Source organism: Stomoxys calcitrans, chromosome 1, assembly GCF_963082655.1.
Source record: "Stomoxys calcitrans chromosome 1, idStoCalc2.1, whole genome shotgun sequence".
Classification (NCBI taxonomy): Eukaryota; Metazoa; Arthropoda; class Insecta; order Diptera; family Muscidae; genus Stomoxys; species Stomoxys calcitrans.
This window is the reverse complement of record NC_081552.1, coordinates 29,407,442-29,479,530: the sequence shown is the minus strand read 5'-3', so window position 1 is coordinate 29,479,530 and position 72,089 is coordinate 29,407,442. Positions and strand designations below refer to the sequence as shown.

Below are 72,089 nucleotides of genomic sequence, written 5' to 3'. Positions count from 1 at the left end.
CGCAATTACTTTTTGGGCAACCCACCTGCTTATAGACAAAAAAAGAATCTGTGCAAAGTTTCAGTTTAACATCGTTATTTTTAAGGACTGTAGAGTGATTTCAACAGACAGACGGACATGGCTGGATCGTTTTAGATTTTTACGCTGATCAAGAAAATATATATATTTTATAAGGTCGGAAATGGATATTTCGATGTGTTGCAAATGGAATGACAAAATGAATAAACCCTCATCCTTCGGTGATGGTTATAATATACTACTCATATGTATGTATGTTAATGTCTATGTAAAGAAATTATTAACTCCAGAACTTCCGGGGATGGTATCTAATAAGATTTACTTTGATAATTTTTTTAATGTTTGATTTAATTTTCATAAACAAACAATTACATGATTTTTTTTTTTTTACCATTCACCATAGTATGGAGGAATACTTATTTTGTTATTCTGTTGGTAACACCTCGAAATATGCGTCTAAGACGACATAAAGTTTATATATTCTTGATCGTCGCGACATTTTAGTCGATCTAGCCATGTCTGTCCGTCCGTCTGTCTGTCGAAAGTGCAGATAAAACCAGTAAGATAAGGCAAAAGTCGGGCTGTGCCGACTGTATAATACCCTACACCTAGCCTTTAAATATAATGTGTGAGCTATATCCAATTCTGAACCAATTTTGATGGATCTCGGTGGATGTTTTCAGAAGGGTTATAAAATGATCCGTATCAAATTTGGAGCAAATATGTTCAATTTGTAATAACTAAGATTGACAAATTGCAACATTATTGCAAATTACCCAATTTCTGACGTACATATATATGGGAGGAAAGCGTTGTGCACAAGTTTGGCAAGATTGGTCAATACATGCGCTTGCAGTGGCTGTTGGAGTGAAAATCGGGCGATATCTATATCCGGACCGATTTCTATGTAATTCTTCAATAATGTCAAGAGTCATAAGAAAATGCTCCCCGCTGAATTTCGAGAGAATCGGTTAACAAATCTGAACCGATCCTTTCCAATTTTAATAGGCTTCGTCTGTAGGTCAAAAAACATTTCAGTACCAAATTTGAAGACTATTGGATGAAAATTGCGACCTGTACTTTGTACACAAATTAACATGGACTGACGGATATAGCTAAATCGAATCAGACACTGATTCTGAGTCGATCGGTATACTTATCAATGGGGTCTATCTCTCTTCCTTTTGGGTGTTACAAACAAATTCACTAAGTTATAATTCCATGTACCACAGTAGTGGTGTAGGTTATAAGAACGTGTTTTGGTATGGAAACAAAAACATTTGATTGCTGTCAAATTTCACTCGCGAAACAAATAAAAGTTTTAGCGACTTTTCCTGAAAAAAACCTAAGTCGTGGTTTTCTTATGAGACGTAATAACTCGTGGTTCGTGATTTTTTCGTGAGCTGTGATTATCTGGGTGAGTCGTCGTACAAAGAATTTTAATTCGATCACGCTCACGCATGATCACGTGATTTAATTTGGATTTCACTCACGAATCACGTGACTCACGGTTCACTTGCACACCACTAGTTTCGACTCAATTACAGAGAATGGATTGATAGCAACTGGCAGAATATGTGTCCCGATTGTGATCTGGGACCACACGATACGCGTCACCTGTTTAACTGCCCGGCCAGACCAGCTGGACTCAGATCCCTGTATCTGGATATTCAACAGAACCAAGCAGACGAAAGATAGAACACAATACACTGCTACTACAACAACATTCCCCACGAATAAAGATATCCGCTCGAATTTTGCACATTTACTTCTTATCGATGTACGCCGTTGAGGATTGTAAATCGGCAATATCGGTTCACATTTGGAGATAGCCTTCATATAAACCGATCACCAGTTTTGACTTTTTGAGCCGCTAGAGACCTCAATTGTCGTCCGATTTGGCTAAAACTTGGTATAAAAACTTCAGTTCTGTATTCCAACATCATTGACAAGTATGATCCAAAGCTGTACAAAAACCGATTCGCTGCAACCAATTCCCGATTTGGTGGTTGTAAAATAGTTCTCATATGAACTAAGTTAATAAAGGCAAATTTTTAACGTAATCCATGGTGGTGGGTACCCAAAGGCAAATTTTTGACGTTGTACATGGTGGTGGGTAGCCAAGTTTCGGCCCGGCAGGACTTATATGAATCTTATCAATACTTCCACCACTTGGCTATGCTTCCCTTCTCACCACCAAATCATGTTAAGTAAATTGTTTTTATTATTGTCTTAAATTGCAAATACGAGCAATACACATGAATACATAACATGCACTTTGAAGATACGAATCCGAATTACTTCTAGCAATAAAATAACAAAAACAACAGCAGAAAAGTTCAAAAGATGAATTTGTGTTCCCAAACCCATATCATTTCGAAAGAAGCCATGAACATTATTTTGATGACGAACTTTAAGGCAAATTCCTACGTGACATCAGTTCTACTCACATGTGCACACACGATGCCTCCATCATCGTTCGACCAATTAAGTTCAAATAAATATCGCTGTACTTAAGTTTAAACATTTAATTAATTTAATTTTTTTTAAGAACAGGACATCAATTTGGCTGATTAACATTCCACTGGAGGAACGGGGTGGAACACCTTGTTAGAGATTTGAAATGATTTTCACAGGTAGATAATTTATCATTGTACGCTCGTTTGGTTTAACCCACAGATGATTCAGCAGTGCTGGGTTTAACACATGTACTTGTAATTATTGTTGCTACTAACAACCTGGCAGATATATTGTATGTTTGTACAGCAGCAATTTTACAGATATGATTCTAAATGCGGCTAGGTACAGTCAGAGTGGCAGTTGTACACCCTAAAAAGTTAAATGCTAAAAGTAATTGCGGATTTTTCATATAGTCGGCGTTGACAAATTTTTTTTAACGGCTTGTGACTCTGTAATTGCATTCTTTCTTCTGTCAGTTATCAGCTGTTACTTTTAGCTTGCTTTAGAAAAAAAGTGTAAAAAAAGTATATTTGATTAAAGTTCATTCTAAGTTTTATTAAAAATGCATTTACTTTCTTTTAAAAAATACGCAATTACTTTTTGGGCAACCCAATATTTAACAAAATAAACCTGAATCTTCAGCGACAAAATGTTTTGTTTTTGAAGAATAGATATTGAATATTGAGCTATCATATTATTTAATTTAATTAATTAAACTTAAACAAGTAAAAGTGTGCTAAGTTCGGCTGGGCCGAATCTTGGGAACCCACCATCATGGATTCTGTTAAATTATGGGAGCTATATCTAACTATAGACCTATTTGGACCGTACTTAGCACAGTTGTTGAGAGACATATTAGAACACTATGTGCAAAATATCAGCCAACTCGGACCATATTGCGGCTTCCAGGGGCTTAAGAAGTCAAATCGGGAGATCGGTTTATATGGGCTCTTGGCCATATAAACCAAGAAGCTGGATTGAATGATGTTATCATAAAATCGCACCATTTATTTTTAATATAGAATCCATCAAATGCAGCAATACACTAGAATGGATCTCATGGAAATCTCACTACTAAGAATTTTGAGAAATTTGTCATTAGATTTCTGGGACAATTCTAAAGCCCTCCTATACGACCAACTGTCAGCCTCGTGTTTTTCGAACCATGACTTGATCGTTTTTATACCCACCACCGAAGGATGGGGGTATATTCATTTTGTCATTCCGTTTGCAACACATCGAAATATCCATTTCCGACCCTATGAAGTATATATATTCTTGATCAGCGTAAAAATCTAAGACGATCTAGACATGTCCGTCCGTCTGTCCGTCTGTCTGTTGAAATCACGCTACAGTCTTTAAAAATAGAGATATTGAGCTGAAATTTTGCACAGATTCTTTTTTTGTCCATAAGCAGGTTAAGTTCGAAGATGGGCTATATCGGACTATATCTTGATATAGCCCCCATATAGACCGATCCGCCGATTAAGGGTCTTAGGCCCATAAAAGCCACATTTTATATCCGATTTTGCTGAAATTTTGAACAGTGAGTTGTGTTAGGCCCTTCGACATTCTTCGTCAATTTGGCTCAAATCGGTGCAGATTTGGATATAGCTGCCATATAGACCGATCCTCCGATTTAGGGTCTAAGGCCCATAAAAGCCACATATATTATCCGATTTTGCTGAAATTTGGGACAGGGAGTTATGTTAGGCCCTTCGACTTCCTTCGTTAATTTTGCCTAGATCGGTCCAGATTTGGATATAGCTGCCATATAGACCGATCCTCCGATTTCGGGTCTAAGGCCCACAAAAGCCACATTTATTATCCAATTTTGATGAAATTCGAGACTGAATTGTGTTAGGCCCATCGACATCCTTCGACAATTTGGCCCAGATCGGTCCGGATTTGGTTATAGCTGCCATATAGACCGATCCTCCGATTTAGGGTCTTAAGCCCATAAAAGCCACATTTATTATCCGATTTTGCTGAAGTTTGGGACAGTGAGTTGTCTTAGGCCCTTCGACATCTGTCTTCAATTTAGCCCAGATCGGTTCAGATTTGGATATAGCTGCCATATAGACCGATTTCCTGATTTAAGGTTTTGGGCCCATAAAATGCTCATTTATTGTCCGATATCGCTGAAATTCGGGACAGTGAGTTAAATTAAACATACTTTTGCAATATCGCATAGATCGGTCCAGATTTGGATATAGCTGCCATATAGACCGATATCTAGGTTTTAGGTTTTGGGGCCATAAAAGGTGCATTTATTGTCTGATGTCGCTGAAATTTGAGTCAGTGAGTTTAGTTAGGCTCTTCGACGTCCTTCTTCAATTTTGCCCAGATCGGTCTAGTTTTGAATATAGCTGCCATATAGACCGATTTCTCGATTTAAGGTTTTGGGCCCATAAAAGAGGCATTTATTGCCCGATTTCGCTCAAATTTGGGACAGTTCTTTAAGTTAGGCTCTTCGACATTTTTATGCAACTTGGCCCAAATCGGTCCAGATTTGGATATAGCTGCCATATAAACCGATATCTCGATTTAAAGTCTTGGCCCCATAAAATTCGCATTTATAATCCCATATCACTGAAGTTTGACAAAGTCTTATGTTAGGCTTTTCGACATCCGTGTCGTATATGGTTCAGATCGGTTCATTTTTAAATATATCTACTGTACTTATTAGTATTTTGTCCAAATCGGAACATATTATAATATAACTGATATGGGACATAAGTTATGAATTTTTCACCGAATTTTGATGAAAGGCGGTTTACATATAAACCCGAGGTGGTAGGTATCCAAAGTTCGGCCCGGCCGAACTTAATGCCTTTTTACTTGTTTAATATGAATTTGAGCTCACCAGGACTAGGGAAACTTATTCATATAGAGATTTTGCCAGTCTCGACCATGATCTTTTGCTTTCGAGTGCTATGCTTATCGACTGGGATCTGATATTTCGTATGGAAACGATGCGATGAACAAACTGACTTTCTACAGAGGAATATCCGTGACCTACAGGAATTTTCGGTTCCACTCAAGACTAGAGAAGTGTCCTCCAGAATGAAACCGTGGTTCTCGCGGGATATTCGTTCGGTTATTCACGAGAGGAATATGTCGCATCGCAAGTCGAGACGTTTCAGGACGCCTGAGTTACATGAAGTCTTTCGCTCAGCAAAAGAGACCATGTCAATAAGTTGATTAAGATAGCCAAGAAAGACTACTATTACAGACACTTTTCAACTGCAATAGGCTCCAAGAGAACTTGGAAGGTTATTCGAGACATAGGAATTGGGAAAAATACTTGAATATCAATGGACATTAATTATGCCTTTGTTAATGTCCCACAGATCCCAGTTGATCCCAGTTTCTATGGCTTCAATATCTCCCCCCCCCTATCTCGATGACGACTCTGATTTTGGCTTCAGCTGTGTTTGTCCCGCCTATGTCCTTGAGTGTGTCGCGACTGTAAAGTCTAACGCTGTCGTATCTGATGGCATTGATCCTAGATTTGAAAGACTCATGCGCTCACTTATTATTCCTCAAGTAACTTATATTTTCAATAGGATTTTGACCACGACTTATTTGCCATTAGCGTGGAATAATGCCAAGGTTATCCCACTGCCTAGAGTTCCAATTGCGTTTCTTTGTTACTTGTCAAAGGTCTTTGAGAAATTGCTGTATTTGCAAATGTCGTCTTTTGTCAACGAGAACTCTTTGTTATATGTGAAACAGTCCGGGTTTCGTCATAACCACAGCTGCATATTGCCTTGGCAGAGGTCACTGAGAGGATCAGGGTCAATTTGGAGAGTGAAAAGTTAAATTTCCTTGTTTTTCTAAGGCATTTGACACTGTGCATCATTTCTTGTTATGTGATAAGATGAGACATCTTTACAATTTTTCTTCTACGTCCGTACATCTTATTTTGTTGTACCTGTCACACCGCACTTAGCCCGTCAGTTATAAGTCTTCTGTTTCGTCGCCTCTGCTTGCTTGTTCCTCAGGGATCAACTCTGGGTCCTCTTCTCTTTTCACTGTACAGTAACGCCTTGGCGAGTCAATTGTCTTATTGTAAGGCACATATGTACGCTGACGATGTACAGATATATATCGGCGGTCGGAGGGATGAGATTGCCGAAAACATACGTCTGCTTAATCATGATCTGTCACGAGTCCGCACGTGGGCGAAAGTCAATGGCCTGTGTCTCAACTCTGTAAATCCAAGTGTGTCGTTCTTCATGTGATGTTGGTATTTTCATTATTGACGCTAGATTGCAAATCGTTCCTCATGCATAGAACTTGAGCGTGGTTATTAATAGCACTCTGACTTGGTCAGGGATATTCAAAATTACGTGCTCTCTGGGCCACTCAGTCGGTTACTCCGTTGCGGGTTAGGTCTCTCTTGGCAAAGACTTATATTGTTCCTGGTATTCTCTACGGCTGTGAGTTGTTTGCTAATTGCGACTCGGTAAGGAGACGCAAGCTAAAGACCTTTTTTTTAATAGAGTTACTCGTTATATATTTGGCTGGAGACGGCGCTACTCCATCTCTGAATACTCCTTATCCATGTATGGCGTCTCCTTACAACACTTGTTATACTTGAGGCCGCTTACTTTCCTTTCACAAACTGATCTACACGCAGCCACCACAATATCTGTATGGATTCATTGATTCCGCCAGATCTATTAGAGATAAAAAAGTATTCCCAAAATTCATCGGAGGCTTGTTTCTGAATGGCAAATGTTCATATTGGCTGTACGTCTCTGGAACTCACTTCCTAACGATCTGCACTTACTCAGTAACTCGGCAACATTTACAACCAGACTTTGAAAACATTTTACTACATTAAGTTGATGAATGTTAAGGCTCTCAGACTATAGAACACCTTTTGTGCGTGTGTCTCGCACTAGCAGTTAGAAGGAGTTCCACTCTAGGTTTTCATTTCTTTGAGAAACTCTCTGATTTAGCGGATGTCAACATTCGCAAGTTATTGGGATTTTTCAAGCGTTCTGGATGGTTCAACGGTAGAAACTAGAAGGCATCTTCCTTCTTCTGTTCCTGTGGTATCACAATGGACGAAGACGTCTAAGTGAGTCTGATGGCAGACTGCCACTTAAACCTAACCTAAATCAAACCTAGGGCTCATTTATTTATTTATTTTATTCTTATACTAGCTGGACCGGACCCGCTCCGCTGCGCCTTCTTTTACTTTATATGGAACAAAATTTTCCTTGGAATAATTATTTTCGACAATTAAAGAGCTTTTATAGATATGATCATAAGATGGGGGTGTACTTATCTAGTCATTCCGTTTGTAACACCTCGAAATAATGAACTGCGAGCCCATAAAGTATAAATATTTATGGATTCGGTCTATAATCTGATTTAGCTTCCAATTAAATAGGTTCCCGATTTGACTTCTTAAGCCCTTAAAAGCCGCAATTTTTGTCCGATTTAGCTGAAATTTTGCACATAGTGTTTTGTTATGACTTCCAACAACTGTGCCAACAATTACGGTCCAAATCAGTTTATAGCCTGATATGGCTCCCAATTTAACCGGTCTCTCGATTATTTCGGTTCGGTTTCTGTTGTAGATGCTTTAATTTTTGTTGGTTTCACAGAAGTAATTTATTTCGTATAAATTCTTATCAGAACCCATGGTGGTGGATTTCCAAGATTCGGCCTGGCCAACTAAAGGGTGATTTTTTTGAGGTTAGGATTTTCATGCATTAGTATTTGACAGATCACGTGGGATTTCAGACATGGTGTCAAAGAGAAAGATGCTCAGTATGCTTTGACATTTCATCATGAATAGACTTACTAACGAGCAACGCTTGCAAATCATTGAATTTTATTACCAAAATCAGTGTTCGGTTCGAAATGTGTTCATTCACCGTAACGTTGCGTCCAACAGCATCTTTGAAAAAATACGGTCCAATGATTCCACCAGCGTACAAACCACACCAAACAGTGCATTTTTCGGGATGCATGGGCAGTTCTTGAACGGCTTCTGGTTGCTCTTCACTCCAAATGCGGCAATTTTGCTTATTTACGTAGCCATTCAACCAGAAATGAGCCTCATCGCTGAACAAAATTTGTCAAAATTTGAACACATTTCGAACCGAACACTGATTTTGGTAATAAAATTCAATGATTTGCAAGCGTTGCTCGTTAGTAAGTCTATTCACGATGAAATGTCAAAGCATACTGAGCATCTTTCTCTTTGACACCATGTCTGAAATCCCACGTGATCTGTCAAATACTAATGCATGAAAATCCTAACCTCAAAAAAATCACCCTTTATAACACGATTTTAATTGTTTTTTCAAATATCGCCTAATTTCAATATGAACATGACATTTTTGTGCAATTTTTTCTTATGTATCCACAAAAATACACATTCTTGTGTGAGTATTTTCCGCCGTATTCACAAATCTTAGTTTATTTGACAATTCTATAAAGAAAATCTGTCAAATAAACCTATTTCAAATCTACAGGGTGGCTGATGAATATTGCTACAATGATGAATATTGCTACATTTTTTTTTCGGTGTATGGAATACATTTTTCTTTTATTCATGTTAAATTAAATTATTAAATTAATTATTAAATTATTATTAATTAAATTAATTAATTAATTAATTAAATTAATTATTAAATTATTATTATTAAATAGAAAAAAAGTTATTACATTTTTTTTTGGTAGCGGCTTTCATCAGCCACCCTGTATATTATGTTTTGTGAATACCAGTGATAAAGTTCGTGTGTTAAGTCTTTTGTTTTCAGTTGTAAAACCATACAAATAACCTAATTCAGTTGCGGCCAGTGCTGTGGGATCGGAGGCGAAGCCGAGTAATTTTGACTGGAGTCGAGAAAATTATCTCGACTCCAACTCCGGAAAAAATACAAAAAAAAAAAAAAATTCAAAAACAAACAAGTAAAAAGGCGTTAAGTTCGGCCGGGCCGAACTTTGGATACCCACCACCTCCGGGAATACACTTAAACCACTTTTCATCAAAATCCGGTGAAAATTGTATACCTGAATTTTGGCGACATCGGATAATAAATGCACCTTTTATGGGCCCAAAACCTTAAAAAGAGAGATCGGTCTATATGACAGCTATATCCAAATCTTAATCGATCTGTGCCATATTGCAGGATTATGTCGAGGGGCTTAACCTAACTCACTGTTCCAAATTTCGGCGACATCGGACAATAAATGAGCATTTTATGGGCCCAAAACCTGAAAACGAGAGATCGGTCTATATGGCAGCTATATCCAAAATTGGTCCGATCTGCACCAAATTGATGAGGAATATCAAAGGGCCTAACACAATTTACTGTCCCAAATTTCAGCAAAATCGGATAATAAACGTGGCTTTTATGGGCCTAAGACCCTAAATCTGAGGATCTGTCTATATGGCAGCTATATCCAAATCTGGACCGATCTGGGCCAAATTGACGAAGAATGTCGAAGGGCCTAACACAACTCCCCGTCCCAAATTTCAGCAAAATCGAATAATAAATGTGGCTTTTTTGGGCCTAAGACCCTAAATCGGAGGATCGGTCTATATGGCAGCTATATCCAAATCTGGGCCGATCTGAACCAAATTGACGAAGGATATTGAGGGGCCTAACAAAACTCACTGTCCCGAATTTCATCAAAATCGGATAATAAATGTGGCTTTTATGGGCCTAAGACCCTAAATCGGAGGATTGGTCTATATGGCAGCTATATCCAAATCTAAACCGATCAGAGCCAAATTGACGAAGGGTGTCGAGGGGCCTAACACAACTCACTGTCCCAAAATTTAGCAAAATCGGAGAGTAAATGTGGATTTTATGGGCCTAAGACCCTAAATCGGATAATCGGTCTATATGGCAGCTATATCCAAATCTGAACCGATCTGAACCAAATTGACGAAGGATATTGAGGGGCCTAACACAACTCACTGTCCCGAGTTTCATCAAAATCGGATAATAAATGTGGCTTTTATGGGCCTTAGACCCTAAATCGGACGATCGGTCTATATGGCAGCTATATCCAAATCTGAACCGATCTGAACCAAATTGACGAAGGATGTCGAGGGGCCTAACTCAACTCACTGTCCCAAATTTCAGCAAAATCGGATAATAAATGTGGCTTTTATGGGCCTAAGACCCTTAATCGGCGGATCGGTCTATATGGGGGCTATATGAAGATATAGTCTGATATTGCCCATCTTCGAACTTAACCTGCTTATGGACAAAAAAAGAACCTGTGCAAAATTTCAGCTCAATATCTCTATTTTTAAAGACTGTAGCGTGGTTTCAACAGACAGACGGACAGACGGACGGACATGTCTAGATCGTCTTAGATTTTTACGCTGATCAAGAATATATATACTTTATAGGGTCGGAAATGGATATTTCGATGTGTTGCAAACGGAATGACAAAATGAATATACCCCCATCCTTCGGTGGTGGGTATAAAAAAAATAATTAGAACAAGTAAAAGCGTGCTAAGTTCGGCCGGGCCGAATCTTATATACCCTCCACCATGGATCGCATTTGTCGAGTTCTTTTCCCGGCATCTCTTCTTAGGCAAAAAAGGATATAAGAAAAGAGTTGCTCTGCTATTAAAACGATATCAAGATATGGTCCGGTTCGGACCACAATTAAATTATATGTTGGAGACCTGTGTAAAATTTCAGCCAATTCGTATAAGAATTATGCCCATTGGGGCTCACAAGGTAAAATAGAGAGAACGATTTATATGGGATCTGTATCGGGCTATAGACCGATTCAGACCATAATAAACACGTTTGTTGATGATCATGAGAGTATCCGTCGTACAAAATTTCAGGCATATCGGATAATAATTGCGACCTCTAGGGGTGAAGAAGTCAAGATCCCAGATCGGTTTATATGGCAGCTATGTCAGGTTATGAACCGACTTGTACTTTTTTGGACATAGTTGTTGAAAGTAACAATAAAAAACGTCTTGCGAAATTTCAGCCAAATCGGATAGGAATTGCGCCCTCTAGAAGCTCAAGAAGTCAAGTCCCGAAATCTGTTAATATGACAGCTATATCAGGTTATGAACCGATTTGAACCATATTTGGCACAGTTGTTGGATATCATAACAAAATACTACGTGCAAAATTTCATTTCAATCGGATAAGAATTGCGCACTCTAGAGGCTCAAGAAGTCAAGACCCAAGATCGGTTTATATGGCAGCTATATCAAAACATAGACCGATATGGCCCATTTACAATACCAACCGACCTACACTAATAAGAAGTATTTGTGCAAAATTTCAAGCGGCTAGCTTTACTCCTTCGGAAGTTAGCGTGCTTTCGACAGACAGACGGACGGACAGACGGACGGACATGGCTAGATCGACGTAAAATTTCACGACTATCAAGAATATATATACTTTATGGGGTCTCAGACGAATATTTCGAGTAGTTACAATCAGAATGACGAAATTAGTATACCCCCCATCTTATGGTGGAGGGTATAAAAAGAAATAGAATGTTGTAATGGGGTTATATTAATTTTGTCATTACGTTTGCAACACATCGAAATATCCATTTCCGACCCTATAAAGTATATATATTCTTGATCAGCGTAAAAATCTAAGACGATCTAGACATGTCCGTCCGTCTGTCCGTCTGTCTGTTGAAATCACGCTACAGTCTTTAAAAATAGAGATATTGAGCTGAAATTTTCCACAGGTTCTTTTTTTGTCCATAAGCAGGTTAAGTTCGAAGATGGGCTATATCGGACTATATCTTGATATAGCCCCCATATAGACCGATCCGCCGATTTAGGGTCTTAGGCCAATAAAAGCCACATTTATTATCCGATTTTGCTGAAATTTGGGACAGTGAGTTGTCTTAGCCCCTTCGACATCCTTCGTCAGTTTTGCCCTGATCGGTTCAGATTTGGATATAGCTGCCATATAGACCGATCCTCAGATTTAGGGTCTAAGGCCCATAAAAGCCGCATTTATTATCCGATTTCGCTGAAATTTGGCACAGTGAGTTGTGTTGAGCCCTTCGACATCCTTCGTCAATTTGGCTCAGATCGGTTCAGATTTGGATATAGCTGCCATATAGACCGATCTTCCGATTTATGGTCTTAGGCCCATAAAAGCCACATTTTTTATCCGATTTTGCTGAAATTTGGGACAGTGAGTTGCGTTGAGCCCTTCGACATACCTCGTCAATTTGGTCCAGATAGGTCCAAATTTGGATATAGCTGCCATATAGACCGATCCTCTGGTTTAGGGTCTTAGGCCCACAAAAGCTACATTTATTATCCGATTTTGATAAAATTTGGGACAGTGAATTGTGTAAGGCCCATCGACATCCTTTGCCAATTTGGCTCAGATCGGTCCAGATTTGGATATAGCTGCCATATAGACCGATATCTAGGTTTTAGGTTTTGGGACCATAAAAGGCGCATTTATTGTCCGATGTCGTTGAAATTTGGCACAGTGAGTTGTGTTAGCCTCTTCGACATTTTTATGCAACTTGGCCCAAATCGGTCCAGATTTGGATATAGCTGCCATGTAGACCGATATGTCGATTTAAAGTCTTGGCCTCATAAAATTCGCATTTATAATCCGATATCACTGACATTTGGCACAGTAACTTATGTTAGGCTTTTCGACATCCGTGTCGTATATAGTTCAGATCGGTTTATTTTTAGATATAGCTAGTGTACTTATTAGTATATGGTCAAAATCGGAACATATTTTAATATAACTGATATGGGACATAAGGTATGAATTTTTCACCGAATTTTGATGAAAGATGGTTTACATATATACCCGAGGTGGTGGGTTTCCAAAGTTCGGCCCGGCCGAACTTAACGCCTTTTTGCTTGTTGTAGAAGACTCAATTTTGCTGTTTGTAAATTCAAGCTCGATGTTTAATGTTAAATATGCTGAATTGGGCAGGGCATATTTTTGGGCACCCACCACCATGGGTTCCGCTAAAATATAGTTAATGACCGAATTGAATCAAACTTGGCGCAGTTTTTGAGAGTCACAACAGAATACTAAATGTGAAATTTCAGTCAAAACGGATAAAAATCGTGGCTTGTAAGGGCTCTTGAAATCAATTCGGGAGATCGGTTTATATGGGAGCTATATCATGTTCTTGACCGATTTCGACCATACTTGGCACAGTTGTTCGTAGTCATAAGAGAATACCAGGAGCAAAATTTCAATCAAATCGGACAAAAATTGGGGCTTGTATGGGCTCAAGGATTCGAATCCCGGGATCGGTTTATATGGAAGCTATATCAGGCTATAGACCGATTTGGACTGAACTTGGCACAGTCATAACAGAATACTATAAGCAAAATTTTAGTCAAATCGAATAACAATCGCGGCTTGTAAGGGCTCATGAAGTAAACTGGGGAGATCGGTTTATATGGGAGCTATATCATGTTCTTGACCGATTTCGACCGTCCCTGGCACAATTGTTGCAAGTCATAAAAGAATACCAGGTGCAATATTTCATTCAAATCGGTCAAAAATTGCGGCTTGTGAGGGCTCAAAGAGTCAAATCCCGAGATCGGATTATATGGAAGCTACATCAGGTTATAGACCGATTTGGACCGTACTTGACATAGTTGTTGAAACTTAGCCCGCTTTTACTTGTTTTTTTTTTTTCTAAATTTTCGAATCTATGTTTTTGACAACATGTGCATGTACCCCAAGACTGAGTGTAAAGAAACTTGGCTTCAGTTCTTATTTGTGTAAGCCAATTCAAGTTAGAGGGCAGTTAAAATTCGATCTAACTGCAGTTACAGCACCTGTTTTTGGTAAATCGATTTTATTTAAAAGCCATATACATATGTACATGCATCTCAATGTTGCTCAATGTAGCCATTAACAAAAGTCCCCGTGAACCGACATTGTTTGAGCATCATCTCATTTCTACACACAACATTGTTTGTCATTCTTAAATTTGGTAGTTAAACATTGTTGCTCTGCCTCAAAACCAACCATGTTATGGGTGTAAACTTGGTGAGCGGGTGTAGACAACTTATAGAGAGTCCGAAATGTTTATAGTCATTCTCCGCTCCCACGTTATGATATGTAAGGTGAATATTTATGCTCTCTGTTGGTTTAAAGTGTGGGGAATATACCATGGGAGTGGGAGCTGGGGGGAATTTGATCAGAGATGTTTGTTTGTGTTTTTGGTTTTTAATTTTGACAAAGCCACTCATTGTTGGTAGGAATTTATAAAAAACCCCAGCACCAAACTGTTCCCAGTCTTAGTTGAACGACGGTATTGAACGACGAACGGTGGTTAACTACGAACGGTGTCTAAGCCACAGCACAAAACGTATGAATAAAATCGAACTCGGTAGAGCACAAGAAAACAAAAACAAAAATTAAAAAAAAAGAGAAAAATATATAAACGAAACGGACTATGGTTTAACCAAACGATTAACAAAGCGTCCACGTTTGATTAAAAGTAAAAGGTGTGAGTTTATCTATTTTTTAAGAAAACTAAAGAAAAAAATTGCCATATTAGTTGCCACAAAAGGAAAATATGTTGAATTGTAAGCAAAAAGTGGACTTAAAAAATGTGCTGGGCATTGCTGCTGCTACTGTTTTTGCGTTTCTGCTATTCAAAAAAAAAAAAAAACCCGCCTTTACTAATAGAAATAATTATGCAATAATAAGGTGTCATTGCTGTTGTTTTCCAACATGCTGTTGTTGCAGCTATTGCTGCTGTTGGCTGCTTGTGGGGGTTACTCTGACAGCCGAAACAAGTTTTTTTTCTTCAACTCATTGTTGTAACCCAGTTTTTGTTCAGTAGCGGTCTTCAATTATTAAATGGCTCAAAATATTACAAAAATACGTCAAATGTTAAGCAAGAAAAAAAAAACGAGCAAAGGAAAGAAAACATCAATTGGTCTTCAAAAAAAAACTGTAAACACATTTTAATTGCTTTTGATAGTTAAAACGTTTTGAAAACTAATTTAAACAAAAGTTAATGCAACAACAAAACTACAATTCAAAGCCAGAAAACTAAACAAGAAAAGCAAAGGAAACAACATGTGTGGACATTCTCTAAAATAAAATAAAAAAAAACAACAAATTCAAATCACTATATTACAGTGGGTACCCGAGAATTGTGATAAAATGAATAATGGTATAGAATAAAATGGGAATTTTCGACGAATCTCAAGATTGTTGATTTATTAGAAGATTTTTTTTTTTTTTTTTGATGGTGACAGCAGAAGTTGTATACTATTGGGTTGCCCAAAAAGTAATTGCGGATTTTTTAAAAGAAAGTAAATGCATTTTTAATAAAACTTAGAATGAACTTTAATCAAATATACTTTTTTTACACTTTTTTTCTAAAGCAAGCTAAAAGTAACAGCTGATAACTGACAGAAGAAAGAATGCAATTACAGAGTCACAAGCTGTGAAAAAATTTGTCAACGCCGACTATATGAAAAATCCGCAATTACTTTTTGGGCAACCCAATAGCATGCAGATTTCCTCCATATTGAATTTAGAATTCAAATTAAACTAGTAACAAGTAAAAACGTGCTAAGTTTGGACTGGCTGAATCTTGACTCAACTCAACACCATGGATTCAGCTAAAAATAGGCACAACATAAATTTAGTTGAAGGGCATAGTTTTACTCTACGTACCAAATTCCAACGCCAAACTCAGGCAATATATGGAAGCTATAACAGATAAATCACCTATTTGGACCGTACTTGGCACAATTGCTGGATGTTATAAAAAATTGCGGCTTCCATGTGCTCCCGACGTGAAATATGGGAGCTATATCCAAATCTGTGCCAAATTTCAAGCAAATGTCTTTATTCTTTTGACCGCTATTGTGATTTCTACAGACGTACGGACATGGTTATCCTGAACGACTCAGATTGTCAAGACGATCAAAAATATTGATACACTCAACCAAATTTTTTATTCAAAACGGCCAACATTTTTGCTAACACAGCAGTTTTTGTCTGCTTAACTTAACCCTTTTTCCCCAATTTCGGCAACGTCGGACAATAAATGCGCTTTTTATGGCCCCAAAACGTAAAACCGATCGATCGGACGATCTGAGCCAAATTGACGGAGGATGTTGAAGGGCCTAATACAACTCACTGTCCCAAATTTTCTCAAAATCGGGTAATAAATGTAGCTTTTATGGGCCTATGACCCTAAATCGGAGGATCGGTCTATATAGCAGCTATATCCAAATCTAAACCGATCTGGGGCAAATTGGAGGAGGATGTCGAAGGGCCTAACACAACACACTGTCCCGAATTTCAGCAAATTCCGATAATAAATGTGGCTTTTATGGGCCTAAGACCCTAAATCGGAGGATCGGTCTATATGGCAGCTATATCCAACTCTGGACCGATCTGGGCCAAATTGACGGAGGATGTCGAAGGCCCTAACATAACTCACTGTCCCAAATTTCAGCAAAATCGGATAATAAATGTGGCCTTTAATGGCCTAAGACCCTAAATCGGCGGATCGGTCTATATGGGGGCTATATCTAGATATAGTCCGATAATGCCCATCTTCGAACTTAACCTGCTTATGGACAAAAAAAGAACCTGTGGAAAATTTCAGCTCAATATGCCTATTTTTGAAGACTGTAGCGTGATTTCAACAGACAGACGGATGGACATGTCTAGATCGTCTTAGATTTTTACGCTGATCAAGCATATATATACTTTATAGGGTCGGAAATGGATATTTTGATGTGTTGCAAACGGAATGACAAAATGAATATACCCCCATCCGTCGGTGGTGGGTATAAAAAAAAATGTTATGCTTTTTTATACCCACCACCATAGGATAGGAAATATTGATCTAGATCGAACTAGCCATGTCCGTCCGTCAGTATGTCGGTTGACCGCGTAAAGCTAGCCGCTTAAAATTTTGCACTGATACTACGTATTGATGTAGGTCGTTGGGGATTTCAAATGTGCCATATCAGCTCAGATTTGGATATAGCTCCCATATAAACCGATATCCCGATTTGATTTCTTGAGCCCTAACAAGCCGTGATTTTTATCCGATTTGGTTGAAATTTTGCATATAGTGTTCTGCTTTGACTCTCAACAACTATGTTAAGCACGGTCCCTGGCGATCTATAGCCAGATATGGCTCCCATATTTTAGCAGAATCCACCACCTGGATTCCCAAGATTCGGCCCGGCCGAACTTAGCACGCTTTTACTTGTATTATGTTTGCCTGTTATCTGTTTTGATCAATTTAGGCATTTTTTTAGAAACTTTGTTGGAAGAGATGATTTTAATTTGTGGAATATTACTGAAAGAAGCTATCTGATTCATCCATTGGTATACATTTAGAACTGTGGCTGAACCCTCTCGCATTTTTTGTTATTGCTCTACTAATGTGCTTAAGTTCGGCCGGGCCGAACGTATCCAAAGTTCGGCCACCACCACGGGCATATATGTAAACACCTTTTCGTCGCAATTCGGGGAAAATTGGACAACTTATGCACCAAAATACGGCACGGACATTGAGTGGTCTACTAAATATAAGTCTGTTGAATTTTGCATTTCAAATTTCAACAAAATCGGGTAATAAATAAAGCTTTTATGAGCTTCAGACCCTTAATCGGCATATCGGTCTATATGACAGCTATATCCAAATACAGTCCGATTCGAACCATATTTGGGACGGATGTCGGGAGACATAAAACTACCCACTGTTTCAAATTTCATCGAAATCGGATAAAAAATAAAGTTTTTATGGACTTCAAACCCTTTATCGGCAGATCGGTCTATATGGCAGCTATATCTAAATATAGTCTGACCTCAATCATATTAAGCTTGCATATCGGGAGGCTCAAAACATCTCACTATTTCAAATTTCATCGAAATCGGATAAAACAAAAGCTTTTATGAGCTTCAGACCCTTAATCGGCAGATCGGTCTATATGACGGCTATATTTAAATATAGTCCGATCTTAACCATATTTGGGTCCTATGTTGGGAAGCCTAAAACTGCGCACCGTTTTAAATTTCAGCGAAATCGATTAAAAAATAAAGCTTTTATGGGCTTCAGACCCTTTATCTGCAGATCGGTCTATATGACAGCTATATCTAAATATAATCCGATCTGGACCATATTTAGGTCAGATATCGAGAGGCTTAAAACAATTCACTGTTTCAAATTTTAGCGAAATCGGGTAATAAATAAACGATTTTATGGGCTTCAGATCCTTTCTCGGTAATTCGGTATATATGGCAGCTATATCTAAATATAGTCTGATCTGAACCATTTTTGGGTCAGATGTAAGCTACTCACTGTTTCAAATTTCAGCGAAACCGTATAACAAATAAAGCATTTATGGGCATTAGAACCTTTATCGGCAGATCGGTCTATATAGCAACTATATCCAAATATGGCGTGTCTCAAAAAGACGTGTCTGTGCCAAATTTCAGCTTAATATCTAAATTTTGGAAGGCTACAGCCTTCATTGTGATTACAATAGACGGACGGACAGTCAAACGAACATCGTTAAATCGTTTTAGAATTTTACGATGATCCGAAAAAAATATATTCTTTGTAGGGTCGGAAATTGATATTCGATGTGTTGCAAACGTAATGACTGAATGAGTATACCCTTCTATCCTACGGTGGTGGGTATAAAAATATTATGCAAAGTGTACACTCAGTGGTGATTATAAACCACCACTGTGACACACATTTACATATGTGTTCTGTATTTTTCTTCTAACAACCCCTCTCATAATTAAGCAGCAGTCATTTTCAGCAAACAACAGACTTTTTAGCAGTATGCCTGCTACTCTGAAATTGCAGTACTACTGCTGTAATAGCAAATAGTAACTACTGCAACAATGGCAGCAACATTAAGTACTAATATTCAGCAGACAATGTTTGCTATTTTCAGCAAATTTTTTTCTATAAGTGCGTATACTTTACATAACCTTTTTATACCCACCACTATAGGAGGGGGGTATACTAATCTAGTCATTCCGTTTGTAACACCTCGAAATATGCGGCGAAGACCCCATAAAGTATATATATTCTTGATCGTATCCATGTTCTGAGCTATGATCTAGCTATGTACGTCTGTCCGTCCGTCCGTTGGTTGAACGCGCAAAGCTAACCGTTTGAAATTTTGCACAGATACTTAATATTGATTTAGGTCATTGGGGATTGCTAACGGGTTAGATCGGTTCAAATTTAGATATAGCTCCCATAGCAACCGATCTCCCAATTTGATTTCTTGAGCCACTTGAAGCCGCAATTTTTGTCCGACTTGGCTTAAAGTTTGCATGTAGTGTTCTAAAAACTATGTCAAGTAAGGTCCATATCGGACTATAACCTAATATAGCTCCCATCTAAACCAATGTACCGAATTTGACTTCTTGAGCTCTTACAAGCCTCAAGTTTAAGCTCAATGAAGTTTTGGAGAGAAGTTTTACATGGCATAGTACCTCACAAATGTTGCCAGCATTAGGAGGGGAAAATCACAGCTGACAATTTTTTCTGATGGTATTCGAACCCAAGCGTTCAGCGTCATAGGCGGACATGCTAATCTCTGCACTACGGTGGCCTTCATATAATGTCGATACTTCCACTAATTTTTTTCTTAAGATGGGCACCCTCTCACTAAAGGCGAATTTCTGTCGTAATCTGTAATCTCAGCTCAAATGTTTTTTTTTTTTTACAAGTAGAGCCGAGCATGTTATTGATGTTTATTGACCATTTTTATACCCACCACCGAAGGATGGGGGTATATTCATTTTGTCATTCCGTTTGCAACACATCGAAATATCCATTTCCGAACCTATAAAGTATATATATATATTCTTGATCAGCGTAAAAAGCTAAGACGATCTAGACATGTCCGTCCGTCTGTCTGTTGAAATCACGCTACAGTGTTTAAAAATTGAGATATTGAGCTGAAATTTTGCACAGATTCTTTTTTTGTGCATAAGCAGGTTAAGTTCGAAGATGGGCTATATCGGACTATATCTTGATATAGCCCCCATATAGACCGATCCGCCGATTTAGGGTCTTAGGCCCATAAAAGCCACATTTATTATCCGATTTTGCTGAAATTTGGGACAGTGAGTTGCGTTGGGCCCTTCGACATCCTTCGTCAATTTGGCTCAGATCGGTCCGAATTTGGATATAGCTGCCATATAGACCGATCCTCAGACTTAGGGTCTTAGGCCCATAAAAGCCACATTTTATATCCGATTTGGATGAAATTTGGCACAGAGAGTTGTGTTAGGCCCTTCAACATTCTTCGTCAATTTGGCCCAGATCGGTCCAGATTTGTATATAGCTGCCATATAGACCGATCCTCCGATTTATGGTCTTAGGCCCATAAAAGCCACATTTATTATCCGATTTTGCTGAAATTTGGGACAGTGAGTTGCGTTTAGCCCTTCGACATCCTTCGTCAATTTGGCCCAGATCGGTCCAAATTTGGATATAGCTGCCATATAGACCGATCCACAGATTTAGGGTCTTAGGCCCATAAAAGCCACATTTATTATCCGATTTTGCTGAAATTTGGGACAGTGAGTTGCGTTGAGCCCTTCGACATCCTTCGTCAATTTGGCCCAGATCGGTCCGAATTTGGATATAGCTGAAATATAGACCGATCCTCCGATTTATGGTCTTAGGCCCATAAAAGCCACATTTATTATCCGATTTTGCTGAAATTTGGGACAGTGATTAGCCTTAGACCCTTCGACATCTTTCTTCTATTTGGCCCTGATCGGTTCAGATTTGGATATAGCTGCCATATAGACCGATCTCTCGATTAAAGGTTTTGTCCGATGTCGCCGAAATTTGGGACAATGACTTGTGTTGGGCACTTCGATATTTGTCTTCAATTTGGCTCAGATCGGTCCAGACTTGGATATAGCTGCCATATAGACCGATCTCTCGGTTGAACAATGACTTGTACTTATAAGCATTTGGTCTAAATCGGATGATATCTATAGAGCTGCTATGGGGCATAAGGTATGCATTTTTCCCTGGATTTTGACGAAATGTGGTTCACATATATACCCGAGGTGGTGGGTATCCAAAGTTCGGCCCGGCCGAACTTAACACCTTCTTACTTGTTTTTTAATAGAAAGTTTTACATATTCTTAGTTATTTGAGTTTGAAAATCAAAAGTGGTGATTATTGGTTCATGCCGAACTTGGGAGCTCTTACCCTACGTATGTACATTCATACATACATTTTTTTTGTAAATTCTTTTTCATGGGAAATATGTGGCAGATACAGGTTTCGTTTTTATTTTCATCTAAACTTTTACTATTCTTTGTGCATTGTTTTGTTCGGATTTTCAAAATGCACAAAAAAACATAATTAAACTTGTTTCAATTCGTAACTGTTCGGTAACTTGGGAATGAGTGTAAATATTAAACGAATAAATTGTGAGACAAAAACAATAACAAAACGAGAAAAAAACTGGTCTACAACCAGAGCAACAACAACGACAATGATCGAGAATCAGAATTCTGTTACATGAATGGCATAGCGTGTTAATATTTCAGTTTTTGTGAGTGTGTGTGTGTGTGTGCGTGAGCGCATATGTAAAGTCTATTTATAATACAACACTGAGCGAGCCTCCTTCGGTTTGGTTTCATGGCTACAGCGGTGGGGGGCACAGTGGTTGATTTTGTAGAAAGTTGAGGCCACCGTAGCGCAGAGGTTAGCATGTCCTCCTATGACGCTGAACGCCTGGGTTCGAATCCAGGCGAGACCATCAGAAAAAATGTTCAGCGGTGGTTTTCCCCTCCTAATTCTGGCCACATTTGTGAGGTACGATGCCATGTAAAACTTCTCTTCAAAGAGGTGTCGCACTGCGGCACGCCGTTCGGACTCGGCTTTAAAACTTGCATCGCACTGCACTCATTGATATGTGAGAAGTTTGCCCGTCTTCTTTAGTGGAATGTTCATGGGCAAAATTTGTATTTTGTGATTTTATTACGTTTTTAATTAAACTTTAGGTCTCATTGAGGAAAATTCTCTATGATCAACATTGGAGTAGCTACGCTACGGAAAATGGGTTAGGTCCCAAACCTGTCACGGGATAGGTCCTCTGGTGATAGGGACCGGTCCCAGTTCTCGTCCCCTTGTATGGAAAATCCTATTAGTTTTATAAGGATTTGTCGCTCGGGGTGACGAATTGCCACCCTTCTAACACCGTAGGACAGGTTCTGGGACAGTTCGAAAAGGATGATGATTAAGGGAGATCACATTAGTAAGCAAATATATTTGAGGGATAAGCAATTTTTAACATACTCGGGGAGGATATTTATAACATAGAGCAATGGTCTTAATTTCAGCTAAATCAGGTAAAAATTTCCTATTAATGGGTGAAAGGTCTTCAATCGTGAGATCGAACTTTATGGGTGCTATGCCAAAAATGTTCCGATGGTGGCTTTTTATACCCTACACCATAGGATGGGGGTATACTAATTTCTTCATTCTGTTTGTAACTCCTCGAAATATTCGTCTAAGACCCCACAAAGTGTATATATTCTTGATCGTCGTGAAATTTTACGTCGATCTACCCATGTCCGTCCGTCTGTCCGTCGAAAGCACGCTAACTTTCGAAGAAGTAAAGCTAGACGCTTGAAATTTTACACAAATACTTTTTATTAGTGTAGCTTGGTTGGGATTGTAAATGGGATATTTCGGTCCACGTTTTGATATAACTGCCATATAAACCGAACTGGGATCTTGATTTCTTGAGCCGCTAAAGGGCAGAATTCTTATCCGATTTGACTGAAATTTTGCATGACGTGTTTTATTATGGTTTCCAACAACTGTGCTGAGTATGGTTGAAATCGGTTCATAACCTGATGTAGCTGTCATATAAACCTATCTGGGGTCTTGACTTCTTGAGCCACTAGAGGACTCAATCATTATCCTATTTGGCTGAAATTTTGCATGAGGTGTTTTGTTATGACTTTCAACAACTGTGCTAAAAATATTTCAAGTCGGTTCGTAACCTGATATAGCTGCCATACAAACCGATATGGGATCTTGACTTCTTGAGCCTCCAAAGGGCGCAAGTATTATCCGATTTGGCTGAAATTTTACACAATGATTTCTACTATTGTCTCCAATATTCAGTTCAATTATGGTCCGATATGAACTATAACTTGATATTGTTCCAATAACATAGCAATTATTTTCTTTTATACTTTGTTTGCCTAAAAAGAGTTACCGTGGCAAGAGCTCGATAAAAGCGATGCATGGTGGAGGGTATATAAGATTCGGCCCGGCCGAACTTAGCACGCTTTTACTTGTTGTGTTTAATTTCTGCAATAAATGCGGGTTTTATGGACCTGAGATCTTAAATCGGGAGATCAATATATAGAGGCTACATTAAGACAAATACCGATTTAGATCATATTCGGCAAGGAAATTTTACCGATTGAGACCATATTCGGCAAGGAAATTTTACCGATTTAGACCATATTCGGCAAGGAAATTTTACCGATTTAGACCATATTCGGCACGGATATCGGGGATCAAACTCAAATTATTGTCTAAATTTCAGCCTAATTAGGTAATAAATTCAGATTTAATAGGCTTTAGATCTTTAATCAGAAGATCGGTCGTTGTGGGGGCCAGGGACGTAGCCAGGGGCGGGCGCCCCCACCCCCAAAATAATTTTTTCGTGGCGAAATTTAAATAAAATATGTTCCAAAGGAAAAATTTCCCCAAAATATTCTCTAGAGACAAAATCTAGCTCAGGCCCGGGCCCCTCTTATATATTTTTCTAAACACAAAATATCAAAAAAAAAAAAAAAATTCCAAAGGAATTTTTGATAGTTTTGAAATTTTTTCCAAAGACAAAATTAAAATTTGTTTTATGAGATTTTTGACAATTTTTTTTTTAACAACAAACTTTCTTGAGAAATAATTTTCCCTCAAATTAAAAAAAAACTTAAATTTTTTAAGATACTTGCTGACCCGGGCCCGCTCCGCACAGCGGAGCCCATCGGACTCCCATATGATCTTTATTGGTCTACGAATTTAAGTTTGGATGTAACTCCATTCTTAAAATACTTTATTTCAGCCCGATATTCTCATGATATCTGATTTAGGGGTGTTTTCGGGGGTGAGGTGGTCCCCCAGACCCTTGGCCCTGAAAAATATCAGCATCGTGCTCTTCTCTCAAATACCATTTATTTAAACCCCATATTGCCATTGGTTTAAGGGGAGTTTACACGAAACAAATACATGGCTCCAAAATATTGTAGGTTATCAAATTCGTTTTCAAATCTCAAATACCTTTCATTTGAGCCATGTTGGCATGGTCGAAAAATATTTACCCTTTGGGGGGTGTTTTGGGGAAGGGGTGATGCCCTAAATACATGGTCCTATATTTGGATATCAAATTCGTATAGGTCCCGAAAGTGGGTATCAATTCTTACTCTGCCCCCCAATACCTTTCATTAAGCTCCACATTGACATGGTCGGTAAATAAGCCCGATTTAGCGGATTGGGGTGGTCTCCCAAACACTATGCCCGGAAAATATATCAGCAACGTGCTCTATTTTCATATATCTATATATCATTTATTTGAACCCCACCTTGCCATTGCTCTCAATATTGTATATCAAATTCGTTTTCTAATCTTATTTAAATTCCTCATTGCAAAAGTCGGAAAATATGTCCGGTTTGGGGTATTGGCCCTAAAAACTATAAATGTTTAGTACCACTCTCTTTAAGACCCAAATTGTCTTGATGAGCAAATACGTCCTATTTGGTGGTTGTTATGGTGGCAGGACGTCCCCTAGACAGTTGGTCCCTAATGTTAATATTAGATACGTGGTCTACTCCCAAATACCTTTAATTTGAGCCCCATATTGCCATGGTCGGCAAACATGGCCGGCTTGGGGGATGGGCGCCCACTCAGTGAGTTTGCCTTGAAAATATATATCGGATTCGTGTTCGTCTCTAAAAAAAACCCCCTTATTTGAGCCTCATATTGCAATAGTCAGCAAATACTTCCTATTTGGTTGGTGTTATGGGGGTGGGGTGGACAATGGACCCCTTGGACACTTTTTCCGAATATTGATATCAGATTGGTGCTTTACTCCCAAAGACCTTTCATTTGAGCCCCATATTGCTGTGGCCGTAAATTTGTCCCCTTTGGAGGATGTTGGGGATGATGGGGAGAGTCGGCCCCCCAAACACTTGGTCCATATTTGGATGTCAGATTCTACACTCAAATACCTTTTATGTAAGCCCCATATTCCCATGGTCAATATATAAGTCCTGTTTGGGGGGTGTTTTGGGAAAGTGGTGCACCCCCAGAAACGTGGTCCCACATTTGGATATTAGATTCGTATTCTACTCGCAAATGCCTATCATTTGAGTTCCATATTGCCATGGTCGGTAAATATATCCGATATAGGGGTGTTTTGGGGGTTGGGGTGGTTCCCCTGACATTCGGTCCTACAATTGGATATCAGATACGTTTTCTTATCCTAAATACCTTTCATTTGAGTCCCATATTGCTGTGATTGGTCTAAATATATGTTTGGTAGGTTTTAGGGTGGGGCGGTCCCCCTAGGTACCCCATCCGAAAATTGGATAGCAAATTTTTATTTTTAGGGTACTGTATGAGAGCACACAAAATTTCGCTTAAATCGCACCACCCATCTGCGAGATCTGGCGTTTCTGAAATTAGGGTAAGGGGGAGGGTCCGCTCCCCCTTCAGATATCAAAAAATTTGGTACCCTATTTTCACCACGTAATCATTATGCACCATCTGTGAAAATTTCAAGAAAATCGGTTCAGCGGTTTTGAGTCTATAAGGAACACGCAAACATACAAACAAACAAACACAAATTGATTTTTATACCCTCCACCATAGGATGGGGGGTATACTAATTTCGTCATTCTGTTTGTAGCTACTCGAAATATTCGTCTGAGACCCCATAAAGTATATATATTCTTGATCGTCGTGAAATTTTATGTCGATCTAGCCATGTCCGTCCGTCCGTCTGTCTGTCGAAAGCACGCTATTTTCCGAAGGAGTAAAGCTAGCCGCTTGAAATTTTGCACAAATACTTCTTATTAGTGTAGGTCGGTTGGTATTGTAAATGGACCATATCGGTCCATGTTTTGATATAGCTGCCATATAAACCGATCTTGGGTCTTGACTTCTTGAACCTCTAGAAGGCGCAAATCTTATTCGATTGGAATGAAATTTTGCACGACGTATTTTGCTATGATATCCAACAATTGTGCCAAGTATGGTTTAAATCGGTCCATAACCTGATGTAGCTGCCACATAACCGATCTTGGGTCTTGATTTCTTGAGCCTCTAGAGTGCGCAATTCTTATCCGATTTGAATAAAATTTTGCACGACGTGTTTTGTTATGATATCCAACAATTGTGCCAAGTATGGTTCAAATCGGCCCATAACCTGATATAGCTGCCATATAAACCGATCTTGGGTCTTGATTTCTTGAGCCTCTAGAGTGCGCAATTCTTATCCGATTAGAATGAAATTTTGCACGACGTGTTTTGGTATGATATCCAACAATTGTGCAAAGTATGGTTTAAATCGGTCCATAACCTGATATAGCTGTCATATAAACCGATCTTGGGTCATGACTTCATGAACCTCTAGAAGGCGCAAATCTTATCCTATTTGAATGAAATTTTGCACGACGTGTTTTGTTATTATATCCAACAACTGTGCCAAGTATGGTTCAAACCGGTTCATAATCTGGTATAGCTGTCATATAAACCCATCTCGGGTCTTGACTGTCATATAAACCGATCTTGGATCTTGACTTCTTGAGCCAAGTGATGGCGCAATTCTCATCCGATTTGGCTGAAATTTTGCATGAGGTGTTTTGTTATGACTTCCAATAATTGGGCTAAGTATGGCGTAAATCGATATAGAACCTGATATAGCTGCCATATAAACCGATCTGGGATCTTGACTTCTCGAACCTCTAGAGGGCGCTATTGTCACCCGATTTGGCTGAAATTTTGTACAAGGCCTTCTCTCATGGCCTTTAACATACGTGTCTAGTATGGTCTGAATCGATCAATAGCTTGATACAACTCCCATATAAACCTATCTCCCGATTTTGCTTCTTGAGCCCTTACAAGGCGCAATTCTTATACGAATGAACTGAAATATTACACAATGACTTCTACAATGTCAATCAGCATTCAATTATGGTCCGAATCGGACTATAACTTGATATAGCTCCAATAGGATAACAGTTCTTATTCAATATTCTATGTTTGTCTAAAAAGAGATACCGCGCATAGAACTCGACAAATGCGATCAATGGTGGAGGGTATATAAGATTCGGCCCGGCCGAACTTAGCACGCTCTTACTTGTTATATATAAGATATATATATCGCCCGATTTTAACTTCTGTAGTCACAGCAAACGCTTTTATTGATCAATCTTGCCAAAATTTTGCAAAACGGCTTTCTCGACAACTACCACAATATCTGAGAAGTTTGCTCGAAGTCGGTTTAGATTTAGATATAGCCAATAGCCAATATATATGTTCGTCCAATTTTGAGAAATATTGCAATAAAGTGCTCATTTTTAAACCAAATGTCTTGTTATTTGGCAGGATGGATTTTCTTATGACTCTCGACATTACTGGTGAGTTTTATTGAAATCAGTCCAGATTTAGATATAGCTCTGATATATGTATATCGCCCGATGTTCACTCCAAGAACCACTGCAAGCGCATTTTGCACAACGCCTTCCTCGACGAATACCACAATATCTGAGAAGTTTGCTCGAAATCGGTTCTGATTTAGATATAACACCCTTATATATGTTCGTCAGTTTTTGGGTAATTTGCAATAATGTTGGAATTTTTCAACCGTAGTTATTACAATTTGAACATATTTGCTCGAATCTCGATGGGGATTGTTTAATAACCCATCTTTAATAAAACATCCTCCAAAGTCCATTAAAATTGATTCACAATTGGATATAGCTCCTATAGTGTACTTATAGGGTATTATACTTTAATCGGCTATGACAGAACATTTGTTCCACTAGCCGAACTGCCCTTTCCCTACTGGTTTAATAGATGAATTTGGTACATTTGGTTGTGATTTTTTGAATTTTTCACATAAGGTGGTTAATATATATATATCCGAGGTGGTAGGTATCTAAAGTTTGGACCGTCCGAACTTTATGCATTTTTACGTGTTATTATCTGTTATCGCACGATATGGCTAACTATTCAATACAATATTCTGTCTAGAACATTTGACTTGTATTGGATAGGACTAAAATAAAAAACAGCACACATTTACTGATGATGATGTGATATTATATCGTATTTCCCTTTGATTAAGCATTAGTCACTGTGCAACACCTGTAGCTTGTAGGGCCATGACTTGTATTTATTTCTCATTAATATTTCTAACAACAACAAAATCTATGATAGAATACAACTTTGTTTTTTCTATAACATTAATATCATATAAAATATCTAATTTTATACCAATTTTTTTTTATTCTATTTTAGTGTTTATCTCCAATCTTGTTCTATGCTGATCTGGACTAAGTGTTACTTGTGTGAGTGAATGTTTGAATAGAATTGTTTGTGTCCATGTCAAATTCCCAGTGAGTCTTGGCGATTGCAATTCAACAATTCGTTGCAATAAACCACCTCTTTGGCCTTTCCCCTCCCGCAAATCACTTTGGCTATACAGAGTGACTTGAAAGTGTCATTAGTTTGCATCATTGCATTGGTTGCCTTGCCCCCTTGCCGTTTGTGATCTATCGAAACAGCCGCCAAAATTGGTCGCCTTACGAAAACATCATTTATTGTAAGTGACCTCAGGGTAAGTGAACGGTCGTGCTATATCGACAATATGTAGGCACATAGAATTGAGTGAAATTATTTTATGTCTTAATAATGAATTGTTTTTATCTATTCATTGCGATATTATGGTCATTAGTTTAGTTTAAACAGTTGCTAAGTGTAGTTGAATGGAAATATAACAGTGATAGTTTCTGCTTTATTCAATGACCTTAGTGAAAAGAAATTTTCTACAATTTTTGCAAAAATATGGGTCCAAACGTACTTAACAACGCATGAGATGACATTGAATAAGCCAACTAAGTTGTAGACCTCATCTACACAACAAGTGCTTAATATTTTGAATAGCATTCTGCAGTAAGCAATTGCTTATATAAATATTTATTTTGCTCCTTTTTTTCAATTTCTAACAATAGCTTAACAACAATAAGGTGAAATATTTATTCTCCACGACCTACCGGTGTACGTAGATCTTGATGAATAATTTGGATAATCCTTTAAAGTTTTTTGTTATACCTTAAGCACAATGGTTTCTTTGTATACTCTTGAAAAACAAATGGTAGCATCATGGCGTATTGGTATTCCTTAGCAATACATTTCAAATTTAAGATTTGAATGTCATTGGCATGTCTCAGCCAATGCCCGAGATATTTATGTTAATTGCGGAAATATTGGTTGGTAATTTGTTCTTTCAGATAGACAAACCACAATTTTGTGCGAAGTTTTTTATCTCTTATAGATTTAACAAAATTTTGCGACACACAGTAGTCCTAAGCTAAAATTTTGTGAAGATTACTCCGTAATTTTTGATCTATTAATATAAGAATTTCCATATGTTTTAGTCATTTGTAAATGAGTACAAAGGCTTTCAGAGGGAATTTGCCTTTGTTGTTTGCCTAAATCTCTAATAATCTGTTATAGATTTAACAAAATTTTGCGACACACAGTAGCCCTAAGCTAAAATTTTGTGAAGATTACTCCGTAATTTTTGATCTATTAATATAAGAATTTCCATATGTTTTAGTCATTTGTAAAGGAGTACAAAGGCTTTCAGAGGGAATTTGCCTTTGTTGTTTGCCTAAATCTCTAATAATGTACCATGTATGGACACCTAACAACTTTTCACCTTTGTAACACACCTGTACCGATTTATATGATATTGCGAATTTTGGGAACCCATTACCATGGATTCTGCTTTATTTATACAAAACTAGCTGGCCCGGGCCCGCTCCGCTGCGCCTTTTTATACCCTCCACCATAAGATGGGGGGTATACTAATTTCGTCATTCTGTTTGTAACTACTCGAAATATTCGTCTGAGACCCCATAAAGTATATAAAGAGTGATTTGTTAAGAGCTTGATAACTTTTTTTTAAAAAAAAACGCATAAAATTTGCAAAATCTCATCGGTTCTTTATTTGAAACGTTAGATTGGTCCATGACATTTACTTTTTGAAGATAATTTCATTTAAATGTTGACCGCGGCTGCGTCTTAGGTGGTCCATTCGGAAAGTCCAATTTTGGGCAACTTTTTCGAGCATTTCGGCCGGAATAGCCCGAATTTCTTCGGAAATGTTGTCTTCCAAAGCTGGAATAGTTGCTGGCTTATTTCTGTAGACTTTAGACTTGACGTAGCCCCACAAAAAATAGTCTAAAGGCGTCAAATCGCATGATCTTGGTGGCCAACTTACCGGTCCATTTCTTGAGATGAATTGTTCTCCAAAGTTTTCCCTCAAAATGGCCAGAGAATCGCGAGCTGTGTGGCATGTAGCGCCATCTTGTTGAAACTACATGTCAACCAAGTTCAGTTCTTCCATTTTTGGCAACAAAAAGTTTGTTAGCATCGAACGATAGCGATCGCCATTCACCGTAACGTTGCGTCCAACAGCATCTTTGAAAAAATACGGTCCAATGATTCCACCAGCGTACAAACCACACCAAACAGTGCATTTTTCGGGATGCATGGGCAGTTCTTGAACGGCTTCTGGTTGCTCTTCACTCCAAATGCGGCAATTTTGCTTATTTACGTAGCCATTCAACTAGAAATGAGCTGAACAAAATTTGTCGATAAAAAAGCGGATTTTCTGCCAACTTTTCTAGGGCCCATTCACTGAAAATTCGACGTTGTGGCAGATCGTTCGGCTTCAGTTCTTGCACGAGCTGTATTTTATACGGTTTTACACCAAGATCTTTGCGTAAAATCTTCCATGTGGTCGAATAACACAAACCCAATTGCTGCGAACGGCGACGAATCGACATTTCACGGTCTTCAGCAACACTCTCAGAAACAGACGCAATATTCTCTTCTGTACGCACTGTACGCATTCGTGTGGTTGGTTTAATGTCCAATAAAGTAAACTGAATGCGAAACTTGGTCACAATCGCATTAATTGTTTGCTCACTTGGTCGATTATGTAGACCATAAATCGGACGTAAAGCGCGAAACACATTTCGAACCGAACACTGATTTTGGTAATAAAATTCAATGATTTGCAAGCGTTGCTCGTTAGTAAGTCTATTCATGATGAAATGTCAAAGCATACTGAGCATCTTTCTCTTTGACACCATGTCTGAAATCCCACGTGATCTGTCAAATACTAATGCATGAAAATCCTAACCTCAAAAAAATCACCCTTTATATTCTAGATCGTCGTGACATTTTATGTCGATCTAGCCATGTCCGTCCGTCTGTCTGTCGAAAGCGCGCTAACTTCCGAAGGAGTAAAGCTAGCCGCTTGTAGTTTTGCACAAATACATCTTATTAGTGTAGGTCGGTTGGTATTGTAAATGGGCCATATCGGTCCATGTTTTGATATAGCTGCCATATAAACCGATCTTGGGTCTTGACTTCTTGAGCCTCTAGAGTGCGCAATTCTTATCCGATTTGAATGAAATTTTGCGCGACGTGTTTTGTTATTATATCCAACAACTGTCCCAAGTATGGTTCAAATCGGTTCATAACCTGATATAGCTGCCATATAAACCGATCTTGGGTCTTGACTTCCTGAGCCTCTATAGTGCGCAATTCTTATCCGATTGGAATGAAATTTTGCACGACGTGTTTTGTTATGATATCCAATAGCTGTGCCAAGTGTGGTTCAAATCGGTCTATAACCTGATATAGCTGCCATATAAACCGATCTTGGGTCTTGACTTCTTGAGCCCCTAGAGGGCGCAATTCTTAACCGATTTTATTAAAATTTTGCACGTAGTGTTTTGGTATCGCTTCCAACAACTACGCTAAGTATGGTTCAAATCGGTTCATATTTTGATATAGCCGCCATATAACCGATCTGGGGTCTTGACTTCTTGAGCCTCTAGAAGGCGTCCGATTTAACTGAAATTTTGCACGTAGTGTTTTGGAATTACTTTCAACAACTGTGTTAAGTATGATTCAAATTAGTTCATAATCTGGTATAGGTGTCATATAAACCGATCTTGGATCTTGACTTCTTGAGCCAATTGAGGGCGCAATTCTCATCCGATTTGGCTGAAATTTTGCATGAGGTGTTTTGTTATGACTTCCAATAACTGTGCCAAGTATGGCGTAAATCGATGTAGAACCTGATATAGCTGCCATATAAACCGATCTGAGATCTTGACTTCTTGAACCTCTAGAGGGCGCAATTCTCATCCGATATGGCTGAAATTTTGTACAAGGGCTTCTCTCGTGACCTTCAACATACGTGTCTAGTATGGTCTGAATCGATCAATAGCTTGATACAACTCCCTTATAAACCTATCTCCCGATTTTGCTTCTTGAACCCTTACAAGGCGCAATTCTTATCCGAATGAACTGAAATATTACACAATGACTTTTACAATGTCAATCAGCATTCATTTATAGTCCGAATCGGACTATAACTTGATATAGCTCCAATAGTATAATAGTTCTTATTCAATATTCTATGTTTGTCTAAAAAGAGATACCGCGCATAGAACTCCACAAATACGATCAATGGTGGAGGGTATATAAGATTCGGCCGGCCGAACTTGGCACGCTCTTACTTGTTATGTATAAGATATTATGGGGTCGCAGATCAATATTTCGAGGTGTTACAAATGGAATGACTAGATAAGTATACCCCCACCGTAGCGCAGAGGTAAGCATGTCCGCCTAAGCACTCCGCCTATGACGCGGTGGCCATCCCCTCCTAATGCTGGCGATATTTGTAAGGTACTTTGCCTTGAAAAAATTTCTCCCAAAGAGATGTGGGAGTCCGTTCGGACTCGGCTATAAAAAGGAGGGTCCCTTATCAGTGAGCTTAGAATTGAATCGGACAGCACTTATTGATTTGTGAGAAGTTTGCCCCAGGTCCCTAATGGAATGTTCATGAGCAAATATGCATTTGCATCCTTTGGTGGTGGGAATAACACTTTTTCGACATTCAATATTTCAAGCAACTAAATATTCTTATAGTTTGTTTCACAGAATCTAAACACCTCCAGCAGGATTTGATGAATGTGCTGTGTGTGTGTGTATTACTCTCGAATTAGTTCTATATCTGTATGCTTACGTATATCAAATCGATTGGCAATAGTTGATTAAATGATTATTTGCATTTTTGCATTCATTTCAGACATTATCGATATATTTTGGGTTTTTTTGTATTTAACACTTAAATACACGTACTCGCACATACACACATGCAGGTATTTTTGTACATATTTTATAATAAATTTCTACCTGTCAAAATATCCAATATCTCTGTAAAAGCATTTAATTAATTGCCACAGCTAAAGGTATTTAAATGTATGCACCTTTGTTTTGCTATTGTATGCCAAATAATGGTGGGTTTCCCTATGCGAGTAACAGCGAGTGTCAGTGTTACATTGAGTTGATGGATTGCTTTTGCAGATTTATAACCATTCGGATGGAATTCGAGAAATGCAAATCTATGAACCCACATGACATATGGTTACAACCATTTAGTTAAAGAGCTGTGTAGAACTATTGGGTTGCCCAAAAAATAATTGCGGATTTTTCATATAGTCGGCGTTGACAAATCTTTTCACAGCTTGTGACTCTGTAATTGCATTCTTTCTTCTGTCAGTTATCAGCTGTCACTTTTAACTTGCTTTAGAAAAAAAGTGTAAAAAAAGTATATTTGATTAAAGTTCATTCTAAGTTGTATTAAAAATGCATTTACTTTCTTTTAAAAAAATCCGCAATTACTTTTTGGGCAACCGAATATTTGTGAGAAATTTTTGAGAGATTCCAAAACAAAAACACTGTATACTACATATTTATGCTACAAGTTTTGATTGAGTGTTATTGGTCTTTTAGTAGTTATATCTAAAAATAAACCGATCTGAACTGTATACCACACGGATGTCGAAAAGCATAACATAAGTCAGTGTGTCAAATTTCAGTGCAATCGGATTAAAAATGCGCCTTTTATGGGGCCAAGACTTTAAATCGAGAGATCAGTTTATATGGCAGCTATATGCACATCTTGATCGATCTAGACCAAATTGCAGAAACATGTGGAGGGGCTTAACTTAACTCTTTGTCCCAAATTTCGGCAACATCGGACAATAAATGCGCTTTTTATGGCCCTAAAATCTAAAACCGAGATATCGGTCTATATGGCAGCTATATCCAAATCTGGACCGATCTGAGCCAAATTGACGGAGGATATTGAAGGGCCTAATACAACTCACCGTCCCAAATTTTCTGAAAATCGGATAATAAATGTGGCTTTTATGGGCCTAAGACCCTAAATTGGAGAATCGGTGTATATGGCAGCTATATCCAAATCTGAACCGATCTGAGCCATATTGACGGACGATGTCGAAGGGCCTAACACAACTCACTGTCCCAAATTTCAGCAAAATCGGATTATAAATGTAGCTTTTATGGGACTATGACCCTAAATCGGAGGATCGGTCTATATGGCAGCTATATCCAAATCTAAACCGATCTGAGCAGTATTGACGGAGGACGTCGAAGGGCCTAAGACAACTCACTGTCCCAAATTTCAGCAAAATTGGGTAATAAATGTAGCTTTTATGGGCCCAAGACCTTAAATCGGAGGATCGGTCTATATGGCAGCTATATCCAAATCTAAACCGATCTGAATCATATTGACGGAGAATGTCGAACGGCCTAAGACAACTCACTGTCCCGAATTTCAGCAAAATCCGATAATAAAAGTGGCTTTTGTGGGCCTAAGACCCTAAATCGGAGGATCGGTCTATATGGCAGCTATATCAAAATCTAAACCGATCTGAGCCATATTGACAAAGGATGTCGAAGGGCCTAAGGCAACTCACTGTCCCGAATTTCAGCAAAATCGGATAATAAATGTGGCTTTTATGGGCCTAAGACCCTAAATTAGGGGTCGGTCTATATGGCAGCTATATCCAAATCTGGACCGATCTAGGCCAAATTGACGGAGGATATCGAAGGACCTAAGGCAACTCACTGTCCCGAATTTCAGCAAAATCGGATAATAAATGTGGCTTTTATGGGCCTAAGACCCTAAATCGGCGGATCGTTCTATATGGGGGCTATATCAAGATATAGTCCGATATAACCCATCTTCGAACTTGACCTGCTTATGGACAAAAAAAGAACCTGTGCAAAATTTCAGCTCAATATCTCTATTTTTGAAGACTGTAGCGTGATTTCAACAGACAGACGGACGGACATGTCTAGATCGTCTTAGATTTTTACGCTGATCAAGAATATATATACTTTATAGGGTCGGAAATGAATATTTCGATGTGTTGCAAACGGAATGACAAAATTAATATACCCCCATCCGTCGGTGGTGGGTATAAAAACAAAAAAACATTTTTTAGGCAAGGCAGAAAATGTGTTTTTGCTTTGTAAAAGCATTTGTTTGGTTTTCTAAATCGCGATTTCGTTCGGCGCCACCAAACTCATCAGTACGATGAGTTGGATGCCTTCATTTGTTAGCAATATATGAGATGGAGTAATTTTCTTTCTTGCTGCACTACACCAAAAGAGGAATACTCTTAAGAACATAGCTTCAACCTTCACGCAAGCAAAACACCTAAAGGAAATGTTCAACAAGTAAACTTCTATTGTGAACAATGTTAGATTTTGTTTACGACAAAAGTAAAGTTTTATACCCACAAGCACAGGATGGGGATATACTAGTCTTGTCATTCCGTTTGTAACACCTCGAAATATTTGTCTAACACCCCATAAAGTATATATATTCTTGATCGTCTCGACGATCTGAGTCGATCGGGACATGTCCGTCCGTCCGCCCAGCCGTCTGTCGAAATCACAACAGCGGTCTATAACCCGATATAGCTCCCATATAAACCGATTACCCGATTTGACTTCTTGAGCCCCTACAAGCCTCAAAATTTGTCCGATATGGCTGAAATTTTGCTTTGTTCTGTTATGACTTCCAATAACTGCGCCGAGTACGGTCTAAATTGGTTTAAAACCTGATATAGCTCCCATATAAAACGATCTCCCGATTTGACTTCTTGAGCCCCTGGATGCCGCAATTTTCGTCCAATTTGGTTGAATTTTGCATGTTGTATTCCAACAACTGTACCAAGTATGATTCAAATCGGTCTATAACCTGATATAGCTCCCATATAGATGCTCAACAAATCAAGATTGAAGATCGTTCATATGGCAGCTATATCAGGTTATGGACCGATTTGAACCATACTTGGAACAGTTGTTGGAATACAACATGCTAAATCGGTTTTATATGGGAGCTATATCAGGTTATAAATCGAATTGAACCGTATTTGGCACAGTAAGAGAATACCACATGCAATATTTCAGCAAATCGGACAAAAATTGTGGCGTGTAAGGGCTGAAGAAGTCAAATCGAGAGATCGGATTATATGGGAGCTATATCTGGTTATAGACTGATTTAGACCGTACTTGGAACAGTTGTTGGAATACAACAAGCAAAATTTCATTCAAATTGGACAAAAATTGCTGCTTGTAAGGGCTCAAAAATTCAAATCGTGAGATCGGTTTATATGGGAGCTATATAATTTTATATAGCTATAAAGGAACACTTCATGCTCAATTTCAGCGAAATCGGACAAAAATTGCGGCTTCCAGGGGCTCAAGTAGTCAAATCGAGAGATCGGTTTATATGGGAGCTATACCAAGTTATGCACCGATTCGAAATGTATTCGGCTCAAAACACCTCTTGCAGCCAAATTTCAGCCAAATCGGATAGATATTGCACTCTCTAGAGACTCAAGAAGTCAATACCCCAGATCGGTCTATACGACAGCTGTATTAAAACATGGACCGATATGGCCCATTTACAATCTCAACCGACCTACACTAATAAGAAGTATTTGTGCAAAATTTCAAGCGGCTAGCTTTACTCATTCGAAAGTGTGCTTCCGACAGACAGACAGACGGGCGGACAGGCCTAGATCAACTTAAAATATCATGACAATCAAGAATTTATATACTTTAGGGGTTCTTAGACGAATATATCGAGGAGTTACAAACATAATGACGAAATTAGTATACCCTCATCCTATGGTGGAGGGTGCGGATGTCAATCTTCCCCAATCCTCTATGGATATACAGCGAAGCCAGCAATCGGCTTATCCACCACCAAAGGATGGGGGTATATTCATTTTGTCATTTCGTTTGCAACACATCGAAATATCCATTTCCGACCGTATAAGGTATATATAAGTTGCCCAAAAAGTAATTGCGGATTTTTTAAAAGAAAGTAAATGCATTTTTAATAAAAGTTAGAATGAACTTTAAACAAATATACTTTTTATACACTTTTTTTCTAAAGCAAGCTAAAAGTAACAGCTGGTAACTGACAGAAGAAAGAATGCAATTACAGAGTCACAAGCTGTGAAAAAAATTTGTCAACGCCGACTATATGAAAAATCCGCAATTACTTTTTGGGCAACCCAATATATTCTTGATCAGCGAAAAATCTAAGACGATCTAGCCATGTCCGTCTGTCTGTCTGTTGAAATCACGCTACAGTCTTTAAAAATGGAAATATTGAGCTGAAACTTTGCACTGATTCTATTTTTTTGACCATAAGCAGGTTAAGTCTTTTTGGGACAGTGAGTTGTGTTAGGCCCTTCGATTTCCTTCTCCCAGATTTGGATATAAATGCCATATAAACTGATCTATCGATTTGAGGTTTTGGACCCATAAAAGGCGCATTTATTGTTCGAATGTCGCCGAAATTGGGGAAAGTGAATTAAGTGAGGCCCCCGGCATCTTTCTGCAATATGCCACAGATCCGTCCAGATTTGGATATAGCTTCCATATAGATCGATCTCTCGATATAAGGTCTTGGGCCCATAAAAGGCACATTTACTGTCCGATTTCGCCAAAATTTGGGACAGTGAGTTGTGTTAGGCCCTTCAACTTTCGCCTTCAATTTGGCTTAGATCGGTCCACATTTGGATATCGCTGCCATATAGACCGATCTCTCGATTTAAGGTTTCGGGCCCATAAAATTCGCATTTATTGTCCACTGACGCCGAAATTCGGGACAATGAGTAAGGTTAAGCCCCTCGACATTCCTCTTCAATTTGGCTCAGATCGGTCCAAATTTGAATATTGCTGCCATATAGACCGATCTTTCGATTTAAGGTTTTGGGCCCATAAAAGGCGCACTTATTGTCCGATTTCGCCAAAATTTGGGACAGTGAGTTGTGTTGGGCCCTTCGATGTCTTTCTTCAATTTTGCCTAGATCGGTTCAGATTTGGATATAGCTGCCATATAGACCGATCTCTTAAGTCTTGGCCGCATAAAAGATACATTTATAATCCGATTTCGCTCAAGTTTGATACAGTGACTTATGTTAGGCTTTTCGACATCTTTGTCGTATATGGTTCATATCGATCTATATTTGGATATGGCTACCAAAAAGACCAATATTTTGTTCTGCAAAATTGAACAATGGATTGTACTTATTAGACTATTCAATATCCGTGTCGAATTTGGTCCAAATCGGACCATATTTAGATAAAGCTGCTATGGGGGCAAAAATTATCCATTTGCATCGGATTATGACAAAAGGTGTTTTACATGTATACCCGAGGTGGTGGGTATCCAAAGTTCGGCCTGGCCGAACTTAACGCCTTTTTACTTGTTTATTAAGAAATTGGAAAAATCCCTCGAGTTCTCAAATTCCAAAGCCCAGATCCCCTATTTGGACAAATGTTTTTACTTCATATGTCCACTAAACCCATGCAAAAACAAATTCACAGCAATTTTACTAAAAATGGCGATTTTTGCAACCCTTTAATAACGATCTCGCTAATACCTTAGCTCTAGCCAATCGAAATTTCAGAGAGATAACTTTACTCGTTTTCACACGGTAATTTTTTTACTAGTTTTTTTTTTCGATTTTCTCCCACTGTGCAACGTCTCATCATCTTTCCCACTTGCTGCACCTATTCGGCATAAGTGAGTAGTCCCATGTGTCCCGTTGAATTACCGAAAGCTATACTCACCTTCTTCTTACATCCTTTCAGTAATAGCCGGAAGGAGCTCCCCATAGGATTTTCGTCACCCTACCGACCGTTCGTAGCCCACGCTCTTAACTCGGACTGCATCGACCCGAAAGCTTCGGCAGTCCTCTGGCCTTCACTGCCAAGTCTTCTCCTCTTCCATTCGCCCTTACTCCACTATGGCCGGGACCAAAACGATGCGGATGGTGACATCCTCAGAGAAGGAGTTAATCTCCTCCTTCTTACACTCCTAGAATGTTTGTGACCTTACCGTCCTGGTTGTTACAGCCATGATGGCCATTTTACTGTCCGTTAAGATGTTTACATGCGACGTCCTTGCGTTACCACCATAGAAGCTCACGCATTTCGTGATGACTCGGATCTCCGACTGCAGGACCGTATTATGGTCATGAAGTTGAAAACAGATCTCGGCCCACTATGTCCTCTAGTTTTGATCCATCTGTGTGGCATGAACTTTCAAATGGCAATACCAGAGTTCCGTCTATCCAAGATTGTGCCGCTGGCCGCAGTGCCTCGCACTCGACCTCAAGTGTAGTGTCAGGTATCCGATCGGAAACCTCTACAATTCCTTCTAGGTTTTCTGTTATAGCCTTGATTACAGCGCAAATGTGTGACCTGCCCCTATCCACTATCCATTCTCCCATCACCTTAAGTTTCATAGTCGCAGTGGCTGCCTCTAGAATAGTTGCCATTGCCCTGGTGGGCATGGTCCTCATAGTCTCGTCCATGCCAGGACATCCATGTTCTATGAACCTGATCTTTGGGCTTCTTAAAGCGATCTGGATGGTTTGGCGGCAGAAACTAGAAGGCATCTTTCTTTTCCTGTTCCTGTGGTATCACAATGGACGAAAACATCTAATTGAGTCGGATTGCACACTGCCTCTTAAACCTAATCAAACCTTAACTACGTAGCACCTTTTCTTCATCACAGTCCACCAAACAACTGGTAGGTAAATAGGTTAGGTCTAATTAAGCTTTGGTAACGCCAGTGTACTATCCTCGGATTCAGGCCCGTCTTAAATAATGCTTCACATGTGTGAGCCTTCTTGGTACGCTCCTGAATGTGATACTTCCCATTCATTGGACAGAATCCAAGATCACTCCTTAGTATTTGAAATCGTTCTGTTGAGGAAACGCGGTAAGTCAAATTGACCCACCTTCAGTTGCCCGTGAACAGGCAGATATCTGTCTTCTCTGGGTTAACATTGAGACTCCTAGGTCTAGCCCAGTCGAATGCCATCTGCATGACCCTTGCGGTACTTCTTCTGCAAAGCTGATTCGGATACTTACCCTTAGGAAGTATTATAACATCGTTTGCGTAGCAGATGGTTTCAAGTCCCTCCTCAGTCAGCTTGCGTAATAGGTTATTCATGGTGATCACTTGTAGGAGTGGCGATAAAATTTTCCTGCACCACTTTCTCTCTTATCTTTATGTCATGGGACCCACAATTTATCCTCCAGTACATAAGCATGTGGTTTATTCAGTCATATGATTTATATCCAGTCCAGGTTTATATAGTCTCTAAGGACCTGGTCCACTGGCACTGGTTTAAGTATTGGATTAGTGTGTCGGTCCGAACATTGTTTAAAGCCCCCTCGATGTGAATGAATACCGCCAGTGTGTATGGCTTGGTATCGAAGGATTCTTCTATTTTATATACAAACTCATGCACCTACCTTCCCTTGACATAGGCATGATGTTTGTAGTTGATTAGTTCGCTGAATGTCCTACGCCTTATCATGGTATCTTAAATACATTCCACAGTTTTGCCGCATAACTTGCCTTGTCATTTTGGGTATAAATGTTACCAATGCCAGGCTTCGGCGTATATGCAAGCTAAGAAAATAACGGCCAGATGGAGCGTCGGATAGTCGGCGTCCTTCTGTAGTAGCGCCGGAAATATTCCATCTTGCAAATCCTAGGTATGCTGTTAAAATAGTGGCCAGATGGGGCGCCAGACAGTCGGCCTCCTTTTGCAGTAGCTCCGAAAATATTCCATCAGGTTTGGGTGACTGTTTAAATGTTTTGAAGCTCCTCAAGGCTTACTGCAATGATAAGGGGTCTCCTTTTTATAGCCTTTTTATAGAGTCCGAACGGCGTGGCGCAGTGCGACACCTCTTTGGGGAGAAGTTTTAACATGGGACAGTACCTCACCAATGGCGCTTAAGAGGGGGTTAACCACTGCTGAATTTTTTTTTTTATCACTCACCTCGAAACATTCCAAATTTCAAAGAGATATCTTTACCCGTTTTCACACAGCATATTTTTGTAGTTTTTTGTCGGTTCTAGACCGATTTGGACTCTATTTGGCACAGCCTTTAGAAAGCCTAACAGAACACTATGTGCAAAATTTCAGACAAATCAGACAAAAATTGTGGCTTCCAGGGGCTCAAGAAGTCATATCAGGAGATCGTTTTATATGGGGGCTATATCAAAATCTAAATCGAAATGGCCTATTTGTAATCATCTACATCAATATTAATTATCTGTGTGAAATTTCAAGCGGAACAGACGGAAGGACGGACGGACATGGATAGATCGACTCAGATTGTAGAGACGATCAAGAATGTATATTCTTTATGGGGTCCTAGGTCAATATTTCGAGGTGTTACAAACTGAATGACTAGGTTAGTATACCCCCATTCTATGGTGGTGGGTATAATAATCATTTTAATTTAAAATGCACTAAATCATTTTTAATAATTTTTACACCCTTCACCATAGGAAGGGGGGTATACTAATTTCGTCATTCTGTTTGTAACTACTCGAAATATTCGTCTGAGACCCATAAAGTATATATATTCTTGATCGTCGCGACATTTTATGTCGATCTAGCCATGTAAGTCCGTCTGTCCGTCTGTCCGTCCGTCCGTCCGTCTGTCTGTCGAAAGCACGCTAACTTCCGAAGGAGTAAAGCTAACCGTTTGAAATTTTGCACAAATACTTCTTATTAGTGTAGGTCGGTTATTATTGTAAATGGGCCATATCGGTCCATGTTTTGATATAGCTGCCATATAAACCGATCTTGGGTCTTGACTTCTTGAGCCTCTAGAGTGCGCAATTCTTATCCGATTGGAATGAAATTTTGCACGACGTGTTTTGTTATGATATCCAACAACTGTGCCAAGTATGGGTCAAATCGGTCCATAACCTTATATGGCTGTCATATAAACCGATCTTGGGTCTTGACTTCTTGAGCCTCTAGAGTGCGCAATTCTTATCCATTTTGAATGAATTTTGGTGCGTAGTATTTTGTTATGATATCCAACAACTGTGCTTAGTATGGGTCAAATCGGTCCATAATCTGATATAGCTGCCATATAAACCGATCTTGGGTCTTGACTTCTTGAGCCTCTAGAGTGCGCAATTCTTATCTGATTGGAATGAAATTTCGCACGACGTGTTTTGTTATGATATCCAACAACTGTGCCAAGTATGGTTGAAATCGGTCCATAATCTGATATAGCTGTCATATAAACAGATCTGGGGATTTGACTTCTTGAGCTTTTAGAGGGCGCAATTCCTATCCGATTTGGCTGAAATTTTGCATGACGTATTTTATTTTACTTTCAACAACTGTGTCAAATAAGGTTCAAATCGGTTCATAAACTGACATAACTGGTTATGAGCCCCAATGGGTCCAATTTACTTCGTGAGCCCCAATGGGCCCAATTCTTATTCGAATTGGCTGACATTTTACACAGGTCTCCAACATATAATTTAATTGTGGTCCAAACCGGACCGTATCTTGATATCGCTCTAATAGCAGAGCAAATCTTTTCTTATATCCTTTTTTGCTTATGAAGAAATGCCGGGAAAAAAACTCCACAAATGCGATCCATGGTGGAGGGTATATAAGATTCGGCCAGGCCGAACTTAGCACGCTTTTATTTGTTTTGAATTATAATTTCCATATTATTACTATGACCCCATTGGATATTAGAATAACATTAAACAAATGAAGAGTTTTTTTGCGCTAAGCTGTATTTCATTCTAATTAAATGTGATGTTTGCATTTCATGATCATGCTCATTTGTCATCTCATCTCAGCCGGATACATTTATGGACCATGGCTACAAAATGAAAACATCGCACAACATGGATAATTTCTGTTAGACATGCATGTTCGAAATTTTTATGTGTGAAAAATCACCAAGACAAGTGCTTTTTTGGCGGAGGGGTTTATGACCATTGCGGCAGCTTAATTTTTGGAGCTATGTTTTACGTATGGAAGTAAGGCAAAAAGGCAAAGAACAGCAACCATGAGATAACAACAAATGGTCATAAGTAAAGGCAGCAGCAGCAACAGCCGAACATCATATGGCACATAGTATGTGTGTGTGTGTGTGTGTGTGTGTGTGTTAGGGGGCATTTGTGCATTCGCTCAGTCATTCAATGCTTTCGGGCTAGCGTATAATGACTTGTCTTGATGGCGCTGTTGTGGTCTTGGCGTGTTGGGTCTTAGCATTTTGCCTTACTACTGGAGGTGGTGGTGTGGTGATTTCTTTGACTGTTGTTTGATTGAGGTAGTGTTGTGAGTTTTGTTTTTGTTTTGTTTTTTTTTTTTTTTTTTTGAGTTGTGTGTAAGGTATGTAGGTCATGGTTAAATGTACTTAATGTGGCTACCAAAAATAACACCAAAGACTTGCTGATGTTTCTGAGAGGAGTGCAAACGACCAGTACATGACGTTTTTGTAGTTTTTCTCGTTTGAAATAAATATTCGTACTTTATAACTCCATGGGGCTATAGCTCATACAATTGATGGCGTTGTTGTGGTGATTTTATTTCTCTAATATTTTCGTTTGTTCGAATGTTTGTGTGTGTATGTGTGTGTGTGTGTCTGCGAAAAAACAAAAACTTACAATAATCTTGAGATGAACAATCACTTTTTCAGTATTTTGAGCCGCCATTTAAAAATAGGGGGGAAGGAAGCAATTTCTATGTGCCCATACTAGTGGTGGTAGTAATAGTAGCTGCCTTAAAGCATTTTTTTTTTATGGAAAATACATGTGGGAGTTGAACTATCAAATTCAATAGTTGCCATTAGTGTGGGATTTTAAGCAACACCGGAATGCTGTTTGTTAAACACATTTTAGCGGATATTTGCTGACGGCTTTTTTTGCTTTGTTCACATTTCGTTTTTGTGTTTGTTCTAAGACCACAAGATATTCTTAAGTAAATTCAGTTTTTTGATTTTAATTTGTTAAATTTAACACCTGCAATGAATAAAGCTTTTCTTCATGGTTGTTGTCTAAACCATACTCTTAAGTAAGACATATAGACTGTGTTTGTCTTTGTTTGCTTTGCTTTGCTTTGTTTGACAATGATTTATGTCTTGGCGTTAAATATGAAGAGGTTCATAAAAACCTGAACAAAAAAGGGCTGCAGTCATTTAGGTAACTTTTGTCTTGGTGATTTTTTTACTTTGTTTAAAGCACTAACGTATTTGGTAAAAGCTTGGGCATCCGATTTTATTTTACGTCTCCATTTTTGACAACCTTTGAAAAAAAAAACAAGTAAGAAAAGGCAAAAAATGGGCGGAGCCGACTATATTATACCCTACACCTGCCCTATAAGTGAAATTAGGGACCTATATCTTATTCTGAGCCGAATTTAGTAGACTTCGGTAAAGGTTTTCAGATGGGTTATAAAACAATCCGTATCAAATTTCTAGCATATTTCTATAAAATTGTAATAACTGCGGCTCTATGTGTGCAAATAGGGCGGTATATATGCAATTGGAAGCCAAATAGAAATCTGAACCGATTTTGATATAATTTAATGTAAATTTAAACAAGTAAAAAGGCGTTAAGTTCGGCCGGGCCAAACTTTGGATACCCACCAACTCGGGTATATATGTAAACCATCTTTCATCAAAATTCGGTGAAAATTTCATACCTTATGTCCCATATCAGTTATATCAAAATTAGTTCCGATTTGGACCATATACTAATAAGTATACTAGCTATATCTAAAAATAAACCGATCTGAACTATATACGACACGGATGTCGAAAAGCCTAACATAAGTTACTGTGTCAAATTTCAGTGAAATCGGATTATAAATTCGCCTTTAATGGGGCCACAACTTTAAATCGAGATATCGGTCTACATGGCAGCTATATCCAAATCTTGTTGCATAAAAGTGTCGAAGAGCCTAACACAAAGCATTGTCCAAAATTTCGGACAATAAATGACTCTTTTATGGGCCCAAAACCTTAGATATTGAATATGGACCGATATTGAAATATGGACCGATCTGGGCCAAATTGAAGAAGGACGTCGAAGATCCTAACCAAACTCACTGTCTCAAATTTCAGCGACATCGGACAATAAATGCGTTTTTTATGGCCCCAAAACCTAAAATCTAGATATCGGTCTATATGGCAGCTATATCCAACTCTGGACCGATCTGTGCGATATTGCAGAAGTATGTCAGGGGGCTTAACTTAACTCACTGTCTTAAATTTCGGCGACATCGGACAATAAATGAGCATATTATGGGCCCAAAACAATAAATCAAGAAATCGGTCTATATGGCAGCTATATCCAAATGTGAACCGATCTGGATCAAATTGAAGAAAGATGTCGAAGGGCCTAACACAACTCACTGTCCCAAATTTCAGCAAAATCGGACAATAAATGTGGCTTTTATGGACCTAACACCATAAATCGGAGGATCGGTCTATATGGCAGCTATATCCAAATCTGAACCGATCTGAGCCAAATTAACGTAGGATGTCGATGGGCTTTACACAATTCACTGTCCCGAATTTCATCAAAATCGGATAATAAATGTGGCTTTTATGGGCCTAAGACCCTAAACCGGAGGATCGGTCTAAATGGGAGCTATATCCAAATCTAGACCGATCTGAGCCAATTTCACGGAGGATGTCGAAGAGGCTAACACAACTCACTGTCCCAAATTTCAGCAAAATCGGATAATAAATGTGGCTTTTATGGGCCTAAGACCCTAAACCGGAGGATCGGTCTATATGGCAGCTATATCCAAATCTGAACCGATCTGGGCCAAATTACAAGAGGAAGTCGAAAGGCCTAACACAACTCACTGTCCCAAATTTCAGCAAAATCGAATAATAAATGTGGCTTTTATGGGCCTTAGACCCTAAATCGGAGGATCGGTCTATATGGGAGCTATATCCAAATCTGGACCGATCTGAGCCAATTTCACGGAGGATGTCGAAGGGGCTAACACAACTCATTGTTCCAAATTTCAGCAAAATCGGATAATAAATGTGGCTTTTATGGGCCTAAGACCCTAAATCGGAGGATCGGTCTATATGGGGGCTATATCAAGATATAGTCCGATATAGCCCATCTTCGAACTTAACCTGCTTATGGACAAAAAAAGAATCTGTGCAAAATTTCAGCTCAATATCTCTATTTTTAAAGGCTGTAGCGTGATTTCAACAGACAGACGGACGGACATGTCTAGATCGTCTTAGATTTTCACGCTGATCAAGAATATATATACTTTATAGGGTCGGAAATGGATATTTCGATGTGTTGCAAACGGAATGACAAAATGGCTATACCCCCATCCTTCGCTAGTGGGTATAAAAATGTGTATTGTCATAAGAGATTTATATATTGTATGGCAATTTTCGTGAATATAGGTTAAGAAATGACCAGAGATGGTCCGTAAGACGATTTTTTAGGTTTCCGACTCTCAAAAAGTTGTAAAAGTCGAAAACGTCGTATACTTGTATAAAACGTAGAAAAAGTCGCAAACGTCATAAACCTTAATAACTCAGTGTAAAAGTTTGATTTTTAACAAATATTATTGTCACTTATTTGTTGTATATAGAAGAGTTTATATGTAAAAAAATTTCGCAATAAAAGAAATATTAAGTTTTTTTTTTAATTTTTGCATTTACATTTTTCACACAATAAATTGGAAATATACGCAAATTTCAAGTCAATTTATAAAGTAACGTTTAAGGATTTTTTTGTGAAGCAAAAAATCAATAAATTATTAGTTTTCATCAATTATATTTAGAAATTGCAATTATTTTGTATCCTTTTGCAAAATTATTTGCTTCTCCCGTTTTAATTTGCTTTTTGAAAGCTGTTGTAAACGACATATGTTAAAAATGCATGACATCTGAGGAAGTGTCAAGTGAAATGGTACATGGAGTGTTAATTATGTTATTCAATAACAATGCTTAAAAATAACATTACTTATTCAATAAAATACTTAACACGCCATCTTCCATTTCACTTGACATTACCTCACATTAGCATACTTAACACGCCATCTACCATTTCACTTGACACTACCTCAGATGTCATTCATTTTATAACAATATTGGTAAAAATCGTGTAAGCCTACGGTAGCTTTTTTGTAATTCTGAACCGATTTTTTTCAATTTCAATATTGTTCGTCTCCAGGAGGAAAAAATTACTTATGCCAAAATTTTTAGTTAATCAGATATAAAATTCGACATATTTTCGTTCGAATTTTTTTTTCTGTCAGAAACCTAGTTTTTTGGCTAGGTTTACGACGTTTTCGACGTATGTAATATACGTCGGAAATGTATGTCTGACAGGCCATCTCTGGAAATGACCCTATTATTGAAGTCGGATGAACATATAAATATGGGAGCTATATCAAAATCTGAATCGATTTCGGCCAAACTCTTTAGGTATTATGGTATGCGTCGAGAAAAGCATTGCGCAAAATTTTGGAAAGATAGATGAATAAATGTGCTTGCTAACAGTGAAAATCGGGTGGAATATATATATATATATATATATATATATATATATATATATATATATATATATATATATATATATATATATATATATATATATATATATATATATATATATATATATATATATACATATATATATATATATATATATATATATATATATACATATATATATATATATAGATATATATATTGGGTTGCCCAAAAAGTAATTGCGGATTTTTCATATAGTCGGCATTGACAAATTTTTTCAACGGCTTGTGACTCTGTAATTGCATTCTTTCTTCTGTCAGTTATCAGCTGTTACATTTAGCTTGCTTTAGAAAAAAAGTGTAAAAAAAGTATATTTGATTAAAGTTCATTCCAAGTTTTATTAAAAATGCATTTACTTTCTTTTAAAAAATCCGCAATTACTTTTTGAGCAACCCAATAAATGCTTTGTCTTAGAAAATTTGAAAAAAAAAATGGAGTTCTGAAACTCAAAAAATTAAAAGAAAGGGTGAAAGATCAACTCCTTAAAGTATTTATGACATTTTGCTCTCTGATAACAGCAGAAAATGTTTGCCGTTTTGCAAGAAATTGTTGCTTTCCCATTTCCAGCAGACTATCTGTTGTTACTCCAAAATGCTTGTTAATTTTACTACCATATTTCTCTGATTGAAATTTTTTTTTGTCCTGTGTATTGTAAACGAGGGCACAGCGGAGCGTGCCTGGGTGAGCTAGTATATAATTTAACGCCCAAGGGCTTTACTAAGGCGATTTAGTGGTACATATTACGGCCAAACGGCTGAATGGATTTTAATGAAATTGCCATCAATCGAATGATATTTTTCCAGAGAAAGTGAGAAATTATTCTTTAATAAAAGAAAAAGAAGCAGAAAAACAGCAAATTGTCGTTGCTGTTTATTTAAAAATCCGTTAATTGTGTGAATGCAAACCCATAGGAGGGAGTATTAGTGGTGAGAGTGCGAGAGAGAGAGTGTATTAAAAGAGGTCAATATTGGGGTGCGTGTGTATTGTGGTGTGATGCGTGTGGCCCTACTTGATGTTCTTTGGCATGAAGGTCAGTCAGTAGCTTAAGCTGGGGCTATGGACAATGGTGTTTGCAGTTAAATATGCTGGCAACGATTAAATACAACTTTGGCAACGCTCTTATTTAAACATTGAAAGGAGTAAAAGTAACTTATTGTGTGGGCAACCCTATACACTAAATGAATGAAATAGTTGGCGGAGTGCTAAAGCAAGTAAAGGAAAAAAGGCGCAGTATTTTTGCTTACACTGTGTATTGGGTCCCATATGTTTTAAGCTAAAAAATCAATATCTTTAGGTATGTTTCTATATAAAGATTTAGATTTACCAGAAACATTCAGAGATTTTAAAAAGACCAGTGATGAAAATAGTGCACTTTATATTTCAATATCAGAAGGGGGTGTGTGAGGGATTGCTGTTCCACTGAACAACCTAAAGCGGCACATGTCGCGATCTGGTAGTATGGGGTCTCAAATGTAAGGCAGAATGAATCTGATATAAAAATATGATATTTTTCCTCAAACCACCTATCATGACATTGAGGGTTTTACAAGTAGAGTACGAACCTTACTTTGAAATATGCAACTTTTAGAGAGTCTTACCCCAAAAGTCACCAACGGACATGTAACCTTACTATGACAATATGGGGTTTAAGTTCAAGGTATTTGAGAATAGAGTAAGAATTTGACGTCGTTTAAGTGAAAGGTAGCCAAAGGAGATGGCTAGATAGACTCAGAATGTCGAAACGATCCAGAATATATATATACTTAATAAGGTTGCAGATCAATATTTCGAGGCGTTATAAACGGAGTGACTAGATAAGTAAACTCCCCATCCTATGGTGGTGGGTATGTCGATATCGGGATATCGATCGAACGCATAAAGCTAGCCGCGTTCAGTTTTGCACATACACAATATGGCCCATTTGCAATACCGATATGTTCCATTTGCAATCCTCGGCGACCTTCATCAATAAGAGGTATCTATGCAAAATTTCAAGCTGCTAGCTTAACGATATCGGTTTAGATTTGGATATAGCTTCCATATAAACCTAACTCCCGTTATGACATATTTAGCCCTTACAAACAGCAATTGTTATCCGATTAGGCTGCAATTATGCATGCAATGTTCTGTTACGTCTTTAAACAACTGTAACAACTGCGATTGAAATCGGTCTATAACCTGACATAGCTCCCATACAACCCGATCTTCCCAATTTGACTTCTTGAGCCCCAGCAAGCCGTAATTTTTATCCCATTCTGCTGAAATTTTGCATGTAGTGTTCGGTTACAACTACCAATAACTCTGCTAAATACGATTGAAATCGGTCTATAACCTTATATAGCTTCCGTATAAACCGATCTCTAGATTTCACGTCTGTTTTCCCTGCAGTCCGTAATTTTTGTACGATTTTAATGAAATTTGGCGTGTAGTATTCTGCTACGACTTCCAACAACTGTGCCAAGTACGCTCCAAATCGGTCTCTAATCTGATGTAGCTCTCATTTAAATCGATCTTTCGATTACCTTTGTTCGGTTTTAGTTTTTGCCTGGTTTTAGTACGCAGAATATCAATTTTATGCAGAATCCATGGTGGTAGGTTTTCAAAATTCGGCCCGACCGAGCTTAGGACGTTTTTTTATACCCTCCACCATAAGATGGGGGGTATACTAATTTCGTCATTCTGTTTGTAACTACTCGAAATATTCGTCTGAGACCCCATAAAGTATATATATTCTTGATCGTCGTGACATTTTATGTCGATCTAGCCATGTCCGTCCATCTGTCCGTCCGTCCGTCTGTCTGTCGAAAGCACGTTAACTTCCGAAGCAGTAAAGCTAGCCGCTTGAAATTTTGCACAAATAATTCATATTAGTGTAGGTCGGTTGGTATTGTAAATGGGCCATATCGGTCCATGTTTTGATATAGCTGTCATATAAACCGATCTTGGGTCTTGACTTCTTCAGCCTCTAGAGGGAGCAATTCTTATCCGATTTGAATGAATTTTGGCACGACGTGTTTTGTTATGATATCCAACAACTGTGCCAAGTATAGTTCAAATCGGTTCATAACCTGATATAGCTGCCATATAAACCGATCTTGGGTCTTGACTTCTTGAGCCTCTAGAGTGCGCAATTCTTATCCGATTTGAATGAAATTTTGGCACGACGTGTTTTGTTATGATATCCAACAACTGTGCCAAGTATGGTTCAAATCGGTTGATAACCTGATATAGCTGCCATATAAACCGATCTGGGGTCTTGACTTCATGAGCCTCTAGAGTGCGCAATTCTTATCCGATTGGAATGAAATTTTGCACGACGTGCTTTGTCATGATATCCAACAACTGTGCCAAGAATGGTTCAAATCGGTTCATAACCTGATATAGCTGTCATATAAACCGATCTGGGATCTTGACTTCTTGAGCCTCTAGAGGGCGCAATTCTTATCCGATTTGGATGAATTTTGGCACGACGTGTTTTGTTATGATATCCAACAACTGTGTCAAGTATGGTTCAAATCGGTTCATAACCTGCTATGGCTGTCATATAAACCGATCTTGGGTCTTGACTTCTTGGGCCTCTAGAGGGCGCAATTCTTATCCGATTGGAATAAAATTTCGCACGACGTGTTTTGTTATTATATCCAATAACTGTGTCAAGTATGGTTCAAATCGGTTCATAACCTGATATAGCTGTCATATAAACCGATCTGGGATCTTGACTTCTTGAGCCTGTAGAGGTCGCAATTATTATCCGATTTGCCTGAAATTTGGTACGACGGATTCTCTCATGACCATTAACATACGTGTTTATTATGGTCTGAATCGGTATATACCCCGATACAGCTCCCATATAAATCGATCTCTCTATTTTACTTCTTGAGCCCACAAAGGGCGCAATTCATATTCGAATTGGCTGACATTTTACACAGGTCTCCAACATATAATTTAATTGTGGTCCAAACCGGACCATATCTTGATATCGCTCTAATAGCAGACCAAATCTTTTCTTATTTCCTTTTTTTTTGCCTAAGAAGAGATGCCGGGAAAAGAACTCGACAAATGCTATTCATGGTTGAGGGTATATAAGATTCGGCCCGGCCGAACTTAGCACGCTTTTACTTGTTTCTTCTAAAAACTTTTGGAATTAAACTTTTTTGTTGAAATTTTTTTACTACTTTGTCCGGAGTCAGAGACGAGATAATTTTCTCTACTCCGACTTCGGGCCAAATTGTTCTAGACTCCGGTTCCAAGACTCCGACTCCGCAGTCCTGAATACGACCCGAACGAAGGACGGACTTTGTCATTATAAACTGGAAGCTTGGTTTTGATTTTAGACACATGGTTTCTTAGAAAAATTTCTTGGAAATTGTCGTACATCCCGAGTTGGATTACCTTTTTGTTGATTCAAAAGTTAACCTAGCCGTATGTTTAAAGTTTCCATGATTTTTTTTTTTGTTTTTGCCTTAAGTCGATTTTGATTTGTGGTCGTTTGCCAAAAGTTAAGTCTTAACAGTCTGCAATATATCTCCAAATTTAAAACAAATATCGCACAGATTATTTAAATATTTACACATTTTATGGCGTTGACATCATCAGTTTACAAAATAGTGGACAGTTGTAATACTTTTACACACAGTCTTCCTACTCAATTTGAATAAGTCGTACGCTTCCAAAGTTTGTTCGCTCCATTTCATCAAGCAACCAAGTGACTAATGAAATTTAACAAATGTTCAACTGGAAATGGTTTATGACAAAAACAAATCCCATAACAATTTTACGAAAATTATAAATCAAGAACAATCATTGGGTGAACTGGAAAAAAAAAAAACTAAACAAGATTTCGTGTTCCTAGAATGACACACTCGCAAATTGATAACAAAAATATGTCATACTTGATAAATGTTTCTCACAATAATTGTATGATCATAAGACTGACTGATGCAGGTACCTTCTAATCTCAGTCATGGATACGACTTCAATTTGTTGTTTGCTTCCCATTTACCTTGTTGAGTTTTGTTCCATTCGATAAACTGTAATTCTCGAAAATTTAACTGAAATTGTTTGGGCAGGAAAACAAAAACTTGCCAGCACACACAAAACTCCAAGCAAACCGATAATGACAACACATTATAGACGACGACATTTGCCTTGATCATATAAATTTTCATTTGCTTACGTAGCCTGGCCTTTGCAAGGTGTTATGCGAAACGCTTTAAGTCTCCAAATTAGATATGGCAACAATTGAATACAGATTGTGTGCGGTGTTTTTTCAAAAAAACAGAATTCTCATATAAATTTATTTTGATTGCATTCAGCCATAAGGTTTTATAACAAGCATTACTCACAATCCCTCAAACGGAGAAGCTTCCTCCTTTTCTAATCACCATCATAGGATGGGGGTATACTAAGCTAGTCATTCCGTTTGTACCACCTCGAAATATTCTTCTAAGGCCCCATAGAATATATGTATTCTTGATCATCTAGACGTTCTGAGTCGCCCCAGCCATGCCCTTTCTTCCGCCTTCCGCCGTCGAAATCACAACAGCGTTCGAACGCGTTGAAATTTTACACAGATACTAAATATTGATGTAGGTCGTTGGTGATTACAAATGAGCCATATCGGTTCAGAATTTAGATATAGCTCCCATAACGACCGATTTGATTTATTGAGCCCCCTGTGCCATGTACGCCCCAAATAGGTTTGTAACTTGATGTAGCTCCCATATAAACCGATCTCCCGATTTAACATTTTGAGCACCCTTAAAAGCCGAAATTTTTGTCCGATTTGGCTGAAATTTTGCATGTAGTGTTCTGTTATGACTTTCAACAACTGTGCCATGTACCCCCAAAATCGGTTTATAACTTGATATAGCTTCGGTATAAACCGATCTCCCGATTTGACTTCTTGATCTCCTGGAAGCCCCATTTTTTCGCATTTGGCTGAAATTTGGTTGTTACGACTTCCAACAACTATGCCAAGTAAGGTCTAAATCGGTCTATAACCTGATGTAGCTTCCAAGTAAACCGGTCGCTCGGTCATCCTTGTTCGGTTCCTAGGAGCTTTAATTTTTGCTGGTTTGACATAAGTTGGATATCTTCTTATATATAACAAGTAAAAGCGTGCTAAGTTCGGCCGGGCCGAATCTTATATACCCTCCACCATGGATCGCATTTGTCGAGTTCTTTTCCCGGCATCTCTTCTTAGGCAAAAAAGGATATAAGAAAAGAGTTGCTCTGCTATTAAAACGATATCAAGATATGGTCCGGTTCGGACCACAATTAAATTATATGTTGGAGACCTGTGTAAAATTTCAGCCAATTCATATAAATTTGGGCCCATTGGGGCTCACGAAGTAAAATAGAGAGAAGGATTTATATGGGATCCGTATCGGGCTATAGACCGATTCAGACCATAATAAACACGTTTGTTGATGGTCATGAGAGGATCCATCGTACAAAATTTCAGGCATATCGGATAATAATTGCGACCTCTAGGGGTCTAGAAGCTCAAGAAGTCAAATCCCCAGATCTGTTTATATGACAGCTATATCAGGTTATAGTCCGATTTGAACCATACTTGGCACAGTTGTTGGATATCATAACGAAATACTCCGTGCAAAAATTCATTCAAATCGGATAAGAATTGTGCCCTCTAGAGGCTCAAGAAGTCAAGACCCAAGATCGGTTAATATGGCAGCTATATCAGGTTATGGACCGATTTGAACCAAACTTGGCACAGTTGTTGGATATCATAACAAAACACGTCGTGCAAAATTACATTCTGATCGGATAAGAATTGCGCACGCTAGAGGTTCAAGAAGTCAAGACCCCAGATCGGTTTATATGGCAGCTATATCAGGTTATAGACCGATTTGAACCATACTTGGCACAGTTGTTGGATATCATAACAAAACACGTCGTGCAAAATTTCATTCCAATCGGATAAGAATTGCGCACGCTAGAGGCTCAAGAAGTCAAGACCCAAGATCGGTTTATATGGCAGCTATATCAGGTTATGGACCGATTTGAACCATACTTGGCACAGTTGTTGGATATCATAGCAAAACACGTCGTGCAAAATTTCATTCCAATCGGATAAGAATTGCGCACTGTAGAGGCTCAAGAAGTCAAGACCCAAGATCGGTTTATATGGCAGCTATATCAAAACATGGACCGATATGGCCCATTTACAATACCAACCGACCTACACTAATAAGAAGTATTTGTGCAAAATTTCAAGCGGCTAGCTTTACTCCTTCGGAAGTTAGCGTGCTTTCGACAGACAGACGGACGGACGGACGGACGGACGGACGGACAGACGGACGGACATGGCTAGATCGACATAAAATGTTACGATGATCAAGAATATATATACTTTATAGGGTCTCAGACGAATATTTCGAGGAGTTACAAACAGAATGACGAAATTAGTATACCCCCCATCTTATGGTGGAGGGTATAAAAATCAATTTGTGTTTGTGTGTTCTTTATAGACTCAGAAACGGCTGAACCGATTTTCTTGAAATTTTCACAGATGGTGCATAATGACCCCGTGGTGAAAATAGGGTTCTACATTTTTGGATATCTGAAGGGGGGCGGACCCTCCCCCTTACCCTAATTTTCAGAAACGCCACATCTCGGAGGTGGGTGGTGCGTTTTAAGCGAAATTTTGTGTGCTCTCATATAGTATCCTAAAAATAAAAATTTGGTATCCAAATTTCGGATGGGGTACCTAGGGGGGCTGCCCTACCCTAAAATCTACCAAACATATATTTAGACCAATCACGACAATATGGGACTCAAATGAAAGTTATTTAGGATAAGAAAACGTATCTGATATCCAATTGTTGGACCAAGTACTAGGGGGATCACCCCAAGCCCCAAAACACCCCTAAATCGGGCATATTTACCGTCCATGGCAATATGGGACTCAAATGAAAGGTATTTGCGAGTAGAATACGAATCTGATATCCAAATGTGGGACCCTTTCCCAAAACACTCCCCAAGCAGGACTTATGTGCTGACCATGGAAAAATGGGGCTTAAATACAAGGTATTTGAATGTAAAATACTAATCTGGTATCCAAATATGGGTCCAAGTGTTTGTGGGGCCGCCTCTCACCAAAAACATCCCCCAAAGGGGACAAATTTACGACCCTAGCAATATGGGGCTCAAATGAAAGGTCTTTGGGAGTAAATGACGAATTTGATATGAATATTCGCGAAAAGTGTCTACGGCGCCGCGTCACCCCCACAACACCGCCCGAATAGTAAGTATTTTCTGACTATTGCAATATGAGGTTTAAATAAGAGGGGTTTTAAAGAGGAATACGAATCCGATATATATTTTCAAGCACAAGTCACAGTGGCCGCCCCAAAACTAAACACCCCCAAAACTCCTCCCAAGCCGGTCAAATTTGTCGACTATGGAAATATGGGGCTCAAATTAAAGGTATGTGGGAGTAGACCACGTATCTGATATCAACATGAGGGGCCAACTGTCTAGCGGACCTCCCACCATCCAAATAGGACGTATTTGCTCACCAAAATAATTTGGCTCTTAAAGAGAGTGGAACTAAATATTCATAGCTTTTAGGGCCAATACCCCAAACCGGACATATTTGCTGACTTTTGCAATAAGAAGTTTAAATGAGATTAAGAAACGAATTTGATATCCAATTTTGAGGGCAATGGCAACATGGGGTTCAAATAAGTGATATAAAGATATATGAAAATAGAGCACGTTGCTGATATATTTTCCGGGCTTAGTGTTTGGGGGACCACCCCAATCCCCAAAACACCCCTAAATCAGGCATATTAACCGACCATGTCAATGTGGAGCTTAAATGAAAGGTATTTGAGGGTAGAGCAAGAATTGATGCCCATTTTCGGGACCAATTTTCTGGGGGTCTACCCCTTTCCCAAAATACCCAACAAAGAGCAATTTTTTAGTGACCATCGCAATATGGGGCTCAAATAAAGTTATTTGGGAGTAGAATACGAATTTGATATCCAAATGTAGGATCATATATTTAGGGCATCACCCCTTCCCCAAAACACCCCACAAAGGGTAAAAATTTTTCGACCATGCCAATATATGGCTCAAATGAAAGATATTTGAGATTAGAAAATGAATTTGATAGCCTATTTTGGGGCCATGTGTTTGGGGACGCCTCATCCTGTAAACTCCTCTTGAGCCAATGTCAATATGGGATTTAAATAAATGATATTTGAGAGAAGAGCACGATGCTGATATTTTTCAGGGCCAAGTATCTGGGGGACCACCTCACCCCCGAAAACGCCCCGAAATCAGACATCATGAGAATATCGGGCTGAAATGAAGTATTTTAAGAATGGAGTACACCTTACATCCAAACTTAAATTCGTAGACCAATAAAGATCACATGGGATTCAGATGAAGGCACTTATATTGTTTAACTGTTAGACAAGTTAGCATGGTATTTCACTAAAAGGGCTTTAATTGTCGAAAATAAATATTCCACGGAAACTTTTGTTCCATATAAAGTAAAAGAAGGCGCAGCGGAGCGGGCCCGGGTCAGCTAGTGTAGAATAAAACTTTACCTTTCAACTAAATTTTTATACCCACCACCGAAGGATGGGGGTATATTCATTTTGTCATTCCGTTTGCAACACATCGAAATATCCATTTCCGATCCTATAAGGTATATATATTCTTGATCAGCGTAAAAATCTAAGACGATCTAGCCATGTCCGTCCGTCTGTCCGTCTGTCTGTTGAAATCACGCTACAGTCTTTAAAAATAGAGATATTGAGCTGAAATTTTGCACAGATTCTTTTCTTGTCCATAAGCAGGTTAAGTTCGAAGATGGGCTATATCGGACTATATCTTGATATAGCCCCCATATAGACCGATCCGCCGATTTAGGGTCTTAGGCCCATAAAAGCCACATTTATTACCCGATTTTGTTGAAATTTGGGACAGTGAGTTGTGTTAGGCCCTTCGACATCCTTTGTCAATTTGGCTCAGATCGGTCTAGATTTGGATATAGCTGCCATATAGACCGATCCTCCGATTTAGGGTCTAAGGCCCATAAAAGCCACATTTATGGTTTGATTTCGCTGAAATTTGGGACAGTGGGTTGTCTTGGGCCCTTTGATATGTTTCTTTAATTTGGTCCAGATCGGTTCAGATTTGGATATAGCTGCCATATAGACCGATCCTCCGGTTTAGGGTCTTAGGCCCATAAAAGCCACATTTATTACCCGATTTTGTTGAAATTTGGGACAGTGAGTTGTGTTAGGCCCTTCGACATCCTTTGCCAATTTGGCTCAGATCGGTCCAGATTTGGATATAGCTGCCATATAGACCGATCCTCCGATTTAGGGTCTAAGGCCCATAATAGCCACATTCATTATCCGATTTTGCTGAAATTTGGGACAGTGAGATGTGTTAGGCCCTTTGACATATTTCTTTAATTTGGTACAGATCGGTTCAAATTTGGATATAGCTGCCATGTAGACCGATTTCTTGATTTATGGTTTTGGGCCCATAAAATGCTCATTTATTGCCCGATGTCCCCGAAATTTGGAACAGTGAGTTATGTTAAGCCCCTTGACATACTTCTGCAATATCGCACAGATCGGTCCAGATTTGGATATAGCTGCCATATAGACCGATATCTAAGTTTTAGGTTTTGGGGCCATAAAAGACGAATTAATTGTCCGATATCGCTGAAATTTGAGACAGTGAGTTTGGTTAGGCTCTTCGACGTCCTTATTATACCCTCCACCATAAGATGGGGGGTATACTAATTTCGTCATTCTGTTTGTAACTACTCGAAATATTCGTCTGAGACCCCATAAAGTATATATATTCTTGATCGTCGCGACATTTTATGCCGATCTAGCCATGTCCATCCGTCTGTCCGTCCGTCCGTCCGTCCGTCTGTCTGTCTGTCGAAAGCACGCTAGCTTCCGAAGGAGTAAAGCTAGCCGCTTGAAATTTTGCACAAATACTTCTTATTAGTGTAGGTCGGTTGGTATTGTAAATGGGCCGTATCGGTCCATGTTTTGATATAGCTGCCATATAAACCGATCTTGGGTCTTGACTTCTTGAGCCTCTACAGTGCGCAATTCTTATCCGATTGGAATGAAATTTTGCACGACGTGTTTTGTTATGATATCCAACAACTGTGCCAAGTATAGTTCAAATCGGTCCATAACCTGATATAGCTGCCATATAAACCGATCTTGGGTCTTGACTTCTTGAGCCTCTAGCGTGCGCAATTCTTATCCGATCTGAATGAAATTTTGCACGACGTGTTTTGTTATGATATCCAACAACTGTGCCAAGTATAGTTCAAATCGGTATATAACCTGATATAGCTGCCATATAAACCGATCTTGGGTCTTGACTTCTTGAGCCTCTAGAGGGCGCAATTTTTATCCGATTAGAATGAAATTTTGCACAACGTGTTTTGTTGTTATATCCAACAACTGTGCCAAGTTTGGTTCAAATCGGTCCATAACCTGATATAGCTGCCATATAATCCGATCTTGGGTCTTGACTTTTGAGCCACTAGAGGGCGCAATTCTTATCCGATTAGAATGGAATTTTGCACGACGTGTTTTGTTATGATATCCAACAACTGTACCAAGTATGGTTCAAATCGGCTCATAACCTGATATAGCTGCCATATAAACCGATCTTGGGTCTTGACTTCTTGAGCCTCTAGAGGGCACAATTCTTATCCGATTTGAATGAATTTTTGCACGAAGTATTTCGTTATGATATTCAACAACTGTGCCAAGTATAGTTGAAATCGGTTCATAACCTGATATAGCTGTCATATAAACAGATCTTGGGATTTGACTTCTTGAGCTTCTAGAGGGCGCAATTCCTATCCGATTTGGCTAAAATTTTGCATGACGTATTTTATTTTTACTTTCAACGACTGTGTCAAATAAGGTTCAAATCGGTTCATAACCTGATATAGCTGCCATATAAACCGATCTGGGATCTTGACTTCTTGACCCCTAGAGGTCGCAATTATTATCCGATATGCCTGAAATTTTGTACGATGGATCCTCTCATGACCTTCAACAAACGTGTTTATTATGGTCTGAATCGGTCTATAGCCCGATACAGATCCCATATAAATCGTTCTCTCTATTTTACTTCGTGAGCCCCAATGGTCGCAATTTTTATACGAATTGGCTGAAATTTTACACAGGTCTCCAACATATAATTTAATTGTGGTCCGAACCGGACCATATCTTGAAATCGTTTTAATAGCAGAGCAACTCTTTTCTTATATCCTTTTTTTTGCCTAAGAAGAGATGCCGGGAAAAAAAAACTCGACAAATGCGATCCATGGTGGAGGGTATATAAGATTCGGCCCGGCCGAACTTAGCACGCTTTTACTTGTTCAATTTTGCCCAGATCGGTCCAGATTTGAATATAGCTGCCATATAGACCGATCTCTGGATTTAAGGTTTAGGGGCCATAAGAGAGGCATTTATTGTCCGATTTCGCCGAAATTTGGGACAGTGCTTAGTGTTAGGCTCTTCGACATGTTTATGCAACTTGGCCCAAATCGGTCCAGATTTGGATATAGCTGCCATGTAGACCGATATCTCGATTTAAAGTCTTGGCCCCATAAAAGGCGCATTTATAATCCGATTTCACTGAAATTTGACACAGTGACTTATGTTCGGCTTTTCGACATCCGTGTCGTATATATAATTCAGATCGGTATGAGGTATATGAGTATAAGGTATGAAATTTTCACCGAATTTTGATGAAAGGTGGTTTACATATATACCCGAGGTGGTGGGTATCCAAAGTTCGGCCCGGCCAAACTTAACGCCTTTTTACTTGTTTTGAATAAATTTTTAGCAGCACCCTGATGGTGGGTACCCAAGATTCGGCCCGGCTGAACTTAGCACGTTTTTACTTGTTTCGCCTTTCCTTATACGATATTAGAAAGAAACATTGTATTTTAAGTAGTTGAGATTAAAATGATGTTATTATATCAGATAATGGTAATGGTTGTTGTTGTTGTGGTTGTTTTTGTGTTTTAATTATTTAAAATATGAGCTACATCAGTTTTGGTGATTGCTTGAAAAATTTCATCATCACCATTTGATTCATTGTAATTGACTACTGCTTTTTTAATGCAATTTACATAGAATTTACGACTCAGCTAGGGTTGTGGGGGGCATGGAAAATTAATTGTATAATTTAAATTCATTACTTAATTTTAGTGATTGTTTTTTGCGCATATTCAGAAAGGTGTGGATTGTTTTTTTAATTTTCTTATATATAACCACATGAACCGAATTTGTAAATTTCACAATTGTATAAAAAAAACCTTAGGAAAAATAACCACTTGCCTAATTATCGAACTAAAATTGCCACTGATGTCATTGTAACAAATAAGGAGTGCTATAATTTAAAGATGCAAGTGGGAATATGGTATCAAATTTGTTAAGAAAGGGTGGATATGAGCATGTACCTCATTGCATATTTGATTGTGCGCTGAAATGTTCAGAGTAGGAACGCTGTTATAGGGATATGTTAGAATATAAGAAATGAACAAGACACGAACAATGCATAGCTGTTCTATAGGGGAATGTTACTCCGTTGGTGATTACTTCGTCATACAATTATAAAATAGTGATATAGGTAATTTTAGTCTTGATAAAGCATTTTTCTAACCACCGCCATAGCATGGAAGTATACCAATCTAGTCATTCCATTTCTAACACCTCAGAATATGCGTCTAAGACCCCATAAAGTGTATATATTCTTCATCATCTCGACGTTCTGATCTAGCCATGTCCGTCCGTCCGAATGTCGAAATCACGATAGCGGTCAAACGCGTAAAGCTAGCCTCTTGAAATTTTGCACAGCTACTTAATATTGATGTACGTCGTTGATTGATGTACGGGATTGCAAACGGGTCATATCGGTTCAGATTTACATATAGCTCCCATATAAACCGATCTCCCGATTTAACTTCTTGAGCCTCTGGAAGCCGCAACTTTTGTCCGATTTGGCTAAAATATTGCACGTGGTGTTCTGTTGTGGCATCCAACAACTGCGCTTTATACGTTCCAAATCGGTCCTGATAACCTGATATAGCTCCTATATAAGCCGACCTCCCGTTTTGAATTCTTGAGCCCCTGGAAGCCGCAACTTTGTTAAGACTTCCAAAAACTGTGCCAAGTACGGTCCGAATCTGTCTGTAAACTCATATGTTGGGTTGCCCAAAAAGTAATTGCGGATTTTTTAAAAGAAAATAAATGAATTTTTAATAAAACTTAGAATGAACTTTAATCAAATATACTTTTTTTACACTTTTTTTCTAAAGCAAGCTAAAAGTAACAGCTAATAACTGACAGAAGAAAGAATGCAATTACAGAGTCACATGCCGTTGAAAAAATTTGTCAACGCCGACTATATGAAAAATCCGCAATTACTTTTGGGCAACCTAGCTCCCATATAAGCCGGTCTCTCAATTATCCTTGTTCGGTTGCTAGAAGCTTTAATTTTTACTGGTCGGACAGAGGTTTGGCATGCAGAATAAAATAATGCACTTCAACTAAATTTATTTTGCTAAAATTTTAGCAGAATCCATGGTGGTAGCATGCTTGTACTTGTTATACCCTCCAACATAGGATGGGGGTATACTAATTTCGTCATTCTGTTGTAACACCTTAAAATATGTGTCTCAGACCCTATAAATTTTATATATTCTTAATTGTCATGTCATTTTAAGTTGAACAAGCCATGTCCGTCCGTCCTTCTGTCTGTCGAAAGCACGCTAACTATCGAAGGAGTTAAGTTAGATGCTTGAAATTTTGCTCAAATACATATTATTAGTGTAGATCGGTTGGGATTGTAAATGAGCTAAATCGGTCCATGTTTTGATATAGCTGCCATATAAACCGATCTTGGGTCTTGACCTCTTGAGCTTCTGGAGGGCGCAATTCTCGTCCGATATGACTGAAATTTTGCACGTGGTGTTTTGTATGACTTCCAACAACTGTGCTAAATAACCTAATAAAGGGTGATTTTTTTGAGGTTAGGATTTTCATGCATTAGTATTTGACAGATCACGTGGAATTTCAGACATGGTGTCAAAGAGAAAGATGCTCAGTATGCTTTGACATTTCATCATGAATAGACTTACTAACGAGCAACGCTTGCAAATCATTGAATTTTATTACCAAAATCAGTGTTCGGTTCGAAATGTGTTCATTCACCGTAACGTTGCGTCCAACAGCATCTTTGAAAAAATACGGTCCAATGATTCCACCAGCGTACAAACCACACCAAACAGTGCATTTTTCGGGATGCATGGGCAGTTCTTGAACGGCTTCTGGTTGCTCTTCACTCCAAATGCGGCAATTTTGCTTATTTACGTAGCCATTCAACCAGAAATGAGCCTCATCGCTGAACAAAATTTGTCAAAATTTGAACACATTTCGAACCGAACACTGATTTTGGTAATAAAATTCAATGATTTGCAAGCGTTGCTCGTTAGTAAGTCTATTCATGATGAAATGTCAAAGCATACTGAGCATCTTTCTCTTTGACACCATGTCTGAAATCCCACGTGATCTGTCAAATACTAATGCATGAAAATCCTAACCTCAAAAAAATCACCCTTTATGACGGCCATATAAACCGATCTTAGGTCTTGAATTCTTCAGCTTTTATAGGACGCAATTCTTATCACATTTGGCTTAATTATGCACGTGGTGTTTTGGTATCATTTTCAACAACTGTGCTTAATATGATTTAAATCGGTTAATAACCTGGTATAGTTGCCATATGACTCGATCTGGGACCTTCACTTCTTGAACCGCTGGAGGGCACAATTCTCATCCAATTTGGCTGAAATTTTGCACGTGGTGTTTTGTTATGACTTCTAATAACTGTGTATGACGCAGATCGGCACATAACCGGATATATCTGCCCTACAAACCTATCTGGGCTCTTGACTTCTTGAGCCTCTAGAGGGCGCTATTGTTATCAGATTTGGCAGAAAGTTTGTACAACGGCTTCTCTCATGACCTTCAACATGCGTGACTAATATGGTCTGAATCGATCAACAGCTTGACACAGCTCCCATATAAACCGATCTCCCGATTTTGCTTCTTGAGCCCCTACAAGGCGCAATTCTTATCCGAAGAGACTGAAATATTACACATTGGTGGAGGGTATATAAGATTCGGTCCGGTCGAACATAGCACGCTCATATTTGTTTTTTTTTGTTCAAATTTTGCATTAGAATTGCCCTAGTTTGAAGTACTATACTGGAATCAAAAGACTTAAGACACAAACTTGAAAAATCTCTCAGATATATGAATTGAAAACATTTCCTAATTTTCAAACATTTTATAGAAATCTGGAATACCGATGGGTTTTCATTTCATCTTTGAATGATCTTTGCTAATTTTTTAAACCTTCGCTCACTTCATATCAGAAGTGATCCCACGACTAAACACAAGGAAGGCAGACTGGAACGGAACATATTCTGCACCATTATACCCTCTAGACCTGAAAGTGAAAACTGCGCAGTACATAGAAATAAAAGTCAAGCGAATTACGAAGGCTCTGTCTGACTCGATTGTGTCAGCATGTCCTAGAGCCAAACCAAGGGACAAACAGCGACCGCCATGTTGGACTTTGATGATGTGATTTTTTAGCTATTATCTTTTTGGCAACACTGGTTTAAACAGGGCACACACGTTTGGTGTTTTTTTCCAATGTCAAACATCTTCAGTTTGGTCTATAGTTAAACCATGAATAGTCTTACAAACGTGCTATGTTTAGAAAGTTCGTCGCGCGCTTCTTTCATTCAGCGACGAAGCTCATTTTTGGCTCAATAGATACGCAAAGAATCATAATTGTCGATTTTCGATTAAAGATCAGCCAGAAGCGTTGCAAGAGCTATCAATGCATCCAAAAAAAGTCACAGCTTAGGGGGTTTATGGGCTGGTGGCATCGTTGGACCGTACTTCTTCAAAGATGATGCGAATCGTAAGGTAACTGTGAATGATGAGCGCTACCGCATTGAGCGCTATGAGCGCTACAACATTGAAGCAGTTATTCGTGAGATACCGGCCAAAAGGTTGGAAAGACCATGACTGCGTCTCAAATAGGCCTTCCGCTTTGGACCATTTGAGGTGCAGTCACGGTCAACATTTGCATGAAATAATCTTCAAACATTAAATTTTATGCACCTTACTATCGATTCAAATAAAGATATCATGCGCTTTTCTTTTTATACCCTCCACCGTAGGATGGGGGGTATACTAATTTCGTCATTCTGTTTGTAACTACTCGAAATATTCGTCTGAGACCCCATAAAGTATATATATTCTTGATCGTCGCGACAATTAATGTCCATCTAGCCATGTCCGTCTGTCCGTCCGTCCGTCCGTCTGTCTGTCGAGAGCACGCTAACTTCCGAAGGAGTAAAGCTAGCCGCTTGAAATTTTGCACAAATACTTCTTATTAGTGTAGGTCAGTTGGTATTGCAAATGGGCCATATCGGTCCATGTTTTGATATAGCTGCCATATAAACCGATTTTGGGTCTTGACTTCTTGAGCCTCTAGAGTGCGCAATTATTATCCGATTGGAATGAAATTTTGCACGACATGTTTTGTCATGAGACCCAACAACTGTGCCAAGTATGGTTTAAATCGGTCTATAACCTGATATAGCTGTCATATAAACCGATCTTGGGTCTTGACTTCTTGAGCCTCTAGAGGGCGCAATTATTATCCGATTGGGATGAAATTTTGCACGACGTGTTTCGTTATGATATTCGACAACTGTGCCAAGTATGGTTCAAATCGGTCCATAACCTGATATAGCTGTCATATAAACCGATCTTGGGTCTTGATTTCTTGAGCCTCTAGAGGGCGCAATTATTATCCGATTGGAACGAAATTTTGCACGACGTGTTTCGTTATGATATCCAACAACTGTGCCAAGTATGGTTTAAATCGGTCCATAACCTGATATAGCTGTCATATAAACCGATCTTGGGTCTTGACTTCTTGAGCCTCTAGAGGGCGCAATTATTATCCGATTTAGCTGAAATTTTGCATGATGTATTTTATTCTTACTTTCAACAACTGTGTCAAATACGGTTCAAATCGGTTCATAACCTGATATAGCTGCCATATAAACCGATATTGGGTCTTAACTACTTGAGCTTCTAGAGGGCGCAATTCCTATCCGATTTGGCTGAAATTTTGCACGACGCGTTTTGTTATTATATCCAACAACTGTGCCAAGTATGGTTCAATTCAGTTCATAACCTGATATATCTGCCATATAAACCGATCTTGGGTCTAGACTTCTTGAGCCTCTAGAGTGCGCAATTCTTATCCGATTGAAATGAAATTTTGCACGACGTGTTTTGTTATTATATCCAACAACTGTGCCAAGTATGGTTCAATTCAGTTCATAACCTGATATATCTGCCATATAAACCGATCTTGGGTCTAGACTTCTTGAGCCTCTAGAGTGCGCAATTCTTATCCGATTGAAATGAAATTTTGCACGACGTGTTTTGTTATTATATCCAACAACTGTGCCAAGTATGATTCAAATCGGTCCATAACCTGATATAGATGTCATATAAACCGATCTTTGGTCTTGACTTCTTGAGCCTTTAGAGTGCGCAATTCTTATCCGATTGAGATGAAATTTTGCACGACGTGTTTCGTTATGATATCCAACAACTGTTCCAAGTATGGTTGAAATCGGTCAATAACCTGATATAGCTGCCATATAAACCGATCTGGGGTCTTGACTTCTTGAGCTCCTAGAGGGCGCAATTCCTATCCGATTTAGCTGAAATTTTGTATGACGTATTTTATTTTCACTTTCAACAACTGTGTAAAATAAGGTTCAAATCGGTTCATAACCTGATATAGCTGCTATATAAACCGATATGAGATTTTGACTTCTTGAGCCTCCCGAGGTCGCAATTATTATCGGTTTTGCCTGAAATTTTGTACGACGGATTCTCTCATGACCATCAACATACGTTTTTTTTTATTTTAGTTGTGGTCCAAACCGGACCATATCTTGATATCGCTCAAATAGCTGAGCAAATCTTTTCTTATACCCTTTTTTGCCTAAGAAGAGATGCCGGGAAAAGAACTCGACAAATGCGATCCATGGTGGAGGGTATATAAGATTCGGCCTGGCCGAACTTAGCACGCTTATACTTGTTTTCTTTTTTTTTTTTGAGCATTGTTAAGCTATTCGACATTCTTGCCCTATGTGGTTCTTAGGCCTATAAAAGATGCATTTTTATACCCTACACCACTACTGTGGTACAGGGTATTATAACTTAGGGAATTTGTTTGTAACACGCAGAATGAAGAGAAATAGACCCATTGATAAGCATACCGATCGACTCGGAATCAATTCCTGATTCGATTCAGCAATGCTTGTCTTTCTGTCTGTCCGTGATAATCTGTGTAGAAAGAACAGGTCGCAATTTCATCCGATCGTCTTCAAATTTGGCACCAGCATTTTCTTGGGCCTAGAGACGAAGCCTATTGAAATTGAAAAAAATCGGTTCAGATATCTGCCGTTACTTTTAGCTTGCTTTAGAAAAAAAGTGTAAAAAAAGTATATTTGATTAAAGTTCATTCTAAGTTCTATTAAAAATGCATTTACATTCTTTTAAAAAATCCGCAATTACTTTTTGGGCAACCCAATATATCTTTTAATCGTTTCGCCCTTTAAGGCTGTAGTAGCTACAGTTTTGATCAGATCTCAACAAAATTGTTCGTGAGAGGTTTTAATTGACATCCCAATACGTGTGCAAAATTTCATCGAAATCGAATCAGATTTAGATAAAACTCCCATATATATCTGTTATGCGTCTTGACTTTTAAGGCTGTAGAGGCCACAATTTCCGTACCATCGTAAGAAAATCGTAGAAGGTTCTATTCAACATTTCAATAGCTATGCAAAATTAAAGTCTGACTAGATTTGGATATAAGCTATATATTAAAAGTATTACATAGACTCAGTGGTGTAGCGTCGCCCGACTTTTGCCTTTCCTTACTGGTTTACAATAAATTTTGTTTTTTTTTTTTTTGCTTACAGGGTGAAGACATGGGTTTCAGTTCCAGAATGGACTGCTGCGGGCAGTTCGTGAAGTACAGTTTGTTTGTGGCAAATTTCGTTATATTTGTGAGTAATATGGATAAAGTCTTAATTTGGAGAGAATTTTTTATTTTCCAAATTTTATTCAGGTTGGAGGTGCCACCGTTTTCTGTTTGAGTTTATGGACCCTTGTCGATCGGAGTTTTATGAATGAGCTGTTGGGTACAAATCTATTTTCGGGTGCTGTCTATGTCTTATTGGTGACATCTGTGGCCATATGTCTGTTGTCGTTTTTGGGTTGTGTGGGAGCAGGAAAAGAAGTGAAATGTTTGCTGTTAACGGTAAGAAAGAACGACAACTTGATGAGCAAGACCTTTTAAACAATTGAGTTTTTTGTTGAATTTTTCTTAGTATTTCATTATGGTGGCTTTGGTATTTGTTACAATGCTAATTGGAGGCATATTGGGTTATGTGTTCCGCGAAAGAGTTCAACAAACCATGAGACAGGTAAGTGACACTTGTTTCCACAAGTGACCTATAAAAAAATATGCAATATTTAATTTTAACATTTGGAATGTTTCATTTAATGATTTTTGTTGTTCTCTCAGGAAATGCGTTCCTCCATGGCTTTGTATGGCAGTCGGCGTGACATTACCCAGGCCTGGGATCAAACCCAAGAACGGCTACAATGTTGCGGTGTTGATACTTGGCATGATTGGAATCGCTTTGGTCCCATACCCGAATCTTGCTGTCAAGAGATTTTCGGTGGTCAACGCAAGGAATGTACCATATTCCCCACCATAACGAATCTTTACAGTCAGGGTTGTTTGTATGTGACCTCCAACTATATACGAGAACATGCAGCTGTTATAGGAGGCACATCGATAGGTGTGGCCATAATAATGGTACGTTTGTTAGCATTCTGATTTTATTCCACATTGGGTTCATGTTCACCCTTGTCTTTCAGATATTTGGCATGATCTTTTCTTGTCTGCTATTCAACATGATCGAATAGTCTATGGCCAGAGCCAAAGCAACATTTTTAATGTAAATTTTTTGTAGTAATTAAAGTCGCAAAAGCATTTCCGAAATCACAAAAAACCACAACTCATATGAAACAAAATACGATCCGTCCTTAATTTTACAATTTAAGATATACGATGTGAAATTTGACAGCATTGCTACTGGAAGGAGTTCTGCCACAACTGGGCAGAATGGAAGATTTGCAGCATTTCTACTGGAGGTCATGCTACCTCAAGGTGACTGCCACCATTTTTTTTTTTTTTCAAGAAAACTCGGCAAATCTGCCTAATGTTGAAAATTTGGAAAACTTTTAAAGGTTAATGCGGCCTTCAATTGGATCCCACTTAATTCTGTTTTTTCTTAAAGGAAACATGACATCTCTACCAGCCGTCGTCGTTTAGATTATTTCTTTGTAATATTTGAAGTATTATATCTTATATAGGAACTCTTCTATACAGCAAATATTTTTAAAATGTCATTTTGATACCTCTGTTTCATAGATAATTTTCCCAACACTATTAAAACAAAAATTAATTATTATATGTGAAATTTCACATCATTCTATACAAAATCCTATAAACTTCATGTTCATTTCATTGTTATGTCGCTCTTTTTCCTCTAAAATTGTATTTGTATTTGTTTTTTAAAAATGTTGTTATTTTCATATAAAAACATTTTGTATTTTTTTCCTTTATAGTTTGTAAGATTTGTTTTGTTAATAAAGTAATATATAAATATTTTTTTTTTTTTCAAAATTTTGTTTTAGTTATAAGCTATATATACAATTTAGATAAATTAGTTATATATACATTTATATCTATATATATATATAAAAATAAAAATGTTATTTGTAAACTAAATGCAATAAAATAATTACACAATAAAAGATTAGCTAAGAAACAAAATTGTGAAGACTTATAGAAAATATTTGTGACTGCCAGATTAAGATTAGAAGAAATCATGAAATGCAGAAAAAAGAGCATCGCGCTAGCTCACAGTGGAACAGAATATAAGCAAGTAAAAGCGTGCTAAGTTTGGCCGGGTCCAATCTTGGGAACACACCATCATGGTTTCCCCCAATACCTTTCATTTAAGCCCCACATTGTCATGGTCGGTAAATATGCCCGATTAGGGGTGTTTTGGGGAGTGGGGTGGTCCCCCAAACACTAAGCCCTGAAAATATATCAGCAACGTGTTCTATTCTCATATATCTATATATCATTTATTTAAACCCCATATTGCCATTGTCCTCAAAATTGGATATAAAATTCGTTTTCTAATCTCATTTTAACTCCTTATTGCAAAAGTCAGGATATATGTCCGGTTTGGGGTATTGACCCTAAAAACTATGGATATTTAGTTCCACTCTCTTTAAGACCCAAATTGTCTTGGTGAGCAAATACGTCCTATTTGGGGGTTGTTATGGTGGTGGGACGTCCCATAAACAGTTGGTCTCTAATGTTGATGTTAGATACGTGGTCTACTCCCACATACCTTTAATTTGAGCCCCATATTTCCATAGGGGGGTGTTTTGGGGAATGGGCGGTTACTCCGTGAGTTGACCTTGAAAATATATATCTGATTCGTGTTCTACTCGAAAAACCCTCTTATTTGAGCGTCAGAAAATACTTCCTATTTGGGTGGTGTTTCCCGAATATTGATATCAGATTTGTGCTTTACTCCCAAAGACCTTTCATTTGAGCCCCATATTCCTATGGTCGTAAATTTGTCCCCTTTGGGGGATGTTTTTGGTAAGAGGCGGAGGATATTTAAATACCTTTTATTTAAGCCCCATAGTCCCATGGTCAGTAAATAAGTCCAGTTTGGGGGGTGTTTTGGGGAAGGGGTGGACCCCCAGAAACATGGTCCCACATTTGGATATCAGATTCGTATTCTACTCGCAAATACCTTTCATTTGAGTCCCATATTGCCATGGTCGGTAAATATGTCCGATTTAGGGGTGTTTTGGGGCTTGGGGTGGTCCCCCTAGCACTTGGTCCGACAATTGGATATCAGATACGTTTTCTTATCCTAAATACCTTTCATTTGAGTCCCATATTGTCATGATTGGTCTAAATATATGTTTGGTAGGTTTCAGGGAGGGGCAGCCCCCCTAGGTACCCCATCCGAAATTTGGATACCAAATTTTTATTTTTAGGGTACTATATAAGAGCACACAAAATTTCGCTTAAATCGCACTACCAATCTCCGAAATCTGGCGTTTCCTAAAATTAGGGTAAGGGGGAGGGTCCGCCCCTTTCAGATATCAAAAAATGTAGTACCCTTTTTTCACCACGGGGTCATTATGCACCATCTGTGAAAATTTCAAGAAAAT

At 38.5% G+C, this 72,089-nt stretch overlaps 1 protein-coding gene across 4 annotated transcripts; it reads left to right on the top strand.

Moving 5' to 3' along the window:
- The first annotated feature begins 14,762 nt into the window (after positions 1-14,762).
- LOC106094180 (CD151 antigen) lies at positions 14,763-70,439 on the top strand. Of its 4 annotated transcripts, XM_059360812.1 has the most exons (8): positions 14,763-14,969; positions 29,047-29,365; positions 33,923-33,995; positions 68,732-68,818; positions 68,881-69,072; positions 69,143-69,238; positions 69,340-69,636; positions 69,699-70,439. In XM_059360812.1, exons 3-8 carry the CDS (start codon positions 33,990-33,992, stop codon positions 69,744-69,746), a joined length of 726 nt encoding a protein of 241 aa, XP_059216795.1. In that variant the 5' UTR covers positions 14,763-14,969; positions 29,047-29,365; positions 33,923-33,989; the 3' UTR covers positions 69,747-70,439. The 4 variants fall into 4 exon arrangements, with proteins under 4 accessions (XP_059216795.1, XP_059216797.1, XP_059216798.1 ...); XM_059360814.1 differs by lacking the exon at positions 33,923-33,995 and having other exon boundaries at positions 14,763-14,967; positions 29,047-29,350; XM_059360815.1 differs by lacking the exon at positions 33,923-33,995 and having other exon boundaries at positions 29,047-29,096.
- Positions 70,440-72,089: the final 1,650 nt, after the last annotated feature.

Excerpts from the sequence above, each read along its gene's own strand:
- LOC106094180 (XM_059360812.1), top strand. Across the intron at positions 69,073-69,142 it reads TGAAATGTTTGCTGTTAACG|TATTTCATTATGGTGGCTTT; the intron begins GTAAGAAAGAAC and ends AATTTTTCTTAG. Across the intron at positions 69,637-69,698 it reads TAGGTGTGGCCATAATAATG|ATATTTGGCATGATCTTTTC; the intron begins GTACGTTTGTTA and ends CTTGTCTTTCAG.